A 71,468-nucleotide genomic window follows, 5' to 3' on the forward strand; every position below is an offset into this window, starting at 1 on the left:
TCGTCCCATCGTGTATCCTAATTTTAACAGTACCAATACCGATTATTTTACTAGATGAATCGTTTCCCATGTGCACAACTCCACCTTCAACTGAACTGTATGTGGAGAACCATTCTCTATTGGGACACATGTGGAAAGAACATCCTGAATCTAGGATCCACTCAAACGTAAGCTTGGAGTTATCGCTCGTTGACACTAACAAGAAATCATCACCGCCTTCATCGACCAAATTAGCACCAGCTACATCTTCCTCGTTACTCTCAGCAGCTCTTTTATTTCGCAGTTTATAACAATTTGCTTTGACGTGACATAACTTTTTGCAATAGCGACACCTTTTGTCTCGTTTCTTTGATGCTACCAAAACAGAAGCTTGTCTATCTGCTTTGCTATTCAAATCAAACTCATTGTCGAGTTTGTCTCTACTCAACAAATGACCCTTCACATCTTCGAACGAGAGTTTGTCTCTGCCATAAATCAGGGTCTCCCTGAAAGACTTGTATGAAGAGGGTAAAGAGCACAATAATAGCATAGCTTGATCTTCATCGTCAATATGAACCTCAACGTTCTTTAAATCATTTAAAAGAGTAATGAATTGACTGATGTGATCTTTAAGAAGCTCACCTTCGTTCATGCGAAACGTAAATAGACGTTGTTTCAACACTAAACGGTTAGCCAGAGACTTAGTCGCATAAAGAGTTTCTAACCTTTTCCACAAGGCGAATGAGGTCTTCTCCATCAATACCTCCTGCAATACTGTATTCGCGAGGCACAACTGGATTGCAGACAAGGCCTTTTCATCAAGCTCTTCCCATTCTGTTTGATTTAGATTCTCAGGCTTTTTCCTTGTAACAACCTTTTTCAAGCCATTTTGAACTAGAATTGCCATCATCCGAACTTGCCACAGATTGAAATTTGTCTCACCATCGAACTTCTCAATTTCAAACCTTGTTGCTGCCATCTCTGACCGGGTTGATCTATGAAAGTTAAACTAGCTCTGATACCACTTGTTAGGATCGTCCCGATTAAGCAACGAACAAGTAAAAATAGTAGAAGAAATTGAGAAGATGAACACACAAATTTAATGTGGAAAAACCCCTCAAAAGAGGATAAAAAACCACGGGCAAAGATAATTTTACTATAATGGCAAAAGAATGAAGAGTACAAAAGATGGAGATAAAAACTAAACCCCGAAAACCCGAAAAACAAAGAACCCTCAAACGTAAACACAAAATTCTCTGAATGTGTTATGAGTTCTAATCTAATGGGTGTCTCATTTTTTTCTAAGATTGTAAAGGAGCCTATTTATAGGCTAAATTAGTAAGTCAAATAAACTATACTAATAAATGCTAAATATATTATACTAATAAATACTAAATCTTCTAGAAAGAAAATATATTTTTGTTTAACTTGACTTGCAAGCAATCTCTTAGAATTCGGGTCACACAATTCTAACAATACGTCTCAACAGAATGGGATTGTCGAACGAAAACATAGGCATATCGTTGAAACGGGTATAACCTTATTAGCTCAAGCAAATCTACCTTTCCGATTTTGGACAGATGTATTTCTTAGTGCTATTTTTCTCATAAATCGACTTCTGACTGCTGCTCTTGGTGGAATCTCACCACATGAGAAACTGTATGGACGACCTCCAAATTATGAGTTCTTACGTGTCTTTGGATCTTAATGTTTTCCTCATCTCCATCCAAATAAGCAAGTTTCAGTAGGACTGACTCTTCTACCATTCTATTCCTTCCGAAAACACTTTCTATCTCTTGCTGGAGAGCAACTATGTCTCAAGGATGCCGTAGAAGTTCTGAAAGTGTCCACTCAATGGTTGTGGTTATAGTGTCGAAGGAAGCTACCACCATGTCCACCATTATCGCCTTTTATGTTTTCTCTAACGATGTCGTTAGGGTTCATGGGTGTACCCAACAAGGAAACCATCACTTGAAAGAAACCTGTATAAGGTTTTTGGTGATTCATGTTAGTCCCTTATTGGTATTCATTTATCATTTTATCAAAAAATTCGTGAAGGCAACTGCTCGCCTTCTTAATCCTTCTTGCATATCCCTGCAGCGGAAAGATAGATATGGCAGAATCAGTTTTATATTAATTTTATTCTTCATTATAATTATTCTTTGTGAAAAAACTAACTAGTCATTCAATCAAATATTAAGACTTCCAAATTCCACACTGCATCTAATAAGATTATTATAACACAACTTATTATACTTTAAAATTGTATTATTATTAGTACTAAAAAATAAATAATTTATGAAAAGGAAAATAGTACATAAAAAAAACAGGCTATAAGGAAAAAAAAAGATGTTACCCGAAAATGAAGTGGAGCAAGGAAAGACACATAATCCGAGAGATTGAAAACCCTAGATAAGTGCATTCCCTCATCAACCAGCGGCTTAAAATCGATTTTATCATCCTGGTGAAAATTTTGTCGCGGTGACATTAAAAATGGATGAGATGCAATTTTCTCTTAAATATCATAATTTCAACATGGATTTTATATAAGAAAAAACAAAAAAAAAATTGAACTTTTTTTCCATGAATCGAAAATTCTCAAACATTGCGTCTACTTTGTGTTTTTGCATAAGAAAAACCATGAAAATCAATTTAGCTTTTTGTTTTTAGGTTTTTTTTTATTACATTTGGAACTAAACTTTATATATTTAACGTTAAAATTGTGTGTTTTCTTCATTCTATTTCTAATTTGAAAATGTGTTACCTGTGCTTTAAAAAATTATTATGTGTATGTTTTTTCAAATATTTATATTTTTAATTTTTTATTATACGATATTTATCAACCTTTTAATTTTTATAATAATAGTGTACCAAAATTTTTTCTTATAAATAAACATTTCGTAATAAATCTTGAAAGATTGAGATGACTTTTAAAAACGCATGAAAGATTGAAGTTGTTTGATTTTTTTTTTGGTTTAAGAATGCAAAAAGCCCTCAAAATTAGAAAAAAAATCAATTAAGCCTTAATTTTTTTATTTGTACTCATTTGGGAATTTGAACTTTTAAAATGAATCAAAAAGGCCCTCAAACCATTTCAAAAAAAGCAGTTACGCCTCTACTTTTTTTTCATTCAATTGGGTACTTAAACTTTTAAAATGCATCAAAAAGACCCTCAAACTTTTCAAAAAAAGCAATTAACCCCCTGTTTTTATTAAAAATTACAAATAAAAAATTATAAAAAATTAAAATCAAGCAAAGCTATAAATATTATTAAATTTTAATTAAAAATTTTAAATATTAAAAATTAGAAAAAAATGTAGAAATGTTAAAAAATATATAAAAATTGTAAAATTTTATAAAAATAGTAAAAAAATTATAAAATATATAGAAATATAAAATTTTATAAAATTTTATAAAGTCGCAAGAAAATTATACAAAATGTAAAGAAATATAAATTTTGTAAATTTTTTATAAAAATTATCGTACCAAAAGAAGCATTGTATAATTTTTCTATAACTTTTATTATTTATTATTATTTATTACTTTTCACCACATGTCAGGTTGTGTTGCGACATATGATGACTTTAATGGAAAAAAATTAGGGGTCGTTAATTTTTTTATGATTTTTATAAAAAAAAATTCTAATTTTAAAAAAATAAATTTTTATTTAAATTTATTATTATTATATTTTTTATAATTTTTTTCTAATTTTAATAAGAGCGGAGGCTTAATTGTTTTTTTATATTTTATTTTCAGGGTCTTTTTTATGCATTTTAAAAGTTCAAATACCCAATTGAGTGGAAAAAAAATAGGGGCTTAATTTCTTTTTTTTGAAGAAGTTTGAGGGTTTTTTTATGCATTTTAAAAGTTCAAGTGCTAATTGAGTGCGAAAAAAAAGGGGGCTTAATTGTTATTTTTTTAAAGTTTGAGAGCTTTTTATAATTTTAAGCCATTCTTTTTATAGTTTATGGATGTAATTAAAAAATATGATGTTTTTGGGAATCTAGTGTTGATGTGCTCCTAGCTCTATCATGTTATGACATAACTCGACGTCACCGAGATTGACCTAAACACGAGGGGCCCAAGTGCAAAATAAAATTTAATTTCAGTTTGTTAACTTGTATGCAGGTTTTAATTGTTCGAGATTGGGGTGGAAACTATTGCTGGAATAATCGAACAATCACGGATGTCCAGCTCAAGTGTGTTCCATGCAACTTGAAACAAGCTCATTTAGCTCGTTTATAGCTCATCCTAGCTCATTGAGCTCCACATTATTTGTTTTTAGCTTGTGCATCAATTTGCTGGAATATCTAATTCAGTTTAGCTCAATTATAGCTTTCTTTAGTTTATGCATTTAGTTGCTGGAATAAACTTAAATAATATTTAGTTTAAATATTAAATGAGTATTAGTAATCTGTTTAGTTATTTTAGTTTAAGTAATTAAGTTGTTTTAGTTTTATTTAGTTGTTTAAATAAATCTAGCAATTAATATGTTCTAAGTTAATTAATTTGCTATAGCCATTTAATTTTTTTTACCTTATTAAATGAGTTTTAGTTACTACAGCTCATTAAAGTTTAATTGTGTTCATAGGTGAACTAACCAATTGAACCAGCTGGTGCATTGATTGGCATTAAAGAGACGAATGAATTTAAGACCAGCAGCTGTGAGCTTCTCCAAATGACTGTTTGAGGAATTCAATGCACAAGTAGCTGTTCACACAATCCCATTCAGTTCCCAAATGTTTTCACATGATGGTGGCTGTTCCAATTCGTCCATTCACAGCTTTTGACCATTTATATTCAAGCATTCACACAAAGGGGGCTGTTCGTGAGCCAAATGACATTAATTTTTGGCTGCTGTTCATTTGGCTGTCCAAGGAGAAATTAAAAGGCTATTATGACTCTTGCTGATCAAGCATTAAATCAAGTTTATTCAGCTCATTAGAGTTAATTATTAGCTGAATAGGAAGGCCAAACATGTTTTCCATTGCCGTTTCTTATGTTAGAGTTCATCAAAGGTCTTGTAGTTATAAGTAGCTTAATTAAGTTCATTAATAGCTCAATTAAGTTGAATGTGTGTGTCCATTCGGCTGGGGTTTGTCTCATGCCTATAAATACTTTGTTTCCAGCTAGTTGTAGGGGCAACTTTTTGCCAATTTTATCAAGCAATTGAAACTTGTGAGAATTCAAATCTCCTTGTTCTCTTTGGGACTGATCTGACTTATCAAGATAGACTTGTGGCGTCATTTCCTTCCTTTGTTATATGAACTTATCACTTCAAGTGTGGCATTTGTTTTACCTTTGGTTCCTATCTCGTTAGATAGTGGGTCAAGGTTTATTTGTTGTCTTCTAAATCAAATTATCCAACTAAGTGCTTTTAAGACTTAGGTCAACAATCATCTACATTGTTGGTTCATCCTTTGCTTTAGCCAAACCTATCCATCCATTTCCTAAACATTCTTTGAACCTCTGTTTGAGCCTATCTTCTACTCGTTTTCAGCCTTTCTTGAAACGAAGCACAACTTACTCAATTTCTCAATCGGGCACACACATACGACTCAAAACTACATCAACCGAGTTCGTATCAAGTGTTATGTTTCAAATACTCATATTTTTTTCTTCAATTTTATCAAGCAATTGAAACTTGTGAGAATTCAAATCTCCTTGTTCTCTTTGGGACTGATCTGAATTATCAAGTTAGGCTTGTGGCGTCATTTCCTTCCTTTGCTATCCGAACTTATCACTTCAAGTGTGGCGTTCGTTTTACCTTCGGTTCCTATCTCGTTAGATAGCCGATCAATGTTTATTTGTTGTTTCCTAAATTAAATTATCCAACTAAGTGCTTTTAAGACTTGGGTCAACAATCATCCATACTGTTGGTTCAGCCTTTGCCTTAGCCAAACCTATCTATCCATTTCTTAAACATTCTTTGAACCTCTGTTTGAGCCTATCTTCTACCTGTTTTCAGCCTTTCTTGAAACGACTCACAACTTACTCAATTTCTCGATTGGGCAAACACATACGACTCGAAACTACATCAACTGATTTCATATCATTTGGATCAGAGCTAGTGAAATTGGAGTAAGTATCGATGTTTTAAGCATTACAGGATTGTGATTTTATAAAAAAAAGATTCGAAAAAAATAAAAAAAAAAATTCGTCAAAAAAATTTCAACATCAATTGAAGTTCAAAGGGTGAAGAACAATTTTTGGGTGTACCAATTCGTTTGATTCATTTAAAAAAAGTTAGCTTGGAAATTTTTTCTTGCTGCCCGAATCAGTTCAATCACTACTAACTATTTCGGCCACACTTAAATTTTTCCATCTTTGTTTTCTAGCCTACCCTTTAGCCCTAACATCATTCCCTACCCAAAACTGATCATTACTTTTGCAAACCGAGCCACATCGACTGCTACTAAGTCTAAATAGTCCATTGAGAACTTAGAGAGGCGGATTGAGTGGAAAAAGGCAAGAGTGTAGTGAGACTATTCGAGTAAATAAAAGCCAAAAGTGTGTGAAATTTTCTTTGTGAGTGAATTGTGAGGTTTGTTATAAAAGACTATGTCTCGCAGTTTCAAACGGATTGATGATTATGGTGATGTTTTATCCTATCCAACATATCAAACATTCTTCCACGAGGTGGATCAAATACTTCAAAGAAAATTAGAACCTGTAAAAGAACGATTGAAGCAATTGGAAGAATAAGCCCAACGGAAATGAATTTCACCAAGCCAAGAGACGGAAACAAGATCGTCACGGAGACAAACATCCAAAGACTATGTGGGAAGAGCCTCATATCGAGATTCTTATTCATTAAGGAAGTCGAGTCGGAATGATGCAAACCACAAGTTCGAAACCTTTCGAGGCTACAAACGAGAAGGTAGAAATTTCTCTTCAAGTGCCTCAAACTATTCATCTACGGAGAAGTCCTTACGAAGAAGTGAATGTGTTTCGTATAAATACTTGTCCATGGAGGCTTATTCACGAAGAAATGATCGTGACTTATATGAAGATTCTTCCACTTCTTTCCAACGAAAAGCCTATTGTTTTAATTCTTTTGTATTATCTCCATCTGTTAAATATGACTCCTATTTTCAGTCAAATTTGAAAAATAATCTTTCAGTTAAACTCTGTTTACTTGTTTCAATCAAACACTGATTAGTTTAGATTATTTTATTACTATTTAATCTATGAATTTAGCCTATAAATAGGCTCTTTTACAACCTTAGAAAATATACACATTAAAGATTAGAACTCATAACACATTTAGAGAATTTTGTGTTTACATTTTGTGGGTTCTTTATTTTCGAGTTTTTGGGGTTTAGTTTTTATCTCTATCTTTTGCACTCTTCGTTCTTTTGTCATTATAGTAAAATTATATTTTCTCGTGATTTTTTATCCTCTTTGGAGGGGTTTTTCCACGTTAAATTTGTGCGTTCAATTTCTAAATTTATTCCGCAATTTTCTTGTTCGTTGCTTAACCGGATCAAAATCCTAACAAGTGGTATCAGAACTAGTTCAATTTTAATAGATCATCCCATTCAGAGATGGCAGCAACAAGATTTGAAATTGAGTAGTTCGATGGTGAGACAAATTTCAATCTGTGGCAAGTTTGGATGATGGCAATTCTAGTTCAATCCGGTTTGAAAAAGGTTGTTACTAGGAAAAAGCCTGAGAATATAAATAAAACAGAATGGGAAGAGTTTGATGAGAAGGCTTTGTCTGCAATCCAGTTGTGCCTCGCGAATACGGTATTGCAGGAGGTATTGATGGAGAAGACCTCATCCGCCTTGTGGAAAATGTTAGAAACTCTTTATGCGACTAAGTCTTTGGCTAATCATTTAGTGTTGAAACAACGTCTATTTACGTTTCGCATGAACGAATGTGAGCTTCTTAGATATCACATCAGTCAATTTATTACTCTTTTAAATGATTTAAAGAATGTTGAGGTTCATATTGACGATGAAGATCAGGCTATGCTATTATTGTGCTCTTTACCCCCTTCATACAAGTCTTTCAAGGAGACCCTGATTTATGGCAGAGACAAACTCTCATTCAAAGATGTGAAGGGCTATTTGTTGAGTAGAGACAAACTCGACAATGAGCTTCATTTGGATAGCAAGACAGATAGGCAAGCTTCCGTTTTGGTAGCATCAAAGAAACGAGATAAAAGGTGTTGCTATTTAAAAAGTTAGGTCATGTCAAAGCAGATTGTTATAAATTGCAAAATAAAAAAAACTGCTGAGAGTAACGAGGAAGATGTAGCTGGTGCTAATTTGGCCGATGAAAATGGTGATGATTTTTTGTTAGTGTCAACAAGCGATAACACCAAGCTACGTCCAAGTGGATCCTAGATTCATGATGTTCTTTCCACATGTGTCCCAATAGAGAATGGTTCTCCACATATAGTTCGATTGAAGGTGGAGCTGTGCGCATGGGAAATGATTCATCTAATAAGGTAATTGGTATTGGTACTGTTAAAATTAAAATACATGATGGGACGATTAGGACACTCTCAGATGTCAGGTATGTACCTGATTTACGAAAGAATCTCATCTCTTTAAGTATTTTAGACTTGAAAGGATGCAGAATCAACATCGAGTCGAGCAGCATTAAAGTATCTCGTGAAGCTCTCGTTATGTTAAAAGGTAAAAGAATCGGCAGTCTTTATATTCTGGAAGGTTATACAATGACCGGTGAAATCGGACGTCCCTCGTCCGTTATGGAGTTGAAGTCAACTTGTTTGGAGCAGAGGAAACTTGGTCATAGGAGGGAAAAAGGTATGACTATTTCATTGAAGAGAGGTTCTCTTTTGGACGTAGGTTTTGAAAAGTTAAGGCAATGTGTTCGTGAAAATTAGACCCGGGTTATTTTTTATTTGGAAATGTACAAGTCGAAGGCTAGAAGTCTTCCAGTTTCTAAGCACAAATTTGACTCAGTTAATTCTCTGCATAGTTCAAGATAGGCTCGTGGCGGGCTTTGGAAAAGATGGCGTTGTGGAAATATGAGTTAATGTGGAGATTTGTTAAATATGACTCCTATTTTCAGTCAAATTTGAAAAATAATCTTTCAGTTAAACTCTGTTTACTTGTTTCAATCAACACTGATTAGTTTAGATTATTTTATTATTATTTGATCTACGAATTTAGCCTATAAATAGGCTCTTTTACAACCTTAGAAAATATACCCATTAGAGATTAGAACTCATAACACATTTAGAGAATTTTGTGTTTACGTTTTGTGGGTTCTTTGTTTTCGGGTTTTTGGGGTTTAGTTTTTATCTCCATCTTTTGTACTCTTCGTTCTTTTGTCATTATAGTAAAATTATCTTTGCCCGTGGTTTTTTATCCTCTTTGGAGGGGTTTTTCCACGTTAAATTTGTGCGTTTAATTTCTCAATTTATTTCGCAATTTTCTTGTTCGTTGCTTAACCGGGTCAAAATCCTAACACCATCTTGTAATTAAGTTGAGAGAAGAAAAAGAGAGACGAGAGAAGAAATTGAAACAAAAAAAGAGAGTGAGATTGTAAAAGAAAGTGTGCAAGAAACTAATGTTGTTGCAAATGAAAGAGAAATTACAAGTGAGAGTAAGTATTCAATAATCAAAGAGACCATGAAAAAAGAACGAGAAATTGAAAAAGGAACAAATGAAAAAGAAGAATGTGACCAAGAAAAAACGAGGAATGTTTTACTAACCTACATACGAATTGTCCTCGTATTGTTCTTCTTTTCAGGTTTCTAAAGACTCGAGTGACAAGTTTCAACTTTATTACCTTCTTGATGAAAGACGATTCTATTTTGATCGAAAAAAATAAGGTCGAAGGTGAAATTAATTCCCGAGTGCTTAAAGGTAAGCAAGGTAAGGAGTCTTTAGCCATTGAATCCCGGTAATCAAATTTGAATGCTGTTGAAATAATTGTCGATGACTTAGTTATTGAAAGATCTCCTCACTTTGATTTGGTTAATTGTCATTCTATGAATATTGTTGATAATTTCGTTTCAGCTAGTGCCATGAAGAGATTTTCTTATGATAAATGTTATGTTGGCAAGTTTTTTGATGAAGTTAACTTAAATCGGCATAAGCAAAATTTGATCATGTGTGATAAAGAGTTGTCACATAAAAAGCCTAATCTGTTTGTTTGTGATGGTAACATGAATTCTCTGATTTTTTCTGTGAAAACCTCATGTTTGTGCAAGTCTGTTCGGATGAATTTCAAGGGGTTTGATTGTTTGAATGTAAGTATGATTAAATCCTTCTTGCCTAGCATGTGTGATTTATGGGTGATAAAGAAACTCTTGCTACACTTTGGAACAAGTAATCAAAACCGTGTGTTCAAACATGGAGTTTGTTATTCGGGAACTTTGTTGAGAGAAATCAAGCATTATAATTTTTGTTTGAATAAATGTGTGAACAACTTTTGCTTGCTTGATTATTTGTCTCTAAATCTGAAAACAAAGTTGTTGTACCGTGATAATATGCAAATGCAAAATCAAATCTTTGATTCTGGAAATTGCTCTATAGTATGGTTTAAAAGACTTGAACATGTTTTGCATGCATATAACTTTAGTTTGCTTCGTGTTCATCCCATTTTGTCAGCCACGAAATTTTCAATTCAGATTGAAGTGGTAAGGGAGAACTTGGTTTTTGACCCCGGTGCTTATTGTTCTATATTAATGTTCAAGGGATTTGAGTCATGGAATATTATTTTCCAAAATTGTAACTTTCGAATGCTTTTGGGATTTGGTTTGTTTCCGTTGACGATTATGGAAAGGTAAAACCAACTTCTGTGTTTGATCCCGGCATTGGAATATGTGGTCAACTTTTCAATGAAATTTCTGTAATTTCTTTTGTGCTTAAAATTCTTAGTGTCACTAATTTGTTTTATTTTGTGTAGGTGACAATCTGAAGTGTTACACTTCTAAAGAGGGAGAGTATGCAAATAACTTTCTTTCTTGTCAAGTAGTATATGATTCTCATATTCTTGAAAGCGACTTTGTCAAGTTTATGACCAACGGGGTTCGTGACCTTGAGAGGTCACCAAGATTGGCCTAAACACGAGGGGCCCAAGTGCAAAATAAAATTTAATTTTAGTTTGTTAACTTGTGTGCAGGTTTTAATTGTTCGAGATTGGGGTGGAAACCATTGCTGGAATAATCGAACTATCATGGATGTCCAGTTCAAGTGTTCCATGGAACTTGAAACAAGCTCATTTAGCTCGTTTATAGCTCATCCTAGCTCATTGAGCTCCACATTATTTATTTTTAACTTGTGCATCAATTTGCTGGAATATCTAATTTGATTTAGCTCAATTATAGCTTTCTTTAGTTTATGCATTTAGTTGTTGGAATAAACTTAAATAATATTTAGTTTAAGTATTAAATGAGTATTAGTAATGTGTTTAGTTATTTTAGTTTAAATAATTAAGTTGTTTTAATTTTATTTATTGTTTAAATAAATTCTGCAATTAATATGTTCTAAGTTAATTAATTTGCTACAGCCATTTAATTTGTTTTAGCTTATTAAATGAGTTTTAGTTACTACAGCTCTTTAAAGTTTAATTGTGTTCATAAGTGAACTAACCAATTGAACCAGCTGGTGCATTGATTGGCATTAAAGAGAGGAATGAATTTAAGACCAACAGCTGTGAGCTTCTCCAAATGACTGTTTGAGGAATTCAATGGACAAGTAGTTGTTCACACAATCCCATTCAGTTCCCAAAAGTTTTCACATAATGGTGGCTGTTCCAATTCGTCCATTCACACCTTTTGACCGTTCATATTCAAGTATTCACAAAAAGAGGGTTGTTCGTGTGCCAAATGACATTAATTTTTGGCTGCTGTTCATTTGGCTGTCCAAGGAGAAATTGAAAGGCTATTATGACTCTTTAGCTGATCAAGCATTGAATCAAGTTTATTCAGCTCATTAGAGTTAATTATTAGTTGAATAAGAAGACTAAACATGCTGTCCATTGTCGTTTCTTATGTTAGAGTTCATCAAAGGTGTTGTAGTTTTAAGTAGCTTAATTAAGTTTATTAATAGCTCAACTAAGCTGAATGTGTGTGTCCATTCGGCTAGGGTTTGTCTCATGCCTATAAATACTTTGTTTCCAGCTTGTTGTAGGGACAACTTTTTGCCAATTTTATGAATCAATTGAAACTTGTGAGAATTCAAATCTCCCTGTTCTCTTTGGGACTGATCTGACTTATCAAGATAGACTTGTGGCGTCATTTCCTTCCTTTGTTATATGAACTTATCACTTCAAGTGTGGCATTCGTTTTACCTTTGGTTCCTATCTTGTTAGATAGTGGGTCAAGGTTTATTTGTTGTCTTCTAAATCAAATTATCCAACTAAGTGCTTTTAAGACTTAGGTCAACAATCATCTATATTGTTGGTTCATCCTTTGCTTTAGCCAAACCTATCCATCCATTTCCTAAACATTCTTTGAACCTCTGTTTGAGCCTATCTTCTACTCGTTTTCAGCCTTTCTTGAAACGAAGCACAACTTACTCAATTTCTCAATCGGGCACGCACATACGACTCGAAACTACATCAATCGAGTTCGTATCAAGTGTTATGTTTCAAATACTCATATTTTTTTCTTCAATTTTATGTTTTCCTTTCTTTTTAAACACTCAACTGCGACGTCATTTATTTTGTTCTTCAAATTGATGACATCTATGTAAAAATTAGCACTTATTTTAGATCATTATTTGAACAATATAAAAAAGTTATGGTTAAAGTTTGGCACAAGTATTTGTATTATATTATAAAATTTATTTTAATATTTTTATTATTAAAAGGAATATTTTAATCTTTATATATTTGAAAAGTTTATATTTTAATTTTTGCATGTTAATTTTATTGTTAATGGAATAATATGATTTAATAATGGTTGAATTGGAATTAAATTAAATTAAAAGCCTAATTAATAGTTTTGAAGAATGAGTAGAGCAGGGTGAAACTAGGGAGGGTTGGTAGGAGCCTTGACCTCTAAAATGAAAAATTTTCAATTTAATCTCTTTAAAATTTTTAAAATTTTAAATTAATAAAGGTAAAATTATGTTTTGGCCCCCTAAAAATGATAAAAAATTGATTTAGCGCTTTAAAAATTATAAAGATAGAGGCTATTAAAATGATAAAATTGTATTTTTACTATCGTAAAAATTACAATTTAATTTCGATCCAACCTTAAAAAAAGTTTCTAGCTTCGTACTGAAGTAGAGGTAAGAAATTGATTTTACTTTTACCTCAAATTGTTTTCAATTTTATTTTTTTTTATTTTTTACATAATTCTTGTGTTTAAATTATTTATAATTTAGTCCACATCAACTATCATTAAGTTATTAAGTTATGTTATTACATTGTTTTTAAGATCAGTAAATATTTTTATTTGACTAATTTCACATCAACAACTATTAAATCATGATATTCCTTCAATGACAATCAACAACTATTAAATCATGATATTCCTTTAATGACAATGTTAAAAAATAGAAAATGAAATGTCAGTTTTACAAACATGTAAAAACTAAAATATTCCTAAGAGGAAATAAAATAAACTTTTTGATATAGTACACAAGGACAGTAGTAAACTTCAACCAAAGTTATGCCTTTATTTTAATATTTCGCCTTCCTTCTTGATAAATGGTGCAAGAGCAAGTCTAATACATTGAAGATAGCTGGCTGTTGAGTGTCGATTCTATCTGTGGACCTACATCAATGTGACTTTTGGCTAATATTGAAGATTGGTGGTAGTTGAGTGCCGATTTCTATATGTGGACCTAAATCAATGTGCATTTAAGACAATAGACTTTTTTTGAAATTTGCTGTGAAAAGATGCATTTGATTTATTGAGAATTAATTTAATAATTTAATATATGAATAAGAATTAATTTATTGTTAAACTTTTACGTATAAGTTATAATAATTTAATAAATTTAAGTTTGTGTACACGATACAACTAAGCCCAAAATTTAATGGACTGCCCCTTGTATGTGGTAATTTCATGTGAAGCAACAAGTTTTAGAGCAGTACTGTAAAAATAAAAAGAGTTACTTTGTTTCAAGATTAGAGTTTGATATTTTGATTTAAATTGATATTTAAATTTAATTTTTTATTTAAATTAGTATTTATAGTAAATGATTTATTTAAACTAAATTAAACTATAAAATTAATTTCAAGTATTAATTTGAACTAAAAATTTAAATTTAAATACTTAATTAGATAAAAAAAACCCTTAAATTAAAACTTTCAAACCGTGCCAAAATATAAAAGAAAATAATTTAATAATATTTTTTTCTTAAAGTCAAATTTTAATGTGACTATGGATTGATTGCGGCACAGTATCAAAATATTAATATGTGGCTTAAAAAGTCTAATTTCAGATCAGAGATGAATTATTTGATTGATCATATAACTAATTTTGAAAAACAATTCATTTATTCAATGGCTAAATTAGTCAAAAATAAAAAATAAAAATTAGGATAGTATTTAACGAGCAATTTATCACAGTTATTTATTAACAGTGATAATATTAATAATTAAGAAGATATAATAGCGATAATGAGATAAAATATGTTTGTAAAGAGTATATTATAGGGAGTTTTCAATTATAGACAAACAATTTAATGAATTGCTTTCGTAAAAAGTATACAATAATGAGTTTTCAATTATGGTACTTCTTGTGAACTGACTCCAAAATTAAGTAAATTGCGAATTATCGGAACAATGGTTCTTAATATAATTGCAATTACTAAAGCCTAATTGTATATGTTTGATTGGTCTCTCTACTATCTAAACAACAACTTGATTGGAGCGCATTTGAATTAGAAGAAAATTTTACGACTTTGGAAATAATTTAATTGAATCGTTTTATTTGATATGGAATTAAATTAGGCGGTCGTGAGAATTGTTCAACTAGAGAATTTGATTAAAGAATTTTCTTGAAAAATTAATTTGGAAAATTTTAGTGATATTTAGGGAAATTAATTTTAATCAAGCAAAATTAAATTGATCAAGTTAATTAAAATTAATATGATATATTTGTAAATTAATTTTCAAATTAGACAATAGGTCCAATGGGTAATTTGAAAATTTTGGACCAAGGATCGAAAATTAGGCCCAAGAACCCAAAACCAAGATCGAGATCTAAAATCATTGAACCGGGCTTGATATATGAAATCGGGCTGACGGTCTAATTGGTGCTGGATTGGACCAATCGGGTCATCACTAAGCCCAAATCAAACCGATAACAGTCGAACCAGCTTGAGGTATCGTGAGGGTGTTGCACCTATGATAGTACCATCGAGCACAGCGGTGCCGGGGACTGCAATGGCGATATTTTGGTGGCTGGGGGTGGTTATTTGATGGTTGAGTAGTGGAAGAATTACACTCCTACTAAGACTCTATCGGATAATTTGATTTTAAATTAATTATTCTAAAAAATATTATTTTAATATATTTAATATTAACTTTAATTTAATACTTTATCAGTATTTTATTAATTTAATATTAAAGTGATTATATTAATATTAAATTTAATCTAATATTTATATTGATAAGTATTATATTAATATAATATTAAAATAATTAAGTTTAATAAAAGTCGAATTCTCTAAACTCTTTCTATATAAAAAGAGTCGTGGGTCATTATTTTTTTCACACTTCAAGAAAAAGTTATAGAGAGAATTTTTTTAAGAAATTATTTCAAAAATTTTCTAGAGATATATTTTTATTTACAACTTGACCCAAAAATTTAGAGAAATTATGAAATTACCCAATTCGCAATTTTATGAAAAATTTTCTAATTTGAAGCGAGCCCACGCTCGGCAGACATGAGCTTGAGTATAGCGGAGAAGACTACTCAGTCGAATCATTCATCTTAGATGAATAAAAAAATGTACAGTTTTGATTAGGTTTTTATTATTTTAGATAACACAATCAAGTTCTAGTTTTGGAAAAAAATTAAAACTCTGTTTTTTTCTCAAATCTATTTGTTGCTGCGTTTTCCAACATCTACCCATGGAGTCATCTTTCCTGTTGGAATTTTTTATGACATAATAATTCTTTTAAGTATTTGAATTAAACGCTCACTTTGACTCTTTTAAGGGATGAGATGTAACACCCCTCGCCCATATCCGACGCTAGAACAGGGTTCGAGGTGCTACCTGAATTAAACAATAATAAACGTATAAAACCGAGTCATAAATTTGTATTTCAATTTAAAAATTTCTCAAATTTCATCTTTAAGTCCTTAAAATGGACCTACGAGGCCCAAAATATGCTTAGGAAGTGATTTGGAACTAAACCGGGAACTTTGAAAAATTTTCCTTGAAAATAGGGGCACACGACCGTGTGGCCTGGGATATGCCCGTGTGGTCTAGGACATGCCCGTTTGGCCTACTTGTGGGCGATTCTGACTTTACCACACGGCCTGGGCACACGCCCATGTGACTTGGCCGTGTGAGAACCTTATTTTTCACTATTTTTAAGCTATTTTCACCTATCAAACACACTTAATTTATGCCCAAAACATTGATTTATAAATCTTGATCAAATAACATTCTTTTATCCATTTTCTTGTACCTAAACACAATTATACACTAATAGTACCCAACCAATCAATTATTTCAATCCAAAATATGTATATTTCATTTTCAAACACAAAACATCACATTTAACATACTTTACATATTTAATCATTCACACAATTACATTATCAAATCAACTCCTATACATGCCATATAAATCAAAAAGTTGTTTAACAAAATCTAGCGGAGTAAATCTGGATAGCGTGACCCTTAATGTAGATCCGATCCTCCGTATGTATATAAGTCAATATACAAAACAAATAACATACACAAGTAAGCTTATAGAAGCTTAGTAAGCTCATAGGCATAATTACACAAATCTTACCAAATATTGTACACAATCATATATCTATTAGCTTATCTAATTCATCCTGCAAATCACAATTTCATTAATAAATTCATTTGGATAATTTCCAGGTTGCTATTAACAAATTTAACTCCCTTGGGCCCATTTCTCATTTACTTCCATTGTCAAATTAAGGAACAATAAAGGAATTGAGTGCTTCATTATCACATTGCCATAGTAAACTATGGACTTTCACATTGTCACACATCACACACCAAAGCCATAGCCCTGCCATGGTCTTACACGGATCACATAACATACCGATGCCATATCCCAAATATGGTCTTATACGAAATCACATTATCACATCACACCGATGCCATAGCCCAACTATGGTCTTATATGGAAGTACATATCACATCTTTTCCGTCTATTCATTATGGTCACAGAATGGAAGCACTCAAATCTATTGTTCCAAATATTATGTATTTTTACTTAAATACTATTTCATACTTTTTACAATTTAATAGTATTCATATACAATAATATACTTAAAAACCATAATATTTTCATAAAAAAAACATTAAATTTGCCATATGAACTTACCTGGGCTAATTTGCAAAAGTCGTAGAAAGTCAGGGACTATTCTTGAATTTTCTCCTTTCCACGATTCACTTCGTTTTCTTGATCTATAATTATAAAATCATTCCTTCATTAGCATCTATTTCGATTCTATTCTATTTCACAACATATGCCCTTAAATTTTTGAAATTACACTATTATCCCAAACTTTTCAATTTTTACAATTTAGTCCCTATTCAATTTATTCATCAATTAAACTAATTCCTTTCAAATATCATTTTATCTAAACAATAAAAATACTTCACAGCCTTTGACATTCCAAGCTTCAACACAAAACCCTAATTCCAACAACTTTCACAATTACGTCCTAAAATAAATTTCTATGCAAATCTCTTCATAAAATCATCATATAATGGAATTAAAACCTTAATTCCATGATAAATCATCATAAAATTTCAGCACTTATTCATGGAAACTTTCAAAATTACCCATGAAATAAAAAACTAATGAATTAAACAAGTGGACCTAGTTGTAAAAGTCTCAAAAACACAAAATTTACAAGAAATAATCAAGAATTGAGCTTACATGTAGTAAAAATACGAGAGACCAGCTTAAAAGAACCCTTCAATGGTGTTTTTTCTGGAGAGGATGAAGAAAAATGAAGAAAACTCTAGATTTTACCTAATATATCATATTTTACATTTTAATTTTTACCCTATTTCCAATTTTTCCCCTTATTTACACTTGATTTTTATTTTTCCTGCACACTCATGCCGTCCAGCCTAATAATAGGTGTTTAATTGCCTATTTAGTCCTCCTTTAATTATTACTAGAGCTTTTTAATCATATTTCACAATTTTGCACTTAATTCAATTTAGTCCTTTTTACCTAATTCACTACTGAAACCTTAAAATTTCTTAACGAAACTTTAATACTAACTTACTAACACTCCATAAATATTTATAAAAATATTTATGGCTTAGTTTATGAATTCGAGGTCTCGATACCTCATTTTAATCTACAAATTTCTTTTAATTCATAATTTCACTAATTCGAAATTATTTCTAAAACCACACTTAACTTTTACTTACTAATAACTAAACTCACATGTTGGATTTAGTGATCTCAAATCACTATTCCGATATCACTGAAATTTGGGCCGTTACATTAGAGACTCGTTTAGATTATCTATTAAGGAAGTTGCCTTTCTTGCAATGTAAACATTTTTATAATGCCACTTATCATCAGTTTGAACTTAGACAATCAATGAGTTAATATTTATTTATCACAATTTTGCTATGTATACAAAACATGAAAGAAAAAAACACAAAAGATATAATAGTGAAATGTGAAATTAATTTTATTTATTTATTAATCGTTGAAATACATAGAAAACTATTACATATTTACTACAATGTGGGTACATTTTTCAACACAGTCTTCTTGCCCCAAACTCTGTCACAAGTTTCGAATAATGAGATTAATGATATTAATTTGGTGGAAATGGAGAAAAATAATAAGTTAATTATATTGGAAAGCTCATTTGTTTTCCCTTATGATTATGATATCAAACTTATGTATGAGTTTATAAAGCATTCTCTTCCAGTGGCATGAAACTGGAACTCGAGACCGTATAACCACCGTCAATTGGGGGCCTAAGTTATATTTGAACCTGTGACTACATAACCATTGTTAACTGGGAGCCCAAGTTATACTTTAACTCGTGACCGTATAACTACCGTGAAATGAGATCCCAAGTTGCAATGTGACATCTTTTAAGGTGATGGTTCCATTCCCATACGATAGATGAAATGTGTGGGTCTTCAACTGCCATCGCATCCCCGTGAAATCAAACATACCTTAAAACTATCATAATGTCTCCCTCAAATATAAACATAAATAAATTTTTCTCCCCAAATTTGCAACACCTAGCAAAAAAAATAAACAATTTTTGGAAAGAAGAAAACGCTTCTTGTAGTACTCGTTTTCTGTTTCGCTTTCCAAAATAGACTTATTTCCCTAATTTTTTTTAAAAAAAAGCCAAAATCCTAATTAATTTTAGAAACCGACCTTTTTATTTAATTTACCTTGGATTTATCTTTATTAAGTGATAGTTCGGTCTACTTACCATTTTGTACACTTTTTTTACAAAAAAAAAAAGTGTAGAAGAAAATTTCTATCTAATATTTTTCAACTTGGGTTATCAAACTTGTTTAAAAAGAATTAAGTTTCTTAAAATATTAATTTTTAATTGATTGAATTTTTCATCACTTTATCAAATAAGGCCTAAATTTAAAAATATGATGTGTTGATGAGCAAAGTAACAATTATATATATTTAAAAATAAAATATAAATTTTGGTACAAACATAATATTATTTTATTAGTGTTTAAAAATCACACTTTTTAAAAATAACTTTTGAGTTTATTGCTTTCAAATCTTTTTTGGGATTGTCGCTTGACGTATTTGGAAGAATCACAATTTGTTTACTTCCCAAGGCATTTCTTTGAGTATTGATGAGATCCTAAATTCTCTTATAGCTGGACAAAACAATATACTTCTGTTTTGTTGCAACTAGAGGTTTTGTGCGAGATCATAATGGTGGGTGGATCATTGTATTCTGCAGATATTTGGGTACTTGTCACAGGGCTAGATCTTTTGTCTCACGATCTGTGTGGTCTTAGGCGATCCGTTCGTCCAAACTCGCCTAAGTCAACCTTTACTCAAGTGATGATTCCTTTAGAAGTCCTCCAAAGCACCAATTTACAGAGCGAAAGCGATTTATGCCAAAAGAAGCTTATAAAGAACAACAAAAAGAGTGCACACAAGGTGTTTGAGTAAATGCTCTCAATATTCTCTTATTCACAAAGAATAATGAAACAATGAATGGAGTGAGTACAAATAAGGGGGAGGCTCTCTATTTATAGTTGAGCTCCCCCAAAATCGACGGTGAAGATTACAATACATCAACGGACAAGATTCATCCTATCCCTTAAATCATGGGATTTACAATATATGTCATATCAAACATAATCTAATCTTTACAAGATATGATTTTATCAATCTTCTAAGACTAGTTACTAAAATAGCCTAAGTTGCCATATCTTCATTATCGGGCCATCCAGGCTTCAAGCTAACAGGCTTCTCCAATAGGCTATCGAATCGGGCCAATTCTTGAGGGCCAAATGATCCCTATCTACACAATAGACTTCCATCGGATGCATTTGGTGAGATGGTCACGGGCTTTGAACTGCGACCCGTGATACTTGCATAGTAACAAAGGCTAAACTTTGGGAGGACTTGAATGGGTTGAAGCTTATTTTGGACAAACGATTCGAAAGGATCTCAATCCAAGCAGATAGTATTGAGATCGTCAATGACATCCAATGTGGTTCTTCGGGAAATTCTAATTCTACCCTAACCAAAAAATTCATCAAATTTTGAAAATGGTAAAGCAGTGGAAAATTCAACATACACTCCGAGAAGAAAACTCAACCATAGATCGTCTTGCCAAGACGGTTCGTAATAGAAAACTAGATTTAAGAATATTCAAGTATTTTTTTGATGATTTAGTTTAATTGTTTTGTAATTTTATCTCTCAAAAAAAAGTTAAAAAAAATAACTTTGTTGGACATAACTTCTATACATGAATTCAATTTTTATGTGTACTTTTAGGGCTTTGTATCAATTAACTTTCTTTCGAAAAACCCAACCTTTTATTTTACATTCATCGTCTCAGGTTTTTGCCCATCACTTTTATTCCCACTCTACTGATAATCTCCTTCATTCAATGCTTGTTGTTCAACAATGTCGAACTCACCAACTGAACCAAGCAACAAATGACCAACGGGATGCTCAAACTTCAACCAATTACCCGACTGTATTCTTCAACACGTCTTATCTTTTCTCCCCACGAAGTTCACCATTTCCACATCTATTCTCTCCAAGCGATGGCGTTTTCTTTGGATTCTGGTCCCTATTCTCGACTTCCGGCAAACAACCAGTTACTATACCGACAAAAAAAGTCGAACATCCTTCCGGCATTTGGCTTACAAAGCTTTGATGCTCAACAAGGCGGCTTCTCTACACAAGTTTCGCCTCACCTGCAACATCGATCTCGGCCTTTTATTTCTCAACACTATGATCAACGGCGTAATCCTCCCGAACGTGGTTCGGGAAGTGGACATCTCGATTTTCGCGAAATGGAGATTCGATTTCTTCGAACTGCCGACTTGTTTATTCTCGGCCGAGAATTTGTTCTGAAACTCAGCCAAGGAATCTTCATCGATGTTCTTAATTACAGGTCAGTTCGTTTGCTGAGTCTCAAGGTTTTGCATCTCAAGTCGGTTACTTACGCGAATAACAAATCAGTTTCGAAACTTCTTCAAGGTCGTACCATGTTGGAGGAATTGATTGTTAAAATAACTTTCAAAGATAATGCCAGAAATTTCATTTTTCATGTATCCACATTGAAAACTTTAAACATAAAAGTGCAGTTCGACAAGATGAGCAAATTACGATCGCAATACGATCTTACTATAAATACCCCGAATCTTTAGTACCTTGAGACTATAGATTGGGAGAGCGTGATTCACTTTGAAAGTGTGTTTGTTAGCTTAGTCGAAGCAAATGTTTGTTACTATGGAACTGGCTTATTCCGAATGGTGGAAGCACTTTGCAATGCTAAGTTCCTTCACTTGAAATGGACCCATTATTGCGACTTTAGGGCAAGAATTTGCTTCATCAATATGATTAATGAATGGGTTTATTGATAGTATCAATGTGTGATTCTCTTTACAGGCATTGCGTAAGGATGAAGCTTTTCCTTTGTTTCCTAATCTGACCCAACTGGAGCTAAACTTTGGTTTCGATGGCCGGAATTTGACACCATACTTTCTTGAGAATTCTCATGCTTTAGAAGTTCTTGTCCTTAGTAAGGTTAGTTTAAATTTAAAAGCTTTTCAACTGTTTACCATGGCAATTCTCATTACTTTCTAACCTACCATTCAATTTGTTGTTGGATATATAGGACCGGATACACGTACAAGGATCAAAGATCCAGAGAGTTTACCCCCACAGCTAAGAGAAGTTTATGTGAGAGGGTTTAGTGGACTTCATCATGAGCTAGAAATGGTGGAGTATTTGTTAAAGAATAGCAGAGCTTTGGAGTTGATCGAGATCAGCCATTATCGCTTGCATCGACAGTCCATGTCTAGCGTGCTTCTCAAGCTATCAAAGTTTCCAAGACGCTCCCATGCATGTAAAGTTGCATTTATTTGATATCTGCATTTTCAGTTTGATGTTAGGGTAAATATTCTAATTAGACTATTTACTTAATATACAATCATACTTTTGTCTTTGGCTAAACGCCATACTTTCACCTTAATATCTAATCTAATTCGTCTTTTAACTTTTGGAGTTTGGAAGAAAGGAGAATTTGGATTTTGCAGTGTGTGATTGTTAATCAAACATGTGCGTTACATTAAGCTAAATAATTACTTTCCAAGCAAGTCAACATCCTCCAAAATTACATTAGAACTTTATTCTAAAATTTAAACCCTTTGCTCTCCCACGTCAACACTTTCTAAGCTTCTACTCTACTCTACGACCCAAAAAGCTCTCCTTTTTCTCTTTCTCTAAAAATTCTCTTTTAAAAATATTAAATAGGTTTAGCATTGCTTTTAAGAAATATTTTTGAGACAAAAAATATTTTTAAAAGTATTGTTAAACAAGATGTTTTTGAACTTTTTAAAAGTGTTTTTGAGAAAAAAATGCTTTATAAAAGTACTTTTTTTAGCCGAAAGCATAAATAGAAAATTGTAGCTTTTCCTCAAAATTATTTTTTTGTCCCAAAAGTGCTTAAAAGCAATGCTAAACCAAGCCTAATTCTAAGAAAGAAATGAGGGGTGTCTTGAGGGTAATACTAAAAAATATAAAGATATTGATACAAAGTAGAATTGAAGATGATTTACTTAGTGGGTAGAGAGTCATAGATGATCAAATATTGTGATAGAGAAGAAGAAAGAGAAAGTATAAGTCTAAGAGGGAGAAAAGGAGAGAGTTAGTAAGTGCCTTGGTCGATTCTTAAGCCTTGGGGGGCCTTATATAGGGTGTTGTTAGCCCTTTCCCAAGGTTACACGTGTCTTGTGGTTATTGGCTTCATACCATCTGGGTTCATTTGTCCTATTGATGTTCTTCTCCCTTGAGTAAAAGTTACCCTATTAGGATAATTAGTAAGCGCAATGTACAACATCAGACAAGTTGCCTCTGTCAAGGTGTGTTCCCTTGACATGAGCTCGCCTTACTACGAGACCTCGAGGTAGATATTTCAAGGTCTTGGTTGATGGGATTGTAGAGTGACGAAGTAAGTTCACTAAGTGTCGTTGGGCTCATGAAGTGTAAGTATAACAAAAGATGTTGTATTTCTTATCATTTCTATAGCATTTTGGGTTGCTATGGTAATTTTAAAAACTCAATTTTAAGTATAATCAAGAAAATCAATTAAGGAAACAAAAAATAATAAATTTACTTATAAATAAATATTAATAATTTTATTTAAATATAATTAAATAAGTAATATAATTTTCTTCTCAAATAATTAATATAATTTTCTTCTCTTGAATTTAGGGTTTAATTAGATTTTAGGGTTTAAAAGAGAAAAAAATAATGATGATAATTAATTTTTAAATAAAATTATTAGTATTGTTATTTTTATTTCATTCGTCATATTATTTATTTAGGGTGAATCAAATTGTTTTAATGATATGTTTTGTTTCATCTCTTAAAATAAATGGGGTATCTTATTGTTTTGTTAAGCAATATTTTTTGTGTGTCAAAGTATAATACTTTCCTGTTACCATGTTTTAGTTATGGTTACCCCGTAGAAATTACTTTATTTTCATTTGAGGTTTTTCTTGTTTATCGGTAAAATTTTACTTTAATTTTTAAAAATAATAAAATTTTAATTTAATTTTTTAAAAATTATAAAAGTATAAATTATAAAAATAATAAAATTATATTTTTACTATCATAAATATTATAATTTAATTTTGATTCTCTAAAAAAATTTTTGATTTCCCCCGCAATAAGGTTGCTAAGCAAATTGAGTGACAATAAGAGAAATGAGAGGCGCATAGCTAGAAATTGCGTTCAGAATTAGATCAGAAGTCAGTACAGAAGTTTATGTGTTTGCGTTTGTTAGAAGTTGAGGATGGTTGATTGACTACAGAGACATCACAATTACCTTTAATAAAAGAGGTAGAAGGGAAAGCAGTCAATGTCAATGAGAAATGAGCAGCAGGGACACGTGCCAAATAATTGGAAACAATTGGGTATGATTATGAGTTTACTGTAGATGCCCCGAATCTCGAGTACCTTGAGATTATAGATTGGGAGAGCTTGGTTCACATTGAAAGTGTGTTTGTTAGCTTGTCAAACCTAATATTTGCTTCAATGGATGTGGCTTATATTTTGAGTTGCCGAACTAGTTTAAGACTTGTCTATGAATCAGTTCAGTTCAAAGGCGGTTGGAAAAATAAGTCTGTAGGTCCTAATATAATATTAGAATTCTAGCTATTTCAGAATAGTATCTCACTGATGGCTCAGGCCTCCCAAAAGGAGACCTTCTTCGCTTTCCACCTAAGCTGTGTAGGAAAACCCTAAAGCTAATCTCAAGGGACAATGAAGCTTCATAGAGTCTTTCTGTTTAGATGCAGGTAGTCCACATCTTCATAGTTATATCTATTTCATTGAGCCTCTCTTCGAGACAGTGCCCAGATCATTACATCTTTCTTGCAGAGGGTTTAAGTAAAAATGTATGTTCGAAAAATTGGTTTGAGTAGAAAAATAAGATCTATTTAGAAGATGGGTCAAGCCTGAAGTAATGTTTTTTTGGCCTGGGCTCGGCCTGAATTTACAAAAAAAAAATTATTGTTTCTTCATTGTTTTGTTGTTGTTTTCCTATTATTTTGCTGTCATTTGTGTTGTTACTATTTTGTTGTTATTGTATAACTATTATTTTATTGTTAATTTTACTTCTATTTTGGAGGCATTTGCTTGTTAAGTTATACCGGTGTTATTTAAGTATAAAAACTTTTTTAAATTTATTTTCAATTTATTAAGAAATATTTATTTTAATATTTTTGATATATTATATTTTTAAATTTTTATTTTTAATATAAAAAATGTAAAAAATTAATACCAACTAATTGAATCTAATTTTAATATTTTTATCCAAATTAAATTTAAAACAAAAATTTATACCATTTATTAGGCCCAACCCACCAATCGAATCTAAAATTTTGTTATGGCACAAACCCCCCCCGGGGGGCCACGTACAATTCTACGAAGCACTATGCAATGCTAAGTTTCTTTGCTTGTAATGGATCAATTGTTGCGACTGTAGGGTAGGAATCCGATCAATGCTTACATCATATTATTTAAATCCCCACCGTGAGATCTTGCAATGGTCAACCAAAAACACTTTTTTCAAGAAGATCAACGGTCTTGGAGAATAGAGTTTAGCGTAAGACAAAAAAGGAAACAGGGCACTGATATTAATATCATTTTCAATATAAGCGGCGCTAAGTCTCCATTTATTTAATATTATATAAAAATAATGCCTTGTTTTATGATTGACTGCTGTCTCTGCTGTTTGGCTGCTAAGCGGCTCATCTTACAAACTTCACTCTTCCTGCTTAGGTTTTTTAATCATTATTATTTTACCACATTATCTTTGTTTTTTATATGATATTTTAACACATCAATTTTTTATAAACTTTTAGCCACTATATTTTTATTCTAAATTTTATACTCTGTACTATCATATAACATATTTAATTAAATTAGTGTCACGAGTCTACAAAAAAATTTATTTATAAAAATTTTATAGTTTTATTAATATTTTAATCATTGATTATTTTTATAATTATGATTTTAATTATATTTTTTCACCTATAATATGTGTGTAAAAATTTAGTATAATTTCATTATAATAATTAAATTTATTGTAAAATTAATTTTTTATGTTTTATTTTTTCTTTTACTTTTCATTTATACATTATTTACCAAATTAATTTTCTATAATAATTTTTTCCCTTAAATTTTAATAAAATTGGTTTTATTGAGTGAATAAAAAATAATCTTTAATAAATGAAATTATATTTTGTAAATTTTATTAAAAATACGATTTAAATCTCACTAATTAACATTATTAATATATTTAAAATTTTAACTATGATTTAAATCTCTTATTAGAATTTTTACTAACAAATAAATTGTTATAGTGAAGATTACTTGTATTTCATAATAGTGTTTATTAAGGTTTTTAGATATAAATATAAATTGGATTTATTTTGTAAAAAAAGTATTACAAAAAATTATTTAAAGATATGTCCAAATTTTCATAGGGGCGGTTTAAATGGCTGAAGGCTTCCTTTGTTATCAACTATCATTTTAGTTAAACTATTTATCTTTTTGTTTTCTTATCTAAAAACGTGATGAGTCGATCAATACACAACTTTAACTAATGAATCTTGAATTCTCTTAAATCCTGACCAATATAAAATTTAAAAACTTTGCAAAATTACCCTATATAGCTTGTATTGACTTTAGACAATCTCATAGAATTTGGATTTTTGCTTGAGTAAAAAGAATTGTAAGAAGTTTTCTTTTTATATATAATCTTAAAAAATAAATTATTAATCAAACATGTTAGATTACAGTAAGCTAAACAATCGCTTTCCAAGCCAAGCTACCAAACAGAACCGTCCAAAATCTAAGCCAACCTGACACAGATTTCTTAAGATAGATCGTTGTCTTAATGTAAGAAATGAAAACCCAAAAATACACAACCTTTATTCTAAATCTAATACCCTTTGTTCCCCTCCTACTTTAACACTTTCTAAGCTTCTACTCCACTCCAGTTCCCCCCAAAAGCCCTCCCTTTTCTCTTTCTCTCAGTCTCTCTAGAACTGTTGTTTAAATTCTAAGAAGAAAAGAATGAGGGGTCCTTTAGGGGCAGTGCTAGAAAGGTATCCCATCACTACAGAAGATGGAGGGATCATTAGACACAACAGGAAATGCAGAGATGTTGCATTTCTTGTCATTTTTATAGCATTTTGGGTTGCTATGATCGTTAACTCTAGCTTTGGATTTAACCAAGGAAACCCATTAAGGTATTTAACTTCGGTTGTCTTTTGGTTTCCTTTTATTAAGATTTACACACTTTTAGTTCTTGTTGAATCCCAAAATGGGTACCTTTTGTTTTGGTACGCATCGTATGTTTTGGGATCCTTTTATGGTATGTTTTATTTATTTATTTATTTACAGTAATAGCTCCAATGAGTCTCTTTATCTATTTATTTATTGTTAAGCAACATATCTTGCTTATTATGTATTTTCACTTGTTATCTTATTGTAGTTGTTGTTACTTTGTAAAAATTACTGCATTTTCATTTCGTTTTTTTTCCTTGTTTCTCATGTTATTTGGTTACCAAGAAAATTGGGGAAAATAATAGAAAAATGGCTGGCTGCCTGGCACATGGTTGGGATTTGCTTTCCCAATTAGATTAGAAGTCAGAGCAAAATATGAAGTGTTTTCATTTGCTAGAAGCAGGGTTGGCTGATTGTCTTATTGTTGGAATTATTCCCAATTTCCACTAAGATTTTAAGGGACTGGTATTTTGTGAAATATGATGACATTCGAAGTCAGGCACAAGTAAAAACTAGACTTGAATTTTGTCTGGATAGTTTTTGATTACGTCGTAGATCTTTACTACAGGTCACTGATTCTTGTTGTATGTTTATAGCTTTTGTTTGGAGTGATGATAACTGCGGTAGTGTCATTGGTATTCCTAGTATGTAATGGCCTTTCTAGATTACTACAACTTCTTTCGGGTGGGTATTAATGCATTCTTCGTTCTTATAGAGGTTATGCTTGCCAGGTGCCAATCATCAACTAATAAAAATCAGCTCTTTCCATTTCTTTGGGGCATCAATCAAAATGTTGCTGTTTGCCTTTATGTATTGTAGCTTAATTCAGTTTTACCTGCTCTGCTTTCTTACTTTGTTTTCATTCTACTTTTTCTATGTTGGATGGCAATATCAGGCTTACATACGGGCTGGACTACAAAGGGAATGTATGTGGTGACAAGCATGCTCATCCTGGCCTTCATCAGCTGGAACTCAAGTATTGGTTGAATCCAAATCAGGTTTATCAAAGTGGTGTGACGGATAGCCAATTCAAATTGTCTAATGCTCGGAGTATATGCTTATTGGATTGCCCTACTCCATTAGAAGATTCACTAAGTTGGGTCTGTGATTATCCAGAGGGGGATATGCACCTCTCAATGGATGACTGGATCGATAGAAATTATGATTATTATGAAATTCTTACATCGGAAATGAAAAATGCTTCTCTCCAACTTCAGGGTCCATGTTACCCGGTTATATTTCCAAGTGTGAATGGTAGATAAACTGGAACTACTTGTTTTATAGTTTAATATTTATTTTCCCAAAGCATGTGTACATTTTCTTTTACCATCTCATGAATTATTATGCATGCTTTTTCAGTTTACTGGAGTTGCCAATATATTGCTCGTGCTTCAAATGCATCTTTGCGGCACTGGAAACAGATGGGTGGAGTGGATATCAAAGAAGATATCATAGTAGATAAATCCATTCACAGTTTTATCAATTCTCGGTCATCTGTCTTAAAGGTTGAGCGCCTTTCCTGCAATACAATTTTTCTTATATAGGATGTCTCTTGATTATGTTGCCTATATCAACTTCATGCCTTTTAGAAAGTGTCATTTTCAGCTTTGTGAAATATTAATATACATGTCCAGAAATTAAAGTTAATCTCATGAATTTGCAGCGTTACATGGCTGATATCGGAAAGGCATGGCCTGTATTGATAGTTTGTGGTGGGCTATTGCCACTATTTCTTTCAGTTGTATGGCTGTTAATGATTCGCTATTTTGTTGCTGCAATGCCTTGGATCACAGTTGCCTTCTTTAACATTCTCATAATAACGGTTACAGTGTTTTACTACTTAAAAGGTTCGAAATATACCTCTTACCTCTCTGTCTTCTTCACTGTATGCCATATATTTTGTGTATGTATCTCAAATGGAAGGATAACTGCTATTTTCAATATGATGCTAAATTTGTCTTTTTCTTCTTGCTTTTAGCTGGATGGATTGGGAATGATGCCATCTCCCCTATCATTGGTGATCATGATCCATACATACATGTTTTTGGACGGGTGGGTTATTGCTTTTGTCTTGATCAGAACGCTTTTGTTATAATGGTATATTGGTTTTTGTTACATGCTAAACTTTTGTTTCTTTCAGGAACTAAACCATCTACGTGCTGCTTCGATTCTTATGACATTCATTATGGTTCTTTCCATCCTGACATCAATAGCAATTGTTCGCCGTATCCTAATGGGAACATCAGTGCTAAAGGCAAGTATGCAAATGATTCAATCACTTAAGATGATTTGCTTTAGCATCAGCTAGTGCTGCCTAGAATTGTCATTTAAGACTTCCATTTTTAATTTTATTTTCATAAAAAAATCAAAGGAGGTAAAAAGTGTTATTATGTTTCTGACTGTACACAGGTTGCTGCAAAGGTCATAGGTGAAGTCCAAGCACTGATAATTTTTCCAGTCATACCATATTCAATTCTAGCAATTTTTTACATGGTCTGGATATCAGCTGCCCTCCATCTGTTCAGTTCGGGTCAGGTCGTCCAGAATAATTGTAATACCAACTGCTGTGCTTACGATCTTCTGTCGGAAAAGGTGAACTGTGATCATTGTTGTGGTTATAGCGTCCGTTACACCCCTCATATTGCTGTTTCCATCTTCTTCCACCTGTTTGGTTGTTACTGGGCTACAAAGTTTTTTATCGCGTGTTCTTCCACCGTGATTGCTGGTTCTGTTGCCTCTTACTATTGGACACGTGGTGAAACATCGGTAAGCTACTAAATCGTAGCATAATTTGTGAGGTGTACATGCTGTTTCCATGGGGAACCAAACAACTAACTTTTACCATATTTTGAAGTAACATATCAATTACTTTGTATCTATTTGTTAGTAATTTAGTAGTGATATAAAGAATATGTTTGTAAGTTTGCACATTACATTAAGAATTTCTCTCCTTTTTTCTTTCCTTTTGAAGAAATTTATTCTTTCACTGATTATTTTTGTGGTTCGCTCTTGCAGTCAGAGGTCCCAGTTCTTCCTGTTTTTGACTCTATGAAGCGGCTTATAAGATACAGCCTTGGATCTGTGGCCCTTGGCTCGTTGATTGTATCCTTCGTGGAATCAATTCGTTTCATTCTTGAGTCATTTCGTCGGAAACTAAAAGTTGCTGAAACTACACCTGATAGCTGGTTTGGAAAGATGGTATATCATACTTCACAGGGATGCTTAAGATGTGTTGAGTGGACAATCAAATCAGTGAATCGAAATGCTTATATAATGGTAATTTTCGAGAAAAACTAAAAATGTTCATATATTATCCAAAAGCCTGTAGATTTTTCTTTGTATGGAAATGGGTACTTTTAAGAAATATAAATAGTCGGAGCAACAAAGGATCTTGGCTATGCTCCAACATTAACTTACATAGTAGACCTATCATCCGTACACTTTTGTTCTTAACTGCAAATGTTTCGCTCTCGTTTTTCTTTTTAACACATTGAAGACTTTCTAATAGGACATATCATCTGGTTGCTGTTGGTACATTTTTTTTTGTGTTGTCTGCCGATTCTGAATTTTATCTTAAATATGAATTTATTATTTTTGTAGATCGCAATAACAGGGAAAAGCTTCTGTAGATCTTCTGCAATTGCAACAGAATTGATCATGAATAATATCCTTAGATTAGTGAGGGTGAATGTGATTGGAGATGTTATCCTGTTTCTTGGAAAGTTGTTTGTCAGCCTCTCGAGCGCTGTCTTTGGTTTCCTTGTGTTGGATACCCACAAGTATAGTTCTGGTCATAACAAATTATCCTCCCCATTGCTTCCTGTGCTGGTATGTTATCCACTTTCTTATTGTAATTCGTTTCATAGGTGAGAGATTGACTTTTATACATGCGTGCACCACAAGCTAGCAAACATGTTAAGCTCTCTAATCATTAATGATGAGAATTGCTGCTTACATTATGTATTATTTTTGGCAGGTTTGCTGGACTCTTGGTTATGTAGTTGCAACTCTTTTCTTTGCCGTGGTGGAGATGTCGATTGATACCCTAATACTTTCCTTCTGCCAGGACTCAGAGGAGCACGAAGGGACGGCCCAATTTGCACCTCTCCTGCTCATGGAAACTCTCAATGAACAAAATGACATGCAGAGACTTACTTAATGATCTTATGGACTATAATTTTTCTCAAAGAATTCTTGAATCCTTATTATAATATGGGTTCCTACATTCTCGTTCCCATTTTCATATCAATCCTTGTATATATTTAACGGCCATGACCATAAGGAAGGTTTTTGTATGCGAAATATATGTAGTATATTTGTGGAAAACCAACAATTGGACAGTGGATACATCACTAATGGATACATCACTAGTGGATACATCATTGTTTAGTTTTGTTACGTGGAAGAGGTGTTAATGAAAATAGTAAGCACATAAAGAATCACCTTGAATTAACATGAAAACATTGTTATTTTATCATCATGCTCACGACAAAAGGAACAAGAACATTATAAAAGTTCAAAAATGTCAATTTTATATGGAATTTAAATGAAAACAAAAAAAAACCAATGGCAAGTTTTTGTCTTTATGTTTCTTCAGGTGTTCAATCTTCTTCATTGGTTACTGCTGTAGTTTTGCCCTGTGTTGCTAAAAGCTTGAAATGATTTGAACTTTTTGCTTAGGAGGATCCCAGATTTGTCTGATTCTTCTTTGCGAAACTCAGGTTCTTCGGGTTGATTATATCAACTTGAATCAATATTATCCGGCCATTCTCTTCCTCTGTCCATTTAATGGATTCCTTCTCCAGCTGTCTCATTATCTGCAAAAGAATATTTTTTGGTGCTAGTTTCTTAACTCATAATGTAAATATGTATACACAAAATAGTGATAAATCAAAGCTCATTTGCAATATCAATGAGATCAAACAGAAGTTTGAACTTCCAAGTGCATAAGGCTTGGGATGTTTGTTTTGGGTTCAAGCTCATACGGAGTTGGTGATTTTACCTTAGGTGAACTTTGTAATGGTGTTTTGTATTTAAATATCTTTTAACTTCAATAAATAAAAATTTTCTTTTAAAAAAAAACAATCATACCAGTCGTCTTCGAGCTCCCTTTTTAGTATCTTCTTCAATGGTTCCCACTATAATCCTTAGATACTTAAAAGCTGGCAGGATGAGTAAGTAAGAAGTTATGGCAGTTTACTTGTAAAATACAAAGACTAAAGAATAGAAGAGAGTGGTAACCTACTAGGGATGCCAGAAATAGATGATAAGTGAGTCCGGAGAAGACTAAGAGCTTCCTTCGGTTCGAAGTCACGCAAGTCAAGAGACATAATTTCTTCATCACTGCAACTGAATTCAAAACTTGTGATGCAATTTTCTGAAGCAACAGACAGCGATATTAGGGAATAGAAAAAGGAACTTCAGCATGCACCAACCTGGATTCAAGCATCTTTGCAGACGATTTTTCATCTGCCTCTCGGGCCCTTTTGTTAAAAAAGTGACCCTAGACATTCACCAAAAGAAATAAATTTATCAAGAATTACATCTACTGAAGAATATAATACTACTCTAAAATCTTTTCCAGTTGGATACTAAGCGGATTTGGCTCAATTATCTGAAAGGAGTTTGTATTTCAGACATGCATAGTTTTAATCTTATTAAACCACTTTTTTTTTCAGTTGATAGAGTGTAAAAGACTGATATTAGAAAAGGAAAATTCTAAAGAGAGGCAAAGATCAGAATCATACTATCTCCATGAGTTCGGTTGCTCGTGCCTTATCACCGTTAGTATATGCTTCAGCAGCCTGAAAGTTAACCAAGATTGTTAGCACTAATCACACATTTCAATTTAAAAATCATCCTATAGAAGCATCAGCACTTCTTCGGATTTTGTAAAAGATTAAGAACTTCCAAAACTTATGAGATGGCCTCAGACTTGCTTTACTAAACTTAGTTCTATCAAAATTTTGTAGAAAAATATTCATAAGAGTCTATCTTCCAAAACTTTTGCAGATTAAACAACTTACAGATTTATAGTATTCTTTCATAGTCAGCCAATACTCCTTCACAGCTTGACGTAAGGAATCATAAGTATTCTCATTGTCATGAGGCCTATCTTCCACTGCAGAAGAAACCAAGCACAAAAAGGTTATGCTAATCGAAAAAGTTGTCATAGGAATAACAGAGATGACATAAAATCATACTATATAAAAATTAGGCTCCGAGGTTCAATGGATTGATGTGATATCGCATATCATCTTAAAGTATAAGAGTAACTGTAGGCTGTTAAGGTATAATGAATTGGCCCACAGATCTGTTTATATGAATAAAAATTAGGCTCCGAGGTTCAATGGATTGATGTGATATCACATATCTTCTTAAAGTATAAGAGTAACTATTCTATCGCAATACAAAAAGCATAGATAGAACTCTTTACCATCTTTCGGAACTTTCAGCATTTCTACTACAGTTGGAAAACTGATGTCTGTGTCCTTGAGAGGTTCGGTCACCAATTCACCAAGTGCCTTTGATCTCCTTACCTCCCTAACTGCATTGTTTCTTTTTGTTGCTTCCCCTGATCTTTCAGGGACAGTGAACAAGGTTTGCAAGATTTCTTTCTCCAGCGCGGCTTTATCTTGGTTTCCTCTTGGAGATCTTTTAGAATTTCTTATCATAGGTGTAGCTTCTTCACTGCAAAGGGTGCTAAGAATAATAGTGGCCCAATTAAAAATAAGAAACAACTTATGGCAACTTCCCAATGAACATCTTTGCTTCAGAAAATTATGAAATTCAACAATTCAACAAAACAAAATGAAATTGGAAAAACACACCTTTGAGAAAAATCTTTGGATTGCAGTTTTTCTCGGATTAAAAAGGTTTGGTCCAAACAAGACCCTGTGATCTGTAGAAAGAATTATAGTGAAAGGATGAGCTCAAAAACATGTAACTTGCCAACAGGTAATAATTCCTCTAAACTGGATGGCTTAATATGATACGTGACACACACAAAACCTGAAATATAAACATTTGTGCAATTCGATTGTAAAAAGAACCAGCAAGAATCTTCTGAATTTCAGAAGTTGATATTAATTTCTACTAGATACCATAAAAGAATTAGGTATTGAAATGGGCTAAACTCGGCCTCACCTTTTCAGCAGCTATACCAATAACATCATCAGATTTCTCTAGAGTTGAAGCTGACATGTCAAGCAGTTTGTCCATATGATCAATAAGCAAATTAATATCATCAACCAAGGTTAGGATGACAAATTAGTTATTTATCAACAAGAAGAAATTAAAATGAATGCAACATATAGGCCGAATAAGGGAAACAGTTAATGTTTTTTTTTCTTTCTTCAAAAGACATTGAGAGCCACAAAATCTGGTCTCTTGGGATAAAAAGGAAAATGCAGAACTCAAAGGGTATAAGCACTTCACCTTGTCCACATCAAATCCACAACAATCTGCAAATCAAATGAATGGCAGGATTAAACATATTATGAACTCAAATGGTAGCAACAATAAGCAAAAACAAAGTATATAGTAGTTACAATTTCATGTATCTAACTAAAGAGAAAATTTTATCATAAATTGACTTCTTTATTTTTGAAGCTTCAAAAATTACCAGTTCCAAGGAGGAAAACTAAAAAAGTCAAGACCAGGGATCAAGAGATAGCAAAGATAAAGAAACCAAAAGAGGTAGAAAAGGCCTAGGATAAACTCCATAATCAATGTAATAAAAGGAACAAGCCACTGATATATAAACATATAAAGAATGAAGAAGAAAACTCATGCCAAATAACAAAAACTTAGTATCACATAAATGATGATGAGAAAAAAAAAACTTGGGACTAAAGAAATTCAATTCAGATACTGTCCTCTGCCTACATTCAATCCACTTATAATGTCAAAGCAATGGTAAGATAGCAAAGTCTTAATAAAGTCCGATATGGTCACACTTAAACTTATGCCTCCAGTTAAAAATAAGATAGCAATTTGCATTATAAGAGAAGTAAACAACTCAAGGACTAAAGGAAGGTAGTAGATTTACCAAGTACTTCTTGAATTACGGACTTGTCGAGTTGAAATCCATCTCCTAGCATCTCAAACAGAAATTTCTCTAGATCACCATTTTTGGTGTTGTTCCTAGTTGTCCTGCATGATGGAGCTTCTTCATTCCATATCAAAGATGCCGGGAATTCCTTTGAATCAATTTTCACTGGTTTGGTAGTATTGAGGGAGTCCATTCTTGATGGCCTTGGTTTAACATAGTTTTTCCCTATCAGACTGGAAACACTGCCCATTGATACAGAACCTCTTTTTGACTTTAATGCTTCACTGTTGAGATTGGAAGATGTATATTTTGGAGACGCTGCAGTTTCACTTTCCCATCCAGACAACAATTTCATGGATGTTGTATTTGCAGCAGCGGACTTATTTTCATAAGTATCAACTGCTTCTTTCGAAGTCCTTCCATTATTTCTTGCATAAAGAATATCGGCAGTAATGCTGACATTCCCTTTTGCCTCGTAATAGGCAGTAGCTATTTCCTCGAGAGAAAACTTCGAACCAAAGGCATCAAGCAGCTCTTTGAGAGCCGCTTCACTGGGATTTGAAGAGATTACAACTCCTTTCATTCTGAAAATAGGGGAAAAGGAAAAACAATATAAAAGTTTTGATAAACACACAGGACTTAGAAGGAAGACAAATACAATGGTGTATTATAAACAAAGCATGTTAAATGGTTGAGAAATAAATACTCAAAAAAACAAGCAAAAAACAGCTAATTTAGCCGAAAACCTAAAATTAATAAAAGCGATGATATCCATGCCAGATTTGCAATTCCTTTTCAGGTTTTGAACCAACTATTTCTTTCCTTTACTGCCCATTTTGTTCTATTGTATTGAAATCATTAAAAAGAAATGATATAACATACAACTTTTACCTTATGAGGTCGAAACGGCAGTTCATCTCAGTTCACATTCCGCATCACATAAGAACAACAATCGGGGACCCATGACCCATGACCACGAGTGCAGTTTGAAAGACAGTCTAGCAAATCAGGTAACTATGTTACAAATTATATCAACAGCATAACAATTTTCTTGATGACTGATTGATCTATGTCCCTTTCAAGAGAGATTCAAATGAAAACATTCAAATATCAACCAACTAGTAATCAAGAAATAACCAACAATGATTTCAGAACATTATTTCCAGTGGCAAATGTGATTGTGATTGTAAGCTCTGAACAGGGAACTAAAAGCAATGCCAAACCATGTTTAATTGCAATAACATACAACTTTTACCTTATGAGGTCGAAACGGCAGTTCATCTCAGTTTACATTCCGCATCACATAAGAGCAACAATCGGGGACCCATGACCATGAGTGCAGTTTGAAAGACAGGCTAGCAAATCAGGTAACGATGTTACAAATTATATCAACAGCATAACAATTTTCTTGATGACTAATTGGTCTATGTCCCTATCAAGAGAGATTCAAAAGACAACATTCAAATATCAACCAACTAGTAATCAAGAAATAACCAACAATGGTTTCGGAACATTATTTCCAGTGGCAAATGTGATTGTGATTGCAAGCTCTGAACAGGGAACTAAAAGCAAATACCAAACCATGTTCAATTGCAATAACATACAACTTTTACCTCATGAGGTCGAAACGGCAGTTCATCTCAGTTCACATTCCGCATCACATAAGGACAACAATCGGGGACCCATGACCAGAGTGCAGTTTGAAAGATAGTCTAGCAAATCAGATAACTATGTTACAAATTATATCAACAGCATAACAATTTTCTTGATGACTAATTGATCTATGTCCCGATCAAGAGCGATTCAAATGACAACATTCAAATATCAACCAACTAGTAATCACGAAATAACCAACAATGATTTCGGAACATTATTTCCAGTGGCAAATGTGATTGTGATTGTAAGCTCTGAACAGGGAACTAAAAGCAAATGCCAAACCATGTTTAATTGCAATAACATACAACTTTTACCTTATGAAGTCAAAACGGCAGTTCATCTCAGTTCACATTCCGCATCACAGAAGAACAACAATCGGGGACCCATGACTGTGGGTGCAGTTTGAAGACAGTCTAGCAAATCAGGTAACTATGTTACAAATTATATCAACAGCATAACAAATTTTCTTGATGACTAATTGATCTATGTCCCTACCAAGAGAGATTCAAAAGACAACATTCAAATATCAACCAACTAGTAATCAAGAAATAACCAACAATGGTTTCGGAACATTATTTCCAGTGGCAAATGTGATTTTGATTGTAAGCTCTGAACAGGGAACTATTGTGATTGTAAGCTCTGAACGGGAACTAAAAGCAATGCCAAACCATGTTTAATTGCAATGGCAAATGAAAATGCCAAACTTAGCCATATCTGTAAGTTTCATTATGATGTGTTCCACAATTTTATACCTTTACCTCTAATTTCTCAACTAAACAGCAAATCTTTTACATGTAAATTAAAAGCTATGGTAATTTTAAAAAAGAAATGTGCTTTATTTGATAATAAAACATCTTTATTGTACAGAATACTGATAAAAACAGTACAACACAAAAAAAGAAAGCAATGAGATTACTTTTCTTTCTCTTTTATGTTTTCTTTCCACTTTCTCAATAACCAAACAGAACAATATACAACAAATAGGAATGACCAACAAATCCACACTCAAATGAACAAAAACAAAAACAAAAAGATCACCTTTTTATTGGCTATTCATTGTCCACCGGTTTCTCAGAAACAAAACATATAATCAAAACTCAAAACTAACAATAATAGGAAACAAAGAGGAAATTAGGTTGATCATTGTGGTAAAGCAGTTACTTTATCAACATTTTAAGTTATAATGAAAGATTAAGAGATTAACACTGAAGATTAAGTGAATGCATGAGGGGGGCGGAGGGATTGAGAGAGGCATTGGCTTACTTGAAAGTAAATTTCGCCTCTTTTCTTGTAAAGCTATTTTCTTTTCAAATAAAAAATGGGAAATTTTTGAGGGCGTATTTATATAATTACTGACGTCATTAAATAAATAAATCCATAGAAAAATGCAAACGTTGCCAATTTTCATTTTTTTGGATGAGAGGTAAAGATTTTCCACGCGATGTTGAAGAGCATGGGCAACACTCGCTTTAAACCCCTTTTTTAGCCAGTTCTCCTTACTGCTTGCCACTGTAAAACCCTAAAACACCCAAAAGCAAAAATTCTACGACTTTTACCAAGAAAAAAGTGTGAAATAGCTTTCAGTTTTCAGCTTAGCTTCTTCAAAGGTAATCTTTTTTCCCTTTTTTATTTACGGTAATTGACATTTTTTTCAGGGTTTGGTTTTTGGAAGCTTTTTTTTTTTAGTTTATTTCCATTGTTTTTAGGACTTAGGTTCTGATTGATTTTCTTATTAGAAACTGCAGCTTGAAAGTGTTTGATTTTACTAAATGGTTTCTAAGCTTACAATCTTTGTCAGTTAACATCCTTCTGATTGCACAATGACAATTAAAAGGCCTCGTGTCAAATGCATTAGCGTGCTACTTGTACCCTTGTTCATTCGGATTCGGGTGTGTGTTGGATTCGATTATATTCAACTTCTTAAGTTTTTCAGGATTATACCCGATTTAATGGGTTCTTTAAGATAAATGAAGGGCCTAGGTATATCATAATTGGCGTCCCTACTTACACTGATGTAGGAAGACCTATTTTCAGATGCCTCATCACTCAAATAGGAGCTTATAAGGAGTTGTTGATTTTCTTGGATTGCATAATGGTAGCATATGAATTTGGTAGAAAGAGAGACTATGTGAAGAATTTAACATTCTGAATCTTCACTGTGTGTTGGACTTGTCAGCAATGATTCTCTTTGTATCTAGATTGATGTTATGATAATTTGTTTAATTGGTTTTTGCAGCTATGGGAACCCGAGGAGTTATCGGAGATAAATGGTCTATGAGGATTCTCTGGGGGTGTGCAATTGGAAGTGCAGTCGGTATGTCATCTTGACCTTTTGCATGAAAAGAGTTATATGATTGGTGAATCACTTTTTTGTTGAATTATTTTCACTCTTGAATTGTAAACTTCATCTTGTTTCCTTGTTCTTGCTGGTAATTCACAATTAGTTCTTGTGTAGCCCTGTATATGGTTGCTGTAGAAAGACAAAAACAGAACAGAGATCAAATGATGGCAGAAAGTTTAAAGGCCATGGAATCGGAAGGTAGTGGTGAGCGAGTTTGAACATTGACATGTTTAAATGTTCATAGGTTACTTATAACAAACTTGTTAATGAGCTTCCCCAACACTTCCTTTTGTTCTTACCTTTTGTCTGGAAGTCTGATGCGTGGGTTGCAAAGATTTTTTTTCACCTATGGTAAATGGTAATAATTTGTTTGTTGTTGAGTTTCAATGGATGAATATCTAAGACTGATGATGAATGTTCCGCTTTGAGAACAAAAAATAAATGATCACCTGCCCCCTTTATTGGGCTATCGATCTTTTGCATCTTGGTATTGCATAGAATTGTTAGAAACTCTCAAAGAATGCAAACTCGTAATGTGGCAATGAAAATAAAAACCAGTATCTTTTGAGATGATCCTATCTCACTGTCTGTATTCATTTGAGCTTGTTCTTAGCACAGCCTCAAACCATTAGTAAATGCCAGAACTGTGTCCTGCAGTCCCCCATGGATGACGTTGTCTTCCTCCTAGGAGAGTTTAATATATTTACTATTTACCATTTTCATATGTTTGGAATGTAAGAAAATACAATGCAAGCTCATGCAAATATAATATTTATGCAATTTACAACCACATATTAGGAGAATCAATTGTAATAAACTTCATGAACTCCTTTTCTTTGTTTACAATTCGTGCTACTACCTACATGTTAGAATCTGTGAATCTGTGAACCTATGAATCTCGTTTCTTTGGTGAGGAAGAACCAGAGGGGAATCCAAAGAAAACCGTGAGCTTATAAGGAATATAATTCAAGCACTTCGCATATGATTTCCTCATGCATTCAGTTATGCAAAGCCTAAATATTATTAATATTTCACTTTGTTGTACCTACAGTTATTATTAGACAATTACTGTGCTATTGTGTCATTCTCGTATAACAGACACAGTCACATAGATGATCTTTGTAAGTCATCCTTGTGAAATCTAGAGATAGTCAAATGGGAAACAGTCGTAGGCAGTCTAAGAAGAGGTCTACAAAACCGACTCAGAGTTTGATTAGAAACTGCCAATGGTGCGTCTGGATTTAACCTTAGCTATTGGTTGCAACTCTATGTCATTGAATGTACTATTGCGGGGTTCATGCGTATCAATCGAATGGTGGTAATCTTCCTCGACTGATGTTATTGTGTTTGTATCTGTCATTATGATTGAGCATGTTTCTGTGTCTATGGTTGACCTATCAGTGAAACGCGCTAGCCTTCTCCTTCTCCTCCTCCTTGCCTCCTTACCCCATCCATGAATTGTGTTCCTTATCCCCTGCGGAAGTAGGGCCGCCTTAAAGTTTGTTCCCATCTGAAAGGAGAGTTGCTATTGGCATTAAACGCACAAAAAAGAAGCAGCTAAATCACTGGAAAATGTTATTAACTCATGGCTGAAGTTTGATCATGTAAATGAACAATTATAATACCTGAGTGACCAGAGCATAGAGTGGCAAAGTGATGTAGCTACATATAAACTGCGCAATAAACCTACAAGATACGGACGGTAATTTAAGGACAGAAAATAGATGAAATTTTTACTATGAAACCAAGACTAGCAAAAACATATTCATACCCCATAATAACTCGTATGAAAACAAGCGTATGGTTGCTGATTAAGCATGAATTATAGCCAAACTCCCACTGCAAACATATCAACAGACTGTAATTACAGTGCCAAGATCCTATCCTATATATCCTTACCTATCATATCAGATTTTGATTCTTATGTTTATAATTCATGGTTCTATTTTGAAGGCCTTTTTACTATGTGAAATTACAGAAAGCAATGGAGAATGGTACATTCTATCAGCCTCAACAGTATTATTAGATATCAGTCCAGTCGGGGAAGAGAAAGTACCCAGACCCAGAAAAATGAAGCCAGTTCGAATGCATTCTGCAGAGAAATGACAACAAAAACATTAGTTCGACGAAACAGTAAGTGTAATAACTAGGCAGGCAAATGGTGTCTGAAATGTGTATATTGACTGCATTGCTTTAAACAACAAACCTGGAATAAAATGAAATGGATAAGGGACAACAGCCATTCTGGCTTCTTAAACCAGAAAAGTTCATCCCGAGGCGTCAGCTTTGTTCCAGTAAAATAGCCCGTTATCCCAGCACTCTCCAGTGTCAAGGTTGCCATGACATTCTGCAACTTTGCTCCCACGAGAAGAACAAACTGCATACGAAGTTACAAACATGCGATATCAGAATAACATGAAAGATTAACTCTTATGTTTGTCCTTCAAGCGTTCATTTTCCGGGTTGTATGCAAGCACCAATAAAAATTATAGTCAAAGGAATCAAAACAAATACCAGACGAGAAAAAGGGCGAAAGACTTACAGTTATGGGAATGATAGCTATCCAGAAGTAAAGATTAGAGCCTGTAAAAAGGGAAAATAGCCAAGGAATCGTGAATGTGAATTGGCAGAACAGCTTATAATACGAACGCGCACCATTCGAAAGTTCAGACAGGCAACATGATGAGAACAGTCATTCCTACATAATCCTTTGTGCCTTAAACAAGCAGCAAAAATGGCTAACTTGAGGGGCAAGAAATCTATTACTCTTGATAAAAGTACAGCCAAGCAGCACAAATATGATTGATTTGATCTCAATCTTGCAATGTGCAATACCTTTCACATTGAATAGTATGAAGATAACAACAAATCCCCACAACGTAAAGCTGCAAGAAATTAAACCAACAGATCATTAGCAGCCAACAATGACAGGCTTCATTGATCATATGACTGAAAATAATCAGAGAACATTTCTACGAAAACATTACTTGCCTAACGCCAACTATCTTTTGAAATTCTTCCTCCATAGAACGAATCATATAGCTATGAAAATCATACTTCAGCATCAAGTTGTGATTCTGCCATAAATAGGGAAAAAGCAAAGGCATAAACATTCATAAGCTGTTATCGTTCCATTGTGAATGTTTGGCATCAAGAGATTTTCACCATTTAAATTAAAAAGTACCATGATGAACCCTTTGCGGAGCGTCAAATAGTCTGCACGAACGACTGAACACCCAAATTGCCGAAAGAAACATATCTGCAGGCAGAAAAATAAAGAATCTATAACAGAAAAAAATTCATCATTCTCAAGTGTAAGTGAAGTTGTTTAAAGCAATTAATGCCCTTCAAAGATCTTACATTAAGAGAAAAAAAAAGCACATAGTTGAAGGAACTGCTTATTCAAAGAGTAAGAATGACAACTTCAGCAGCAAGAAGAAATGTTCTGTACCTACCACCCAGATAACAACTCGATTTTGCGTCAAGGGATTCGCTCTGTGGTTTACGATGAAAGCCATTTGTCTTTCCATTAACGACTGTCTATCTTGTCCTGCAACAAATAAACTATAATCGTCATATAGTATCTTGAAATTTTTTGAAACATCGTCTGCATAACTTTGATCACAGGTTTTGTGCAACATCAAACTATTATCTGAAACTACTGAAAATATACTGTTTGGATTTACCAGTTAAGAAACCAAATTGGTCCTTATGAGCTTCATTCTCCCATGCTCTCCAGCTACGAATCTACCAAATAGTTATTCGAAATGTGAGAAAAAAATAGCAACTTAGAACTGTTAATGCTTTTATAAGAAGTAGAGTTGTTTTACAAACGACCAACCTTCACAATTGCAAGTAACATTGTTAAGCAACTGTAAGCTACATGTGTGATTGCCATTAAAAAGATGAAGCGATGCAACCCCTCGAGAGCTTCATACGAAACAAATGGTTCATGATCCTGCAGAACAGAATAATTTAGTATGGTGTAGAGAAACATGCAAAGGGAAAATATGGATTAGTTACATGCCTCTTTGCAGGAAATGTTATTCATGCCTTTCAAAATCCTCGGAAATGAGCGAGAAGCGGAAGCAATCGAAAGCTGAAGCTCCTTGGAAGAATCATGTTCATTTTCTTCAACAATGTCAGACCAGGAGCATGGTGCAAAGGAACTATCATCATAGAACTTTGATGGAATACAAATATTAGCTATTGACCTTGAGGTTGCTGTTAGAAGGAGCGACATAAATCCGAGCATCATTAGCTCTGAAGGAAAAAAAAAATTAATGGTGAATATGAATATGGCACTCAAAATCATAATCAGGAAATAACATTTTCACACCATACCTTCTTTCATCTTCTCCAAAGCTGCAAGCAGAGATTTTTTATCAGTTCTCCTTAACCACTGCAACAAAAATTATTAAGTACATAAGATGAGTCTGATGAATTTGTTTGTAAACAAAAGCTACACAAACATGATTGAAAAAAGCTGAAAACAGGGAAACTGACGTTGGTTAGTTGGTGAATAGAGCGCTCCACAATCAAAGAAACTGCAATAAAAACTGACAACACAGTAGCAAGAGCCCATGTTGGGGTTATGGCCACTGATCTTTCTTCCTCATTCTCCCCATCTAACATAAAAATCAACAAATTATGATGCTTAAGCTCAAGAACAAAGAGAAAAAATATTTCCAAATCTTCAACAATTTGAATCCTCTCATATTTCAGATTAAAACGAGAAGAATGTACTGTACCCAAGTTCATTTTATTTTCCCTGCTTTCAAACGTGTGGGAAAAAACCCAAGTTTTAGCATCAATCAAGGTGGAAGCTTGTTTGAGTTCTGAGTCTGATAATAAAGTCTGATACCATGAAAGCCAAAAACTTTAAAGACAGAATTAACAGACTTTTAATCGTTTTTGGCCTCTCAAATATTCAAAGTTTCTTCTCTGTCTGGAGTCTGTATTCTCTTTGTGTATTAAATGTCCAATTTTTGCACGACCAAACAAAAAAAAAAGGAAAGAAGGAAATAGATAATTTACGGAAGAAACAGACAAAGCAACCTAACCTGGAAGAACCTACGTTTACAGTTATATCAGATCTCCTTTCTAGCAAAAAAAAAAAAAAACTTTTCTATATTAAAAATTGCCTCTTAGCTTCTTGGGAAGTAAAAATGGAATTTTTAGAAAGGTTTTGGAAAGAACAAATTAACGGAAGAGTGGAAAATGACAATGCTGATGCACGTGGAACAACAACAAGACAGATCTCGCTTGCTTCATTCTCTCTGCAGTGATTTTGTAGCTTACATTAGTTTCATTGACAACTAATTTTCAGCTTTAATTTTGCAACTTTTGTAGGAACATTTCCTCCCTCTACAACCTCCTTTCTCTAATGGTTTCTTTTTCCTTTATTTATTTTTAAAGGTAAATTCGTTAAATAATAAAGATTCGTTGTAGACTATAAAAGATAAGCTCCATCAATATAACAAAGGTTTTAGTCTCAGCATCAATAAAATATAACACGTTGACAATTGATTTTGTCACAACTCAAATACAAGATAGAGTTAAAGTGATTACAAACACTTAATATGATAAGAAAACTAGCACGGATGGTCCAAAGCAGCGAACAAAATTCACCAAAAAAAATTAAGCATTCACCAAACTAGAGAGGACAATAACAAAAATATCTCTAAAATCACTTGTAAAACAAAAGTTACATGCATAAGCAAAATTAAAAAAACTTCCTACAAGAGAATACGAAAACTTTTAAAACTGAAAACTTATTAAACAATAAAAAAATAAATAAAAATATATATAAAACTTAAGACAACATGAGTCTAAATTGACTCGTGAAATTATTTATTATTCTGAAATACGCTCAAAACAGAAACAGATTAAGAAACTAATGAAGAGCCATCTACTTTCTAAGAAAAAACTACAAGTAACCGATAGAGTTCTAGGTCCATCACAACTTGTGAAGACAATAAAACTACTTACAAAATAGATCTGCAATTAAAAATAGAGAAGCCATGTGGAGTGAATGAGAAGAATAAAGAAAGTAATGGATGGTGGGAGAGAAAAAAGGCGGACGATAGCTACCTAGGAAGCTGACACCGCTGCTAAGTAAAACAAAATATAAGAAGAGTTTTTAGGTTTTAATAATTTTTTTTACTTTGTTTTTAAAAGGTACAAAAGTAGAATTATTTTTATTAATACGATTTATTTTAATTTTCATAAATTTTTTAATAATGTGATGTTATCATCTTATATAAATTTATACAATTTTCTAATATTAAATTTATACATTATTAATAAACCATATAATGATGGTTATAACACAAACCGGAGATGATTGATTATTATGGTTTATAGCATGAGTGGGCAGAAGTTACTAAGATTAGAGGTTTAAATATGTGGAACTGATTGTTGGCAAGATAAGGAATAGGTCTTTTTAAGGGGTATTTATAAGGGGATAGAGGCTTGGTGTGGGTCTTAGCCATTGAGTTTTCCTCTCTCAAATTGTAGTGGCAAGATGGTGTGTGTTAGCCTAGGATAATGTTAGAGCCAATCTCTAAATTGTGTAAGCTCGTTGAGTGTAATGTTTTAGGCAAGGCCATGAGGCTGAGCTCTTCCGGTGAAGTCATTGCAAGGTTGTGCACTATCAAGTTTCTATAATTATCAATTGTTCTAGCGAGAAAAGTCTAGGATGAGGGTATAACAATTGTCCATCTAGACCAAAGGCAGATTATAAAGTGGCTTAACTTGAGTCATTGTCATGAGCGATGATAACTACATTCATTTGACAAGGCTTTCATAAAGTTTTGAAGTGTAACACCCCTAACCTGAATCCGTCGCCAGAACAGGGTTACAGAGCATTACCAGAGTTTACAGAACAAATAGACAAAAATTTCACATCATATTATATTCATATCAGAAATAAATCAAAATCATATATATTGGCCCTTATATGAGCCCTCGAGGCCTAAAATATGTGTTAGAAACAAATCGAGACTAAATCGGGTACTTAAAGAATTTTTCGGAAAATATTAAAATTTTTCAAAGTTGCAAAGGATACACGGCCGTGTGGCCAAGCCGTGTGACTCACACGGTTAGGAGACACACCCGTGTCTCAGACCGTGTGGACATTCATAATAGGGACGCACGGCCATGTCCCAGCCCATATGAATATACTGACTTGGGACACACGGCCAAACCACACGCTTGTGTGCTAAGCTGTGTGAGTATACTGACTTAGGTCACACCGCCAAACCATACGTCCGTATGCTAGGCCGTGTGAGCAATTTGAGCATACTTACTTGTGCAAATTAAAATATACAGGGGACACACAGCAGTGTCACATGGTCGTGTGTAACACACAGCTGAGACACACGCCTGTGTAGATAAAAATTGGTCATCTTTCAAGTCACATTTCTCACTGAATTTGTCATCAACCTAACTCAACATTTTTGTACATCTACAAACCACAACAAGACATTCAAAACAAGCCAAAATCATGTCTCAAACATGACATATTACCACATACAACCAATGTACCTTAGGTACCTCAAATGACAATTTAAAGACATGTCAACCAAGTATTTCAATTTAACTATTTGACCCAATTCATATATGCATTTTCAAACCACATATTAATCACACTTCAAACATGATAAAACCACTTATATATATACATCAAAATATACCAACACAAATCATTTAAATGGCTAGTCCCAACAAAATCAATGGCCAAAATAACCTATGCATTCCATTATAATCGGAATTAATTTATTGAAAATACCAAAAGAGTCCATGGATAGTGTAACACCCCTTAACCCCAACACGTAGCCGGAATAGAGTTACGAAGTATTACCGAAATTAAACACTAATAAACAACCAAAACCAAGTCATAAATCTATATTTCAATTTAAAACTTCTCAACTTCCACCTTTAAGTCCCTAATATGGACCTACGAGGCCCAAAATATACTTAGGAAGTGTTTTGGGATTAAACCGGAAACTTTGGAAACTTTTCCTTGAAAATAGGGGCACACGCCCTTGTGGCCTGGGACATGCCCGTGTGGCTTGCCCGTGGGACTCCCATGGCCATGAGGCCAGCTCGTGGGCAGATCTGACTTACTCACACGGCTGTAGGACTAACCTGTGGGCAAGTCTGACTTTGCCACACGGCCTGGGCACACGCCCATGTGACTAGGCCGTGTGAAAACCTAATTTTTCACCATTTTTAATCTATTTTCACATACTAAACACACCTAATTCATGCCTTACTTATAAATCTTGATAAAATAACATTCATCAAACCTTTCAAACTTAACAAATTTTCATTCTTTCATTTTATTACTTCTTAAGGATTATGCACTACATTTACATTCAAAATATAAAACATTTACAAGTGACAAACACCAAACCTAGTACATGCCGCATTTCTAAAAGATAGATGCATCACCAAAATTGAGCTGAGGTCAGGATTGACTCGGATGCTTGATTGAACTTCAACTTTACCTAACCTGCGCATGGGGAACAACCGTACGCTGAGTATTGGAAATACTCAGTGGTATTATCATAATTCAAATTATAACAACAATAAAATATCATAAACATACATAAATTAGCAAATCATACATACAAATCATATATATAAATTCATACCAAACTATCATATTTCCATTATATCATTTCCAATGATAGATCCTATAAATCATCAATGAGATTTCAAATAACTCATGAACCTTTGATTCATCTCTCAACCACATATAATTATTCAATTCACATTTCAAATATGAACACCTCATGAACCTTTGGTTCATACCTTCAATCTCTTTACGAATTTCATCTCACATTCCATCTTTCAATATCACTTTCGCATTTCATTCAATAGCTCAATTAATCAAATTCATTTGATTTTATTATTTCACTTATTTTCCCCTATTAACATGACTCGGACTTTGGCGGATACACGGATCCAACCAAACACACCAGAATAGCGACCAACACATCATCGGATAGTTCGAAGCAAATAAGTGACGACCAACGTCTCATCAGCTAAGCCGAAGCAAAGTGGCGACCAACGCCTCATCGAATCTATCCGAAGCAATAATGACACACCAAGTGTCCCATCGACTCGAAGTCGAAGTATTCTTGAGCCTTTCCAATCCTATGGCATGCCAACTATATCCACTAAGCCCAACTAGTTAATAGGGTATCGGATTACTTCCTCTATTTCAATCAATTCACATCAATTGCACTTTAACCACATTTTCTCTCATATTTCTCAATTGAAATTCATATGCATACCAACATTACTCAATTCAATCATACAATTCAATTTCACATACATATATTTATTCATCAAATAAATCTAATTCACATTCAACTTAAATATCAATATTTACCTCACATTCAAATTCCATACAAATATATTAAAATTAATCATTTAATAAGAAATAACTTGAATTATGATAATACAAACCGATATTTTTTTTCTCGAGCTATTCCTTGATCACTTTTTCTTTTCCCTTCATGTTCGACGTCTCGGTTTCCTTGTTTGCTACGAAAATTAGCATAAGTACAATTAATTAATAATACACATATTTTATATAAAATAATAACTTTTCATGCAACTTTTACCTAAATCCCTAATTTATCCTAACCATTTTCATTTTCTTCCTTTTTACAATTCACATCATTTTCTTATTCAATTTCCATCAAAACTTCAATATAACTATCAAATTTTCACCATTTTTCCATAATTTCGAATTTCTTCTTAATTTAACCCCTAAAATTCAAAACTTATAGACTAGTTTACAAATTAGTCCTTTAATCAATTTTAATCAACAATTCTATCAATTTGATCCCTAATTTCATCATTTATTCAACATAAACCTTACTCAAAAGTCTATCAACTTTCAATATTTCCACACAAATTCAAGAGTACTTTACTCTAAGACTCCAAAAACATCAAAATCACAAAGAAATAGACTTAATTGACTTACCAATTTAACTTCTAAGCTTTCAAATCCTAATTTCTCCTTTTTCTCTTCTTTTCTTCTTTCTTTCCCTAGTTTTCGTGACTTTCTCTGTAACTTTTCTATTCTATTTTTTTTATGATTTGTTTATTATTATTATCATTTACTAAATTAATAATTAATAAAATATCTAATTAATACAAATAAAAATACTACATGTGTATTCATACACACATGTACACATGTATTAATCCCACATCATACATTTTTTATTATCTCAATTAATAGATAAAATATAATAATAATAATAATAATAATAATAATAATAATAATAATAATAAGTAAATATCTTTTACTTAATAAATAAGTAAATATATATAACATACATTTGTACTAATAATTTAAATACACATTTATTTATTCTTTATCTTACACATGTCACTAATTTGGTTTAAATACTAATTTCGTCCCTTGTCATTTTTCTCTATTTTAAAATTATTTTTTTACGCTCTATTCAATTAGTCCTTTTTAATAATTACTTCTAATTAAACTAAGTTCATCTAATCAAAATCTAATTCAACCCATAACTAACTTCGTAAATATTTTTAATAAATATTTATGGACTCGTTTTCCTAAGACGAAGGCCCTAAATTCATTTTTTCTGTAATAGCCTGAATTTCAATGATGTCGAAAATAGTGGTCCAAGACCATCAAATCCGACAAATGAACTTGTAGGTTATATTATTTAATATTTACGAGCCAAATGTAGTTTTTAAAAGATTTTTGGAATAGTAAATTGTGTTTTATAAAGATTTATTTGGTCAAGAAATTGAGAAAAAGAGGTATCGAGATCTCGATGTTATAAACTGAGCCATAAATATTTTTATAAATATTTACGGAATGTCAATAAGATAGTATTAAAATTTCGTTAGAAAATTTTGACGTTTGGGCAGTCAATTAAATAAAAAGGATTAAATTGGAAAATGTGTAAAAGTTGCTAAAAGGATTAAATAGCTCAATTGTCAGATGAGGAAGGACCTAAAGTGAAAATAAGCCCAAAGGAGATATTTTGGGCGGCAATAGCTGAGAAAAATCAGGAAATGGGTGAAATAAGGGCAAAATTGGAAAATTGCCAAAATTAGCTAAATAAAAATGGGACTAAATTAGAATATCTAGAATTCTCTTCATTTCTCTTCATATTCATCAGCTTAAAAACAGCCATTGAAGGGGGTTCAAGCTGGTTTTCATGCTCTAGCTTCATGTAAGTTTAATTCTTGCTTTCTCCTTGAAATTTCTATGTTTTTGGAATTTTACAATTGGGTCCAACTTACTATTTCATTAGTTTTTGATTCCATGGCTAATTTTTAAAGTTTTTATGGATGAGTGCTGAAATAATATGATGAATAATCATATAATTTAAGCTTTAATTTTGGTATATGATGATTTTATCAAGTAAAATTGATGGAAATTCATTTTAGGACCTAATTAAGAAAGAGTTTGGAATTAATGTCTAATGCTAAAGTTATGATTTTTAGGGGTTATGAAGAAGTTTAAAATGATAGACTAAATTATTAATTAAGAAAATTTAGCTCAATTGAGGGGTTAATTTAGCAAGGACTGAATTGTATAAACTATAAAATTTGGGGCAAAATGGAAATCAACATTTTTCACTAAAGCTGTTTTGGACAGTAGCAGTAGTGTAACTTTGAAAAATCACCAAAAATTTTATAAATTGAATTAGAGTATGAATAAAATATGAAATTAAAGCTTATTGAGTCTAGTTTCTTATAAAAGAAACGATGTAAGCAATGGAATTGTGAATCATGAGATATAATAAATTTTATGAGACAAGGTCAGAATGATTTCGGGTCCCCCTGTTTTGACTTTGGAAAATCATAAAAAAATTGGTGAAAAATGATTAGGGGCTTAAATTTATATGTTTAGAATCCATAATGAGCCTATTTTCCATAGAAACAAACGAAAACATCATTTGAATCTTGTACGAGGATATAATTAATTTTTAGTGAAGAAGAGTCGGAACTGTTAGACAGCAGAAAAGGGGTAAATTTAAAGAATAAACTGTACTTATTGACTAAACCAAAAATTTTTAAAATTTTATGGTAAGAAGATATATGAGTCTAGTTTCAGGGAAAATTATCGGATCTTAATTTGGAGTTATATAGCTCCAGATATAAATAATTTAGTGATTATGACACAGATGGACAGCTTGAATATTTATAAAAGTAAATAATAAAGATTATAGATAATGTTACTTACAAGTGTGTTATATACATTAAGGATGTGGAATGGAGAGGAGGAGGAGGAAAATATATATGAATATCCAGCTAGCATGGCTAATTTGCATGTTTTAGGCTTAAGGACTAAATTGAATAAAAGTAAAACTTCAGGGGGTAATTTTGTAAAAATGTCAAAATGACCAAATTGAAGGGAATGAATTTTTTTATTATCTAAATTAATAAATTGAATGAAATTTTCAATTTAAGATCGGGTGAAAATTGGGAAAATGGTAAATTACCAAAATGCCCCTTAATCTTGATATTTCTGCAATTTCGCCAAGTAAGTTTGTGTACCTTGAATTATATTCTTAAATGCTTGAAATGCATATTTTTTATATGAATATGATTTGAATGTTCATTATATGGAAATTTATGAAACATTGATATATTTGAAAAAAAAGGGGAAAAAATCCCGGTTAAATGGAAGGAAATTTCGATGGATCTCTGAAAGGGAATTGACGGTAAAAAGGATCTAGCCCGGACGGGTGATCCTATCCTAATATAGCCCTCCCGAAGAATATGTGGAAAATGGATTTAGCCCGGACGGGTAATCCGAATTAGGGTTTAAATTTAGCCTGGACTGGTAATTCAGATCCAAGCTCATTAGAGTAATTGTCGTTGCAGGGGATTTAGCTTGGACTGGTAATCCCGACAATACTCTATGAATTTATATTACAAGGGTTTAGCCTGGACTGGTAATCCCACTGTAAGGATGAGGTTCGCGGGAGTGTGCTCTCTGATATGGAATGTGTAAGACCATGGTTGAAAGATACCATGGCAACCTGATATGAAATGTGTAAGACCATGGTTGAAAGATACCATGGCAACGTGATATGAAATGAATAAGACCATGGTTGAAAGATACCATGGCAACCTGACATGAAATGAGTAAGACCATAGTTGAAAGATACCATGGCAACATGACATAAAAATGAATAAGACCATGGTTGAAAGATACCATGGCAACATGACAGAAAACGAGTAAAACCATAGTTGAAAGATACTATGACATCATGTCGAAGATAAATAAGATCGAGGAAGAGAAACGCCAAGATATCTATTGAACAATCGATATTCAGGTAATATGTATCAGATGGAATGGTTATATGAAATGGTTGTGTGAAATGTTTACAGGAATTGGTCATATGGAAATATATGTACAAAATAGTTGTATGAAATAATTAAGAAGATAGATAAATGAAATAAGTATAGGTACATGGAATTTAATTTATGTTAAGTTTAATACGAACTATTACCGAAATAAATATATACAAGATATAAGGAAATGATGGTGCATGAATTATTGATATAACGAAATGAATGATATATGCTTATGAAGAAACAGTAAGAGAATAATATATTTTGTGACATGTACATATATAATTATCTTTGATATGTTGATACAAGGAAATTATGTAAGTTGAGACTATTATTAAACTCAAGTGTGATATGTTGAGAAAATAGGTATATCAATGTTGAATTTATATGAAATATGTGCAAGTATACTAACAATGTTGTTGTTTGACGCTTAGACAAGTGCCAAGCTATTGATTGAATGGTAACATGTTTAATTATAAAGAGCATTGAAATGGTAAGTACTTAGATGAAAATATAATTTAAGATTTTGCAAAAAAAATTTTTATGATCTCGATTTTATTCCAGTTGATTTCTAATGTATGTTTTGGGCTTCGAGGGCCCAATAGAGAGACGTTATGATTATTTCAAAATATGAATAATAAATGACTCAAAATTATCTGAAAATGTTCAGTAAACTCCGGTAATGCCTCGTACCCTATTCCTGCAATGAATACGGGTAGGGGGTGTTACATTTTCGGTGACCGTGAAATATGGGTCGTTACAAATAGTGTGATTCAGCTCCGACCAACTTCCAACCCAAATGAGCTTCTGAATTACTATAAAACATGGAAAAATAACACAGAGTAAGCTTTTAAGCTTAGTAAGTTCGAATAACATAGAATTTAACTTACCATTTAATCACATTTAAGGTATGCATACAAGATATATTCAAATCAATTTGGCTAAAAAGTCTAAACACATAACCTCAACATATTAGCCATGTAAACACATATAATAGCTCATAATCATGGATGAACATAGTCATTAAGCAAGTTCCGCATACATGTATCAACCGAATCATGTTTCAATATATCAAGTAATATCATTTCCATGTATATACCGATAATAGTTTGTACCGAACTCATTTTGTCTCATAACAGAACATTGCCCATTGAACCGTTTAAAATATCGTTGGATACATGGGTAGTACACACGAAGTGTACAAAATTGTAATCAGTCAATTCATGTACATGTATGCTCATATGAGCATGTAAACGAGAAGCTCTTCCAAGCTATATAACGAGAAGCTCATGCGAGCTGTATATCGGGAAGCTCATGAGAGTTGTGGTGTGTCCGCAACACATGCAGGACTACAACCAAAACGATAACCCTAATGACATATCATTTGTATCCTCCGAATTTTTAATGTTCAAACTGGACTCAGAAATTATCGGATATGTGATCGGTAATTATACATGGCAATTGTACAAATCACACACAATAATATTCAATTTTAAAACATGTAAATGTACCATTTAGTTACACGAACTTACCTCGACTAGTGTATGTAGATACGAAGGCTACTAATCCGTTACTTTTCCTTTGTCTCGATCTAACTCCTTACTAGTCTATCTAGATCTATACGAATGAATTTGACTTAATTCAATATAATTCATATTTAATTCAGTCCAACACATATTTTTGGAAAAATTACTATTTTGTCATTATACTTTTTATTTATTACAATTTAGTCTCTAGACTCAAAAAATGAAATTCATACAATTTAATTCTTATTCAAGCTTAGCTGATTTTTATACATATTAATAGTAGCCCATGTATTTCACAAAATTCAAAATTTTACCATAAATTTATCATCTTTTCAATTTTGTCCCTAATTGATAATTTCATCAAAATTATCTTTACAAAAGTTGTTTATCTAACAGCAACCTTTCATTTTCTATTATAAAACTTCAAAATTTAAGCATACTCATCCATGGAAAAATCTTAATACTTTAACGGTTTTGCAAATTAATCCCTGAGATAGTTAGATTAAGCTATTACAATCTCGAAAACATAAAAATTATTAAAAACGGGACAAAAATACACACCTAAAAGTAAAAATAAGGTTGCTGACTTCAAGCTTTCATGGCTAGGGTTTCCATCTTTTTTATTTTATTTTATTTGGTAAAAGATGATGATATTAGATTATTTTATTTATTTATCATCTTTTATCATTTCTTTTTCCAAAGTTAACTTTAATAATTTATTAAATTTCCAAGGATGAATAATCATTTTTATCCACTAACTACTCTAAATGGTCTATTTACTATATAAGGACCTCCAATTTAAAATTCCATAGCTATTTAATACCTTCAGTTATTAGAATTTAATTTTTTCACTTTATGCAATTTAGTCCTTTTTATTATATTAGACATATAAACGGTAAAATTTCTTAACAAAATTTTTATACGATATTTTTATCATACTATAGGCTATAAAATAATATTAAAATAAATTTTCTTTCGACCTGAAATTTGTGGTCCCAAAACCACTATTATTATTTCACTGAAAATGAACTGTTACATGAAGCGTCATCTTTATTCATTGATCGTCATGCATTTGTATTAATTGCCTTTGGACATTCCGATTAGAATTGTTAGGAATGCATTGTTTCTTATAGCAATCGTTTCGTTTGGAATTCCAATTTATATTCTGGCCCAAATATCTAATATTTTTTAAAATGGGTTAGTAGTTGAAGAGCCAGACAATTGATTCTCGATTCTCGATTCAATCCTTGATTTAATCAGTTTGATAATATAAAATAATAATTATAATTAAAAATACTTTAATAAGCCCAACTATATTTTGGACTTCTAATTTATAGCTCATTTAGTAAGCCCAACTAGTGTTAGCCGAAACCTCTTAATTTTATCGCTTCACGTTTCATTTTCCTGCTGCCGCCTCTCATTTTCTTTCTTCGATTCATTTTTTATTTTCATAACCTTTCGGCTTTCACTTTACTCTCTGCATGTATTTTCCCTTTTCATTCTAAGTCTAGGAAAACCACTTTGCAGTTTAAATGAAGTCTTAAGGATTCAATTCATCTCTTTCTCTTTCGTTGCTCTAGTTTTATGGTTATTGATACCCACTGCTCAAATATAGTCACTTTATTCCGGAGTGATTTGATAATAAAAAATACAAGTTCAAGATTAAAAAAAATTAAAAATTAAATAATTATAAACATTGAACATCAAATAAGTGATTATAACTAAAGTCATGACAAATGGTGGAATTCTGTGACAAATTTGACCTTGATCATAGTTTCAAATCATCATTAAAGAAAGCTATGAAATAACTCTTCAAACACGTGTGACAATAGGATCATAATTGTTTCTGGCTCGGGAACGAGCGTCAATGGTGTGCTGCCAACATAAAAATGTGAGCAGTTTTCCAGCGAGAGAACAAAGCACATACCAACTGTTCTTGATATACTTCCATCGGTAATTATTATAAAAATACCATGAGCTTTGCATGAAACCAGGTTGAATATAAAATTCCACTTCGGTGACCTCAAAATTGGCTTTGCATGAACCAAAACAAACGCTAGAAAAAGCCTAGAAGGGGTTGGTTTGATCTTTGCGTAGATATTTTGGTTATCCATCCTTTTCATCACATTAATATATTTTCTTCCAAAAAAAAGAAAAGAAAAAACCCACCAGCTAGATTGATGAGACTAGATTTCACAAGATATGGGTACTATCATTTTCTTCCCACCATTTTTGTAGTCCTTATTTAACCTAATCTTTTGTCTGCTTAGAGAACAGGAAACTGTATAACATGGGACAATAAATAGGCTTGAATTCCACTTCTTTTTTTGTTCTTTTTAAGCAGGATTTATCAGACATAGATTAGAAAGAAAGATCATTCATAACTCTGGTCTATCTGATAGTTGGAAGACACGGTGAAGACTGAAGAGTTTCACATTTGGGCCCTATTTTATCACTTTTGAGCTGCTCCCCTAAGGTGTTTATTTCATAGCTGTAAAGTTGTAAGAAAATATGAAGAATTGGCTCTTTGGGTCCATTGATACATTTATACACGCTTTTTTATGACAGCAGGTAAGATCTTGAGCCGTCTTTTTTCAACTTTTCTGGTTTTTTATTTCATAGGACTACCTTTCAAACATAAATAATGGGAAGAATCTTTAAACAGATTCATGAAATTAAAGGTGAAAATCTTTTGCCAAACTTTTAAATTAAGGGATTGGTTCTTTGGAGTGTAGCAGATGATTAGCAAAAGTTTTAAACAAAAGCTTTTCTCATCATTTTTTGTTAAGCTATGGTTTCCAAATGTTCCCTGAAAACTTTTAACATGTCAGAAAATGTGACAATTCCGACCAAACTACAATCATCTTCTATAACCCAAACATAGTTAACTCTATGAGAAATGGCTTGGATCATCACTGCAACTAATGAACTCTTGGGATGGCACACAATTGCCTCAGCTCTTCTCACCATCCTGGCTGAATAACTCATTGACCTACTATATCTTCCGGATCTTGGCAATGGTGAGGCTGCCATGGATTCTTCATCAGATGACGATGATGAGAATCCACCATATGACATTGACATACTGAAATGTTCAAGCATTCCATTCAAGTTTCTCTCCTTCAACCTTGATGAAACGACCCGAACAAGGTCTTCCGGTGGACCTCCGCAGTCGATGTAGGCCATTAGATCCCCGGAGGACAAGGTCTTGACGGCTGCTGCCACCGTCTCGTCGCAGCAGGCCAAGGTGAAGGGAGAAATTTCTCCAATCAAACAGCCTTCACTGTCAACCACAGCCACTGAAGTTTGGTCCACAAGGGTTCGAGAAATGGCTCCTATGGCTGCAGAAGCAGGGGAGTGGTACTCAATGGTGAGGATTTCAGAGCTGATGATGCCAAGAGTGTCGATGGAGAAAGCAGGGACAGGTGAAAAGAGGCCAATTGAGCTGAGTAGGAATCTAATCACATCTTCTTGAGTTAACCAGCAGAATTCACGGCCTTTGTGGACAGTGACCGTCGGTGATGGCTTCTGGTGCTGTTTTCTCTTGTTGCTGAGCTTGGTTTTGATTGGCACCACAAGGTTTTGAGCTCCTTCAAGTATAAGATCTATTGCTTCTAACAAGCTGAAAACAAAAAGAGAAATAATTATGATTAATCACTTGAAATGAATTGGATTCCATCAATTGACAGCCCCAAAGATAAAACAAAAACTGGGAAAACGTAAAAAAAAGAAAAAGAAAAAAGAAAAAAAACCCATATAGCCATAAACATTGAAAGAAGTGAAGAAAATCCAGAAACAAGAAGAATCGAAACATGTCAATTATCAGTACCTGCAAGACGGTTCCACATGCAAAACAAGGCCAGGAATCTTAGGCAAAAGCACTGAAACAGGTTCCTTCAAAGCAACAGAAGGTGACACCAAGTTTTCATCTTTGCAAAGATAACAAATCACATCCACCATACAAACTTTGCCTACACATCTACAATCATCATCATCATAATTGTCGCAAAAACCAGCAGCCGACTCAAACCCTGAACTGGTTTTAGCCTTATGATCGCAACTCCACACACTAACGAAGTTATCATCCGAGGTTTTCAAGACCTCAAGAGCCTCAGCAATGGTAGATGTTACAGAAAGTGACCTCAGCGCTGGCTTGCCAAGACACAAGTCAGACAACTCATGTGACAATAACCTCACTGCCATGCAAAAGAATACTACGGAAAATTGAGTGACTAAAAGAGAGGAAGAAAGGGCTTCTTTCTTCTTCTTTTTTCTGAATTTTGCTTCTTGATTTCTTGAGGATGGATGCAGATACTGGTGAGGGTTAGGGGTATATATAAGAGAGGGGCGGAGGGGGAATTTGTTTGGAAAATGAAGGGAAAGAGGGGAGGTACGGTATAAAGTACAAAATTAAGGGCAAAAACAATGTAGGGTCCATTAAGCTTGTCTTATAATATGAATAAAAATGAATAATTGAGATTACAGAGTTGAACAGAGAAAAAGAATAATTGAGGTTACAGATCAGTTGTCACGTTGTAATTCGGTCAAGCCATCGGTGCCTGAGTTTATAGTTTTATATTTACAGTAAAGAGTTGTGTTTACTTTATAATCTTCCACCATGTTTGCTATCGTATTTTTATGTAAATTATTTTTTTTCTTTTCAAAATAATTAAATTATTAAATTTAAATGTAATTATTTATAATTATATAGCTGTAAGGTATTCGGTTAATCATCGTAATTGATAAATCTCGTTAAGTGTAATTAAAACATCAAATTATAATTTTTAATTTTTAAAAGGTTAAAAATTAAAGTAATTATAAAATAACTTTCCAAACACTCATATAATTTTCAAACATTTAAATCTAATTTTTTTTATAAAATTTATATTAGAAGCATAGTCCCATATGAATAATAAAAACAAAATTATTCGTAAGAAATTATATTATAGTAATTAATATTTTTTTAATTTAAATTATATAATGGTATAATGGTAATTTTGTGCTATCAAATATGAGACAAGTGTAATTATATTGTAATTACATTTTGTCAGTTAAATATACCTAGATAATATAATTTCTTGTAATTATAAGAGAGTGTAATTACTACTTTAATAATTATTACTCTAATAATTACACTTCTATTCAATTATACTTAGTTGTATAAATTTACCTTATATAATATTTTTAATAATTCAATTACACCATGTTGTGGGTTTTTTTTTACCTTTTTAAAGATTTAAAGTTAAGATTTTAGAATACAAAGTTTGGTATTAAGTTTTAGCGTTTGAATCGAGGATTTAGGATTTAGGATTTAAAATTTACAATTTAATGTTTAAATTTTAGATTTCAAGACTCAAAATTTAATATTTAGGATGTATTTAGATGGGAAATTTAGAGATTTTTAAAATATTAATTGTTTTAAAATACTATCAATTATAATTACATTGTTTCAATAAATATTTGTTTTAAGAAAAGGGTAAATTATTGTAATATCTTGAGCTAAAAAATAATTATAAAAGAAGGACAATGATGTTAAAAATAAATAATATAAAAATACAATATGAATATTTTAAATTTGTAAAAAAATACAAATATATATATTAGAATTAAATAGAAATGATAGTTTGAAATTTAACTTCTTTTTGTATAAAAATAGGTATCTTCTTATGTTTTATGATCTGAACATAATTTAAGACTTGAACTTAGTTCAAATACATGGGAAAGAAATACACTTTCATTTCTTCCAATCACTTATTAGTTTTGAAAGTTAACTTTTTACATTGTGTATTAAATGCAATAAGATTATAAGAAAATTGAAATAACTATTCATTTTTAGAATTTTAAAAACCTTAAAAATTCCGAAAACTTTTATACAAATGAAATTTTCCTCTAAATTTCTCTTTCAAACACATCTTATGGATTTAGTTTAGTATTTAGGTAATGACAAATTGTGAGGGTAGGGGTACCTTTTAGATTTTGTCTATCCTAATCTTCTTTTTTAAATATCTATAAAGATATAAATTCGTATTTAAATTTATCAATAAAGGTTTGGTTGAAATGAAAAGATTGAAGTTAGAGAATTTTGATATCTTAAGTTCAGGTTCTACCGATAGTAAAAACCATGTCGAGTTCTCTTTGAAATTTAGTTTAAGTACTCTAATATTTGAGTTTGATTTTCAATTCAATTGTGTTTTGTACTATGTTGAGTTTAGTTATAGCTATTCAAACATGTATTGTTTGTAACCATACATATAAAATTTATTTTTAAAAAATGACAAAATTCGACTAAAGTATTAGTCTAGCTCATTTCGATACTATTGCAAACTTCTAAAGATTTCATGTTCGAGTAATGAACTTAAGTGCATAATACCTTCCTTAAATAATTCAAGGGTTTAATTTTAGTAATTCACAAATTGTATAATGTTCCATTTGGGAAATGGATTTGAAAATTTGGATTTAGATTTTATTTTTATGTGTATGGTAAGAAAAAATGTCTATATTATGGATAAATTAGTTGAAATTCAATAAAATATATAATTAAAAAAATATAAAAATATAAATTTGCTAAATCCAAAATTATTCTAAAATTTTCAAATTCATTCATTTAAAAAATATAATCATTTTAAAAAAACCATATTATATTTCTAAATAATTAAAAGTTAACTTTTGAGTATTTTTTTTTAAATTAATTTTGTGTACAATCATATCAATCTTTTGTAGCAAAGAAACTAATGACTTGTAATCTTGGTTTGTTGGATTTCATCATTGAACTCTCTAGATTTTATTTCTTAATAAATTGACATAACAACTACTCTAATTTGTATCTAAACTTAACATGTGAAAAACTTTTCTTCATAATAAATCACTCATTCAGCAACCAATTATCAATAAATAATTCTAAATAATTTGTTTCATTTTTTTATATAATTTTGTTTTATGCCAAACTAAATATATTTTCCAGGCTAAAAATAAAAGGTGAGATTGATTCAATTTAAAAATAAAAAATAAAATAAAGCGTAAGATTTTTGAAATTGAATAATTTTATTATAAATTTTGATATAATAAATATACTTATAATTACTCCTCAATCCATAAATAAGAGAATAATACGCTTCAGTATATTCAAACTCACGTGCTTCTATATTGACAATAATATCCATATTAATCGAGATAAGACGCAATCAGCACTATTACTATTTTTAATTATTAAAATTAGATAAATGACAGTTTGAATTGCCTGATTTGTTTCTTAGCAAATTAATATTGTGAAATTGACCCTTCAAATTTATTTGGCAGAAACACATAAATCCCTATTTATTTGTGTGTATTAATTGATTGTTTTTTGTTACCATATTAATTAGTAGTTGCCGGAGATTTTTTTTTTTTTTGTGATGGAAAAAATAATAATGAATTGTACAATTTTCTTTATATGAAAAACTTTTGAAAATTTTTTTTGTTTCTTCACAAATTTCCTTTGTTTGTTTGGTATTAATTGACAAAGACATTGATGTAACCTATAGGATGAATAGGTCCTCTAATATTGGAACATACCCAAATCTCTTCAAGATAATTAAATTTTTATATATTTGCATCTTTTTTTCCTTCACTTTTACTAAGGTAGGCTGTATTGAAAATAGAACTCTTCCAAAAGGATTAAAATTCATTAGGTCTAATATCAAAACATTTTATTATTATTTGTTATTAGGACTAATACCCCGTGATGTGGGGTTTGATTTTAATAATTACGATAAAAATATTTATATTTATTTTTAATTTATTAATTGATGTACTTATTTAATAATGTATTATTGCGTCTTGATGTTATAATATATTTGATATATAATTGATAAATTTCAATTAATTTTTTAAAAGATACAGTTAAAATGTTTTATTTCTGCTATCGGATATAATATTAAAATAACCAAAACTAAAAATATTTATATATTTAATATTTTTTAAATAACTCAACTCAAATAAACAGTACACTTTCTATAAATTTTCAAAAAAATTGAAATGGTACATTTGATATCAAGGAAAGCAATTAATTTATCTCTAAAGTTAATCAAAACTATTAAGCTATTACTTTTTATTGGAAATGGATGTGCCGATCGAGTCTTAACTCGATTGGTATGAACATTATTATCAATGCAGGAGAACATAAGCTTAAGTGCACTATAGTGCATTATCCTCCTATTAATGAGTTGGGGGGACTATTTAAGTAATTGGAGTAGTACATAAAGATGATAATTGGAGTAGCACATTCGAAGCCATTTGCTGGTGCTTGTGGAAGCATCAGAATATTTTTTTTTAATAGAACTTACCTGAACGTTAATGGTATCATATACCAAGCTCGTCATTTATCTGGGAGGGCAATGGAGGTGCAACATCATACGGGGGGTATTGATAGCAGATTCAACCAATAATTCAGGAAAACTCGATACATGTTACCAGAGGTGGATTGGTACAAAGATGTTGATTTGGGCCATGCGTCATCAAGGATGATAATGGAAGATGGGATTTGCCCTTAAGATTGGAATATGCTCAACCATTGAAGATGAGTTGTAGGAAGCTTATGATGGGCTACAACAAGCTTGGCATATGGGAGCAAGGATGGTGATTCTTGAAATGGACAGCTTAGAGGCTATTCAAATGTTGTAGAATATGTCAGATATTCCTCAATTTGCACTAGCTCGTGATGTTAAGTGTTTGATTCAAAACCAATGGAAAGTTAAGCTACATGTCTACAGGGAAGATAATAGAGTTTCAGATAGGTTCCTACAATTTCTTGCAACCATTGGTCAGGTTTTGAATCTTGTTTATAAATTGGATAGGTTAGTATGATTTTGATGTAATCCTTTCTTTTTATCTTTTTTTTTTTACCAAAAATGTAACACCCCTAACCCCTTTTCCATCAATGGATTAGGTTCATGAGCATTACTACTAAATCAATCATAATTAAAATGCAAACTATTTCATTCAAATCGAAGTTAATCTAAGCATACAATCCTAAATACGAGTTTACAAATCCCTAAAAATAATTCCAAAACTAACGGAGGCTAATTTGAAACAATTTAAAAGTCTAGGGTGAAATCTCTAAAAGCCTAAAAACAAGGGACACAAGGCTGTGTGGCCAGGTCGTGTAGAATACCTCAAGCCGTGTGACTTTCGAAATAAGGACACACAGCCGTGTCCCAACCCGTGTAATTCTCTGACTTGGGCCACACGGCCATGTCCCAAGCCGTGTGTCAGCCCGTGTGTGACACTATACTTATGCAATTATTCCACACGTTCAGGGCACATGCCTCTGTATGTTACCCGTGTGTGACACACGGTCGTGTGACAGACCGTGTCTCAAGCCGTGTGCACCTAAATGTACCGTCAAACTCAAGTTTACCATTTCCTACTTGCTTGGGCATTAAGCAAATTAAATACCAATCATTTAACCTATGCAAAACACGATTAAACACACTCAAAACATGCTAAAACAACCATCTTAGGTGCCTAACCAATGTACCCTCATTGGTACCACATTTATATCTTCAAAACACATTAACAAAACATCATCCAAATCAATATTTCATGCATACCAAATTCACCCATATTAACCTAAGATATAGCTACCTAAGATATCGAGCTTTAAGCTACACAAACATTTCAAAGCCTTGTGTCAAACTAACATATCAAACATATGGCTTCAACTACAAATATATACTTATATACAATGACCATCATTATACTTAAAACCCAAATTTACATCACACTCAGAAACCAACTATCAACCAAAGACTTCCTAAGTACATGCCATAACAAAAATAAATATCACCACATTTGAGCTCGGGATTATTGTTAGATGCTGAGTTGGTAATCAAAAGAGGGGTACCTAACCTGCGCACAAAAAATCAAACCGCACGTTGAGTAAAACTCAAGGGTATTTCTATAATCCGAACATTTAAAGACAACATATGATACATGAAATGCTAAAATTAAATTATACAATCATGCTACTATCTAAATATGCAATTACAAGATATCACCATTTCTATTTTATGCATATTACCACATTATTTCATGTTATGCTCAACTTTTACAAGTATTCATACATAGTTGGTTTTTAACATATATTTCAATTCACATCACTTGTTATATAAATAACTTTTCATAGATCATTTAACGACTCACTTATATAATGGCATAATCCAACCTCATTTTCAATCCATAAGTGGATTACTCATATATTTCATTTATGTTTACAACATAATTCACATTTCATTTTCCATTCCACTTTTCATTTCTATATCACATACTTTTTCATTTCAATATCAATTACATAAATTTATTATTTAATTACCTCTATTAACTCGACCCGAACTCGGACAAATGCACGGATCCAACCAATACACCAGTTTGGCACCCAGTGCCTCATCGGATAAATTCGAAGTAATAACTATGCCTAGTGCTATATAAATTGACACTCGGTGTCTCATCGGTTAAACCGAAGCAAATTGGCACCTAGTGCCTCATCGACTCGAGGTCGAAGAAATCCCTAAACTCTTCCTATCCTATGGCATGCCATTTATATCTAACTTAGCCCGAAATAGTTAATAAGGTTCCATTTCATTTTCAATTACATCAAATGTCCAATTCTCGTATATGCACACATAAACATATATTCAATTTGATATTCATATATAAATGCATCATAATATACCAAATCAATCCATTTCAATCAAACATGAGTTCAATTCAATCTCAAAGTACCAAAGTAGTCACCTCAAATGCTTACTGTATGCAATAATTCAAATGTAATCATTTATAATATAGTTCGGATTATAGAAACACAAACCGTGGATTCCGAGTTATTTGACGTCGATTTTATCTTTTCCTTTTTTATTCGAAGATTCCGGTATGACGGTAGCTACGGAATAAAACAATTAAAATACATTAATACACAATTTGATTCCACATTGAATATTTCAATTTTTACACAATATTTGCTTAAAATTTAATTTAGTCCCTAAACCAAGACTAATTTTTAATCTTCACATTTAACTCTATATTTTTATACTAATTTCACTTTAAACTAAATTTAGCTCCCTATTTTTAGTTATACCCTTAAATTTCAAATTTTTCATAATTTAGTCCTTATTACTCAAAATTTACAATTGATTCTACAATTTAGTCCTTTTCCATTTCTAACTTAAAAACCTATCAATTTAATCCCTAATACTTAAACTATTCAATAATAACAACATCTAAAATCTTAATCAAGACTAAAATTTCAACATGTGTCGGGTAGTTCTAAACACTGGGATTCCAAAAATATAAAATTTACAAGAAAAATGACTAAATTAACTAACCAATTGAAGTTGAAAAACTAGAAACCCTAATATTTGCCGTCCAACACTTCTTTCTTTCTTTTATTTTTGCATGCAATGTTTCCTTCCTTTCCACTTACTTTCTTAATTCTTTTATTTTACTTTAATCTTTTTCTTTTCTTTTATTATAACACCATTTTATTATAATATAACATATATATACACATTTCATATTATTTATTATTATAACATATATACATATATCTATATAACATACATATTAATGCCGTCTACTATACTTAGGTAATTGTATAATTGCTACTTCAGTCCCTCAATTAATTTTAATCTATAATTCAACTTTTAATACCTATGAGATTTGATCCCTACACCTAAACAACTTCCAATTTATGCAAATTCATTTAACCAAAATTTAATTCACTTCTAAACTAACCTCATAAATATTAAATAAAAATATTTACGGGTTTGTTTTACAGAAACGGAGTTTCGAATCTCACTATCCGACACCTTGACTATCGGATCGTTACAAAAAAGAATCTAAGTAGTTATTTTAATTATTACTTAACTACTCATTAGTTTAAATAGTGTAACATTAAAAATTAATTAAGATGATAATAATAGTAAATTTTTAAAAAAAAATTATGAAAATTCCTAATTTATTTTCAAATTATATTTTACTAAAAAGCTTCAAAAGAAACAAAAAAAATTGGACCACTCAAGCATTCTATTTCTAAAGGGAATAATAAAAGAACTTTCAAAAACAAATCCAATTCCATTTTTTGGGTTGAGAGAACCATACGAATTGAGCGAAATTAAAAAGGATTCGATAATCAGTAATAAGATGATTCACAAATCATCCATTCAAATTCAATTTATGGCGTGGACAAATTATTCATGAACACAAAAAAAAAATAAAAGATCTGACTAAGAGAATAAACACAATCAAAAATCAAATACAAAAAATTCTAATTATAAAAGACAAGAAAAATGAATTTCTAACTCAAAAAATAAATAGTAGTTTTAACCAAATAAGTTATCAAGAGAAAGAATTAATAAAACAACTAAAAATACAACTCATTTTATTTCAACTATAAAAACCTCACCTTCTTAGAGTTATATAAATGTTATAATTTAATTATTATAAAATTAAGACAATTAATACAATAATTTTATTTTTAAATAATTTAAAAAATATATATTTTCATATCAATTGTAAATTATATTTGTTAATATTAGTTTATACGTATTATGGAATAATTAATCTATATTTATTTATATAAAAAACACTGTTCGGCAAAAGAAAAAAACTTAAAATTACTACGTGTTAAGATAAATACAAAAAAGGAAACCTAGAAAAGAAATATGTGGTATGTATTTATAAATAATTTTTATGAAAATGAAAAAAAAAGAAAAAGAAAAGAAGACATGCCAAAATATTGAAAAACAAATTAAAACATTTATAAATAATTTTTCTCCTTTATTTAATTATTACGATACAAATTTATTAAAACAATATAATATCTATTTTTTTATACAATACCTACAATTACTCATAAAACCTCATCAACTCATAAATAAAAGGATAATGTATTTCAGAATACTTGAACCCACATCCTCTTACATGAGTATTGTCGAGTTAAGACTCAATTGACATGTAATATATGTAATTGAAGTTGAAAGAGATTCTATAAAGGTACAAGCCAAATACTCAAATAGAAAAAAAAAGTAACATAAAGTAAATAAAATAAATTGTAAATGAAATTATTTAAAATTGTAAAATTAAATTTTATAACATAAGTTTCAAAATGAAATACGTACATAACGTCAAAAGAAATGAATTAAAGATTTTTGTGTCGAGGGAAATTTTGAAGATTTCATATTAATCCATTAATTAGAAAGAAAATAGTGACTATTGAATACTAAAACTATCCTATCAATTCAAATAAAATACCAAAGTTAACCCCATTGATACTTTTAAATAATAATAAGTGGTCTTTTTTACCCTAATTACTCTCTCTAATAATTGGTTTTATAATAGATATTAATGATATAATTTATTAAAAACAATTAATTAGAGAAAAAAGATTTTTTTGGAAATTAAATAATAATCAAACTATAAATAATTAAAATAAAATCATAAAAATTCAATTAACTTTTATTTTTTCGAAATACTTAAATTACCTTTATTAAATCTTAATATAAAATTGTCCCTATTAATTTTTTATAATATCTACTTTACCCCTATTAACTTTAAATAATACCTACTTTACGTTTATTAACTCTTAATAACTCCTTCGGAGCTGGTTTTGTTATATAATGAGAATATCTCAATTTTGGGATTTTCTTCATTCTTTTTTTTTAATTGGTTGAAACCTTTAAATTTTAAGATAGTTTTTGTCACAAATTTGTTAGACATAAGAGGTAGAAGATTTTTCTTACCAAATTCTACCATAAAAATGTGGTATAAAAGTATCAACATGGCTAACTTTGGTATTTTATATTGCTGTAATAAACTTACAAAAGAAAGATTTAGTTTAGAGGTTACCTCACCTTGAAGATAATATATCATATTGCAAAACTTGACAACTTGGCAGGCTAGCAAGGCTTCCTTTCAAAAAAGCAACTTGGAGAGCTATTGAAAAGTTGAAATTAATCCACGCAGATTTAGCTAGACCTCAAAAAACTGTCACTCAAAGGAAGTAAGTATTACATAATTTTTATTGATGATTATACTAGGATGTGATGGATTTATTTCCTCAAATTAAAGTCAGAGTTGCTAGCATGTTCTAGAAATTCAAACAATGGGTTGAAACTCAAAGTGGTCGTAAGATTCAAGCTTTAAGGTTTGATAATGGCAAGGAGTGCACACCTGATCAATTCAAATTGAACACCAAGCCACTATTCCATATACTCCACAACATAATGAAGTTAGTGAGAGGAAGAACCGTACCATAAAGGAGATGACTAGATGTTTGTTGTTTAAGAAGTGCTTGCCAAAAGAGTATTGGGCAAAAGTTGCACATATTACAGTCTTTCTACTCAACAGGCTTCCGACAAAAGTAGTGGAAAGAAAGACACCGTTTGAAGTCCGATATGGTTATAAACCTTCTTTAAAAAATCTCAAGGTGTTTAGACGCTTGTGTTTTGTTTACGTGTCAGATCAAAAGAGATATACTGGACAAAAAGGCAGAAGCTGGAATCTTTGTGAGTTACAACACAATTTCTAAAGCTTATAGAGTTTTCCAACCTCACACAAAGAAAATTTTGATAACTAGAGATTTGCATTTCATGGAGGATGAATAATGGAACTAGAAAGAAGTACGACTAACATCAATTCCATATCAAAGTAAAAAGCTCCAATTGAAAGAAGATGAACTTGTGGATGATGTAAAGACCTGATAGTTACGGGTATCAAAAAGTGTATTTGTGAGTCTCTATTTTCGTAAAACGAATTTGTAAATATTTATTAAAAATATTTACGAAGTCAGTTGTGTGTTTAATTAAGTTTTGGTTAGATGAATTAGCTTGAATTAAAAGTAATTAGGTAAAAAGATTAAATTGCATATAAAGTAAAATTTTAATTATAGACTAAAGAAAAGTAAAAGGACTAAAGAAGCAATTAATACTTATCTAACAAGTGCATGGTAAAAGTAATATCATGTGTGCAAATAATATACATATGTATATAATAATAATATATGTATACTTAAACTTATATTATATTATATTATATTATATTATATTATATTATATTATATTAGTATAATAATTAAAGAATAAAACAAAATAAATAAAAGAAAAAGAAACAAAGAAATTGAAACGAAACAGAGGGAAAAAGAGAGAGAAGAAAGAGAGAAAGAAAGGAGAAGAGTTAGGGTTTTTTAGTGTTCAAAACTTAATTGGTAAGTTAATTTAGTCTTTTTTTCTTGTAATTTTTATATTTTTAGAATTCGGTGTTAAATATTATTTAACCTATGTTGAAATTTTAGAAATTATTAAATTTTTACATGTTATTCATGTTGAATAATTTAAGTATTTGGGATTAAATTGATAGAATTTTAAGTTATAAATGAAAAATGGGTTGAATTGTAAAATAAATTATAAATTTTGAGTAATAAAGACTAAATTGTGAAAATTTTAAAATCTAAATATTTAAGTAAAATTAAAAAGTTGAATTTAGTCTAAAGTAGAAATTAAATGAAAATATGAAATTAATTTTGAGGAAATAAAGTTAAGTATCAGTTTAGTAAACTTTTTTTCTATATAACCATTAGTTTGTGGTCCAATAAAACACACACTTTTTCATGGACAAAAAATATTTCTACTTTATTTTTGCCTTTATTATATCTTTTGCGGTAAAATTCTCAAAAACTCTAATAAAAAAAATAATTTATTTTGCAATTCTAACACGTAAGCTGTTGAAAATATTTGTATAAGGCAAACCGATCCAACCATCTCCCTAACCCATTTTGCTTTTGTTATAGGCCACCAAATTCAATCAACATTTGCATTCCTCATGAAGCTTTTCATGCCCTCCAGAAAGGAAATTGGGGTTATAAGGGAAGTATTACAATGAAGGGCAAAAACATATGACAAGGTTGATTGGACCTTTATGAAGAAATTGCTCGAGGAAATGGGATTTGTTGAATTGTGAAGGAAAATTAATAGTTATTTCAAATATAGGACTTCAACAAAGCGACCCATTTCACCCTATCTCTTCATCATTGAGAAGGTAGTGAATGAATGATACCTTGAAGGTTCCAAAATTAACCTAACATGTCCTTTCATTTAAAAATTTAAATAATAATATTAATTGAATATTAATTTAATTAATATTATTATCAATATAAAAAAAATTATATATTCAAATCTCGTACATATAAGAGAGAAACTATGAGTAAAAAGTTATACATCTAAAAATTGAAAACTTGAAGAAAAAAATTGTTGAATTTTGGCTTTTATTTTACGGATAAGAAAAGAAAGCGTAAAAGACAAAAATACCCCATGTGGAAGACCCTATGCAACCAGACTTCTAGATCTATGTATGACCCTGGGATTCCCAATTGATATAAATGATGTGGTGGGGTCCCCCATGTGGAGGTTGGGGAAATGACGTCCTTGTCCATACTCTCTTCCCCCATTTACGCATCTACACGGTTCTACATTTGCCATTTGGTAGCCTTGCTTTTGTGCTACACTATTCACTCTTTTGCCAAATTTATTTGTACAAAGTAAAAGAAGAAAAAAATTCAATGCATTTTAACCCAAAGTGAATTTGATTGCAAAATATATTTATTGTATTTAACTTTAATTTTAATATTTAATTTGGTATTAATATTAATAAATTATTCGATAACTTTGATTTTGTAAATAATATTGGTATGTCCAACAAATTTGACTTCTAGTTTCTCTTCTTCTTTTACCTACGAATAATTAATAAATAAGTTGGGTTAATCTTGTTTAGAAAAAGTTAATTCTTTAATTAGATGAACTATGTAACTAAACATATTCCCACTATGAGGACACTGCATACTTATAGG

The 71,468-nt window shown here is 31.7% G+C and overlaps 7 protein-coding genes and 1 long non-coding RNA gene across 12 annotated transcripts; 4 read left to right on the top strand and 4 right to left on the bottom strand.

Moving 5' to 3' along the window:
• Positions 1-21,139: 21,139 nt before the first annotated feature.
• On the top strand, positions 21,140-22,860 carry LOC121204866 (uncharacterized). Its single transcript, XM_041075568.1, has 3 exons — positions 21,140-21,739; positions 22,237-22,374; positions 22,466-22,860. Exons 1-2 carry the CDS (start codon positions 21,276-21,278, stop codon positions 22,277-22,279), a joined length of 507 nt encoding a protein of 168 aa, XP_040931502.1. The 5' UTR covers positions 21,140-21,275; the 3' UTR covers positions 22,280-22,374; positions 22,466-22,860.
• A 4,409-nt stretch (positions 22,861-27,269) lies between these two features.
• LOC107917955 (choline transporter protein 1) lies at positions 27,270-32,025 on the top strand. Of its 2 annotated transcripts, none has more exons than XM_016847397.2 (10): positions 27,270-27,611; positions 28,544-28,902; positions 29,008-29,153; positions 29,312-29,495; positions 29,627-29,700; positions 29,789-29,902; positions 30,058-30,414; positions 30,664-30,924; positions 31,249-31,476; positions 31,625-32,025. In XM_016847397.2, exons 1-10 carry the CDS (start codon positions 27,436-27,438, stop codon positions 31,805-31,807), a joined length of 2,082 nt encoding a protein of 693 aa, XP_016702886.2. In that variant the 5' UTR covers positions 27,270-27,435; the 3' UTR covers positions 31,808-32,025. The 2 variants fall into 2 exon arrangements, with proteins under 2 accessions (XP_016702886.2, XP_016702888.2); XM_016847399.2 differs by lacking the exon at positions 27,270-27,611 and adding an exon at positions 27,945-28,153.
• Positions 32,026-32,092: 67 nt separating this feature from the next.
• On the bottom strand, positions 32,093-34,925 carry LOC107917956 (putative nuclear RNA export factor SDE5). Of its 3 annotated transcripts, none has more exons than XM_016847402.2 (9): positions 34,795-34,925; positions 34,479-34,549; positions 34,085-34,338; positions 33,675-33,769; positions 33,396-33,452; positions 33,084-33,151; positions 32,894-32,997; positions 32,740-32,810; positions 32,093-32,465 (listed from the first exon to the last, which is right to left on the bottom strand). In XM_016847402.2, exons 1-9 carry the CDS (start codon positions 34,867-34,869, stop codon positions 32,325-32,327), a joined length of 936 nt encoding a protein of 311 aa, XP_016702891.1. In that variant the 5' UTR covers positions 34,870-34,925; the 3' UTR covers positions 32,093-32,324. The 3 variants fall into 3 exon arrangements, with proteins under 3 accessions (XP_016702891.1, XP_016702890.1, XP_016702889.1); XM_016847401.2 differs by having other exon boundaries at positions 32,894-32,991; positions 34,085-34,350; XM_016847400.2 differs by having other exon boundaries at positions 34,085-34,350.
• On the bottom strand, positions 34,918-38,682 carry LOC107916854 (putative nuclear RNA export factor SDE5). Of its 2 annotated transcripts, none has more exons than XM_016846219.2 (7): positions 38,621-38,682; positions 37,672-37,770; positions 37,315-37,413; positions 36,957-37,056; positions 36,593-36,699; positions 35,699-36,285; positions 34,918-35,111 (listed from the first exon to the last, which is right to left on the bottom strand). In XM_016846219.2, exons 5-7 carry the CDS (start codon positions 36,616-36,618, stop codon positions 34,918-34,920), a joined length of 807 nt encoding a protein of 268 aa, XP_016701708.2. In that variant the 5' UTR covers positions 36,619-36,699; positions 36,957-37,056; positions 37,315-37,413; positions 37,672-37,770; positions 38,621-38,682. The 2 variants fall into 2 exon arrangements, with proteins under 2 accessions (XP_016701708.2, XP_016701709.2); XM_016846220.2 differs by lacking the exon at positions 38,621-38,682 and adding an exon at positions 38,396-38,611.
• Positions 38,683-38,735: 53 nt separating this feature from the next.
• LOC107916855 (uncharacterized) lies at positions 38,736-40,180 on the top strand. The gene is made up of 3 exons (XM_016846221.2): positions 38,736-38,964; positions 39,594-39,671; positions 39,813-40,180. Exons 2-3 carry the CDS (start codon positions 39,596-39,598, stop codon positions 39,914-39,916), a joined length of 180 nt encoding a protein of 59 aa, XP_016701710.1. The 5' UTR covers positions 38,736-38,964; positions 39,594-39,595; the 3' UTR covers positions 39,917-40,180.
• A 382-nt stretch (positions 40,181-40,562) lies between these two features.
• Positions 40,563-45,029, bottom strand: LOC107917257 (MLO-like protein 14). Its single transcript, XM_016846628.2, has 16 exons — positions 44,450-45,029; positions 44,205-44,326; positions 44,043-44,100; positions 43,726-43,961; positions 43,540-43,656; positions 43,385-43,445; positions 43,154-43,248; positions 42,883-42,957; positions 42,690-42,775; positions 42,534-42,583; positions 42,241-42,281; positions 41,905-42,075; positions 41,755-41,790; positions 41,470-41,537; positions 41,324-41,384; positions 40,563-41,208 (listed from the first exon to the last, which is right to left on the bottom strand). Exons 1-16 carry the CDS (start codon positions 44,457-44,459, stop codon positions 40,912-40,914), a joined length of 1,584 nt encoding a protein of 527 aa, XP_016702117.2. The 5' UTR covers positions 44,460-45,029; the 3' UTR covers positions 40,563-40,911.
• Positions 45,030-56,205: 11,176 nt separating this feature from the next.
• On the top strand, positions 56,206-58,277 carry LOC121204879 (uncharacterized). The gene is made up of 2 exons (XR_005900029.1): positions 56,206-57,166; positions 57,553-58,277. It is a non-coding gene; the product is annotated as an uncharacterized lncRNA (long non-coding RNA).
• Positions 57,271-58,963, bottom strand: LOC107917985 (CBS domain-containing protein CBSX5). The gene is made up of 2 exons (XM_016847449.2): positions 58,425-58,963; positions 57,271-58,217 (listed from the first exon to the last, which is right to left on the bottom strand). Exons 1-2 carry the CDS (start codon positions 58,796-58,798, stop codon positions 57,380-57,382), a joined length of 1,212 nt encoding a protein of 403 aa, XP_016702938.1. The 5' UTR covers positions 58,799-58,963; the 3' UTR covers positions 57,271-57,379.
• Between the last annotated feature and the right edge of the window lie 12,505 nt (positions 58,964-71,468).

This window comes from Gossypium hirsutum, chromosome A01, assembly GCF_007990345.1.
Source record: "Gossypium hirsutum isolate 1008001.06 chromosome A01, Gossypium_hirsutum_v2.1, whole genome shotgun sequence".
Classification (NCBI taxonomy): domain Eukaryota; kingdom Viridiplantae; phylum Streptophyta; class Magnoliopsida; order Malvales; family Malvaceae; genus Gossypium; species Gossypium hirsutum.

Coding starts and splice junctions, on each gene's coding strand:
- LOC121204866 (XM_041075568.1), top strand. CDS start 21,276: ATGACCAACGGGATGCTCAAACTTCAACCAATTACCCGACTGTATTCT. Junction 21,740..22,236: donor ATCGATGTTCTTAATTACAG/GTCAGTTCGTTT, acceptor TTCTCTTTACAG/GCATTGCGTAAGGATGAAGC.
- LOC107916855 (XM_016846221.2), top strand. CDS start 39,596: ATGGGAACCCGAGGAGTTATCGGAGATAAATGGTCTATGAGGATTCTC. Junction 39,672..39,812: donor TGCAATTGGAAGTGCAGTCG/GTATGTCATCTT, acceptor GTTCTTGTGTAG/CCCTGTATATGGTTGCTGTA.
- LOC107917257 (XM_016846628.2), bottom strand. Junction 43,446..43,539: donor TGTTACTTGCAATTGTGAAG/GTTGGTCGTTTG, acceptor ACTATTTGGTAG/ATTCGTAGCTGGAGAGCATG. Junction 42,282..42,533: donor CATACTATTCAATGTGAAAG/GTATTGCACATT, acceptor CCCTTTTTACAG/GCTCTAATCTTTACTTCTGG.
- LOC107917956 (XM_016847400.2), bottom strand. CDS start 34,869: ATGGACAAACTGCTTGACATGTCAGCTTCAACTCTAGAGAAATCTGAT. Junction 33,770..34,084: donor GCTGAAAGTTCCGAAAGATG/GTAAAGAGTTCT, acceptor TTTCTTCTGCAG/TGGAAGATAGGCCTCATGAC. Junction 33,453..33,674: donor TGAAAGAATACTATAAATCT/GTAAGTTGTTTA, acceptor GTTAACTTTCAG/GCTGCTGAAGCATATACTAA.
- LOC107916854 (XM_016846219.2), bottom strand. CDS start 36,618: ATGAACTGCCGTTTCGACCTCATAAG. Junction 36,286..36,592: donor TGCCGTTTCGACCTCATAAG/GTAAAAGTTGTA, acceptor CCCTATTTTCAG/AATGAAAGGAGTTGTAATCT. Junction 35,112..35,698: donor CGTAATTCAAGAAGTACTTG/GTAAATCTACTA, acceptor TTTGATTTGCAG/ATTGTTGTGGATTTGATGTG.
- LOC107917955 (XM_016847397.2), top strand. CDS start 27,436: ATGAGGGGTCCTTTAGGGGCAGTGCTAGAAAGGTATCCCATCACTACA. Junction 29,496..29,626: donor AGTGTTTTACTACTTAAAAG/GTTCGAAATATA, acceptor TCTTGCTTTTAG/CTGGATGGATTGGGAATGAT. Junction 30,925..31,248: donor ATCGAAATGCTTATATAATG/GTAATTTTCGAG, acceptor TTATTTTTGTAG/ATCGCAATAACAGGGAAAAG.
- LOC107917985 (XM_016847449.2), bottom strand. CDS start 58,798: ATGGCAGTGAGGTTATTGTCACATGAGTTGTCTGACTTGTGTCTTGGC. Junction 58,218..58,424: donor CATGTGGAACCGTCTTGCAG/GTACTGATAATT, acceptor TTTTGTTTTCAG/CTTGTTAGAAGCAATAGATC.